This window comes from Haliotis asinina, chromosome 5, assembly GCF_037392515.1.
Source record: "Haliotis asinina isolate JCU_RB_2024 chromosome 5, JCU_Hal_asi_v2, whole genome shotgun sequence".
NCBI lineage: Eukaryota > Metazoa > Mollusca > Gastropoda > Lepetellida > Haliotidae > Haliotis > Haliotis asinina.
The window spans coordinates 17,765,298-17,820,822 of record NC_090284.1 but is presented as its reverse complement, the minus strand read 5'-3'; the positions used below and the strand labels follow the sequence as shown (position 1 = coordinate 17,820,822).

Below are 55,525 nucleotides of genomic sequence, written 5' to 3'. Positions count from 1 at the left end.
AAATTGAAAATAGATACAATGAAATAATTTGGTAATTCATAAGAAACTGTCAAACGTTTAGTGCAGCGTGACGCCATGGCTGACGCAAAATCACGCAGAACGACAACGGTACTTACCGGCATTTCTGGCTTCTGCCGTCATTTACAATGTAAACCATAAGAACATATAACAATACACAGATAGTCAGAATAATTCTGATTACTTACATCTCACATTTATGTACAAAAGATCCCTGAATCAAGCAAAAAGTCGTCGCAAAATCCTGTGTACCCTTCTCAGCGAAGCCGCCATTTTGAAAGAAATCGGTCATCGGTAGTGATGTCACACGTCAACATTGTTGCACACATTAGGCAATTTCTTTGAGGTGAAGGTCGGTTGAACAAGAGTAAACACAATGCCCATACCATTTCGATTGCTTTTTTAGTATTGTGATGTATATTTTGTGCATCGTTCAGATGTGATGTATATTTTGTGCATCGTTCATGAAATTGATTTCAGTATCTACATATATCCATGTTCAACACCATATCATGCGTGGATATAAGGTATCCGTTTTTATTCTTTGGAAGCTTTTGATTGTCTGAATAATATTTACATGGGAAATTGACTCAGTAAGTGTATTATACCACATTTTAAGTCTCTACACAAGCGTTGGAAGATCACACGTAGCCATTACTGCAACATGTGCTTTAGTTCCCGTAATGTGCAATATTCAATACGTTGGGACAAATATTGCAGTTTCATATGAACAGGTTAATAAACAGCGATTTAATTCCAACTCATAAGTAAAACGGATAATATTAATGAAAATGATTTGTACATTTTATCAAATGTAGGGGCACACATACTGCTATTTAAAGGAATTGTCTTGTTCATTGTATTGGTTTTTGTCGTTTTGATAGACAAAACTATTATGAATATTAATTGACCAGGTGCGAGTTTGTCAAAAAAATTCATGATTCATTATCATTGTTTTTCGATAATAAAGTCAATTCAAATGCGATTAAAATATATCTGATGGCAGACAATATTTATATGGAAATTGTTAAAAATATATAAATCAGGTCAAGTCTTAATTTGGATAAGCCTTACGTCCATTTTCTAATACTTCTTTACTGAAAAAGCGATCTCTTTGTACCTTTCATTGCATACTTATGAAGGGAATTGATTTCATAATCATGAGAAGAAAAGTCTTTTTCCTAAATGAATACTCAATGAATATTCAGGTGTTGTGAAATTTTCATTTACGCTAAATTGATGCTAGGCAGGTGCGCGTGTTGCTCACAATAAGATATGTAGTAAAACCGTGTAATTGTTGATATATTCAGGACACTTTTTCAGTGATGAAATCATTCATTTTATATTTTGGCTAAAAAGTGTTGAATTCTGACACAGAAGCCCAGATCTTTTACACATTGAGTGGAAATTAGGTTAGATATATACTAATCAGCAACCAGAGTAGTCTTTTTCCGACGTCACAAAATGCACCAAACATGCCGTGACGTCAACTAAAATGTCGCATTATTTTCAGTTATTTCATTACGTTTGAAAATGTGGCTGTTACTCCGTTAATAATGATGGAAAATTAATGAAAATATATATGCACAAACAGGTGAATATGGGAATCTAAGAACTAAAATATGTATCGGATAGGGACATCCAAATCGCTATTGCCTGCTTTTTGATGTAGTACACTTGCATCTTTTCTTACAAATTGTGAAACTACCGAAAGGTATCCTCTCACATTGGGGAAATTTGTATTGGAATAGTTTGGTTCACTGTGAACAAAACATCACGAAAATATACTGTCCATATCCACAGTAAATTCTCTCCATGTGATCGGAGTTACATTGACCTAATGTAAACCATAGCTGAGTTATGCCCCTTTATCTTTATACGTGCATGACCTCTCTGTCGACGTTTGACGTCATAGTAGAAAATCGATTTTTGACATTTATTGCGGGTCATTTTTGATTTTGATTTTTGATTTTTGATTTCATATACACTTATGTCGTTCAGATATCAAGCTGTATTTTCTTCGCTCACACTTTCCGTAAAGATGCCAAATTAAAAAAACCATAGCAGAGTGCTTTCATTGGTGCACGATAAAATACTGAGAAATTTACTGTTTTTGAACACACACAAAAGTTTTGGACAACATTTAGCAGTATCTATTTCTCAAACCCCAGAGGTAGCCGCAATTAAATTTATACCAACGGATAGGAAATTAAATATTCTACATTTGTGTGTAATTTTATAGCCGTACGCAGATCCAGGACCACGTGAGCGCAAATCTCGCACAACGTTCACTTTTCAAACCTTACGAAAATGTGCGCCTGAAAAAAAAACTCGGCATCCAGGGGGTTAAGGGGATGCACCTGGTTTTTTGGTCCTTAATCTGCTGTTTATGGACAAGCATTCTGTACCTCAAGCACTCCGTTTGTCCAATGTAGTCTTCATGACACCCTTGGCATATAATAACACAAATAATATGTTTTGCGGAGCAGTCCAAGTTAGAGCGTACATGAAACATCTGTTTCCTGTTTTTGAACTGAATACATCAGCTTTCAAGTATATACTCACAAGCTCCACAATTTCCCCGTTTACAGTTTGAGACAGTGAATTCTGTAGGTTTAATACATGAGTTGAATTTGGCACGTGTCAAAATGTGTTTTAAGTTACGGATTTGGCGTTTACTTTTTATCATAGTTACATTTGCCATAATTCGATTCATTTTAATATCAGCATTTAAGATTGGAACATTTTGTCTTATGATATCAAAAAGTTCCGGATTCCTGGGGTTGTGTGTTGACACATAGGCCAGACTGACAGCGTTATTTATTTGTTTATCACGAACTTTCAACAGTGTCTTTCTGTCTATGCTCATTGCTTTCTATATTCCATCTTCCACAAGTAACACTGGGTACCCACGGGACTGTAGATATGATTTTAATTCTTCAAGTCGTATATTCCTTGTCGATATTTGAGACACAATCATGAAGATACGTCTCGCTAAATTATATGGAATGCTTCTCTTTATATTACTCGGGTGGCAAAATAAAAAAATGTAGATATTGTTTAGTATCTGTAGGTTTATAATATATATCTGTTTCTAGGTCACGTCGACATAGTTTTACCATGGTGTCTAGAAACGGAATTTCAGTGTAATTTGTGTCCATGGTAAAATGTAAATGTTTGTTCAAGTTATTTAGGATGCTATGAAACAAAGTTAACTCTTCATCTCCAAAGGGCCATAACATGAAGCAATAGCCAAGGAAACGTCGCCAATTTGTTTTGAGGTATTCAGCGACTTAAGGTCCCAACTGTTCTTTCACTTTGTTTTCCAGAGTTCGTTCCAAATATCCTAAAACTAACGTAGCATACGTGGGTGCCGTTATAGTTCCCATTGCTGTACCTTTTATTTGTCTATACTGTATTCCATCAAAATTAGATGTATTATTATTATTCAATATGAATTCAACACTTTCTATGAAGAGTTCCTTCGAGAATCGTGTTGGGAGTAATGCTGGATATTCGTGTACCAGAATGATATAGCTTCAATTCGTAATTTTTGTGAGTTATTAGAATATAGATTTTTCACATCAAAGTAACGAATTTGTTTTTTCTTGCGTTTGTTGAGGTTTGTTGTAACTGTGAATTTTTGAAATAAAAGTTTTAAGCTGTATGTCAATTAAATTTCTCAACCGATGTGTAGCACAACTAGGTCCTGCAATTATAGGCCAAGTGTCAAATCATTAGGATGTTCTGTTTCAATGTAGTTATTAGTAGCATTCTCACATTTATCTTTAATATCCCGACATTTCTGTACTTTGGGTAATCCATAAAAGTTGCTTTCTTTGCAAATGAAATTTGTTAGGTAATCTAACACCTTTTCAGTTGTTTCATTTTAAAATGTAGGAAGAAAACCTTTAAGTTTTTATGAACATTGGAAGTGTTTATAACTTCATAGTTTTCCTGATCATTAATTATTTCCAAGGACATTTTCCTGTAATGTTTAACGTCCACAATGACAACAGCCCCCACCTGTCGGCCTCTTTGATAATGATGTTTTTATCATTAAGAATATCTTTAAGTGCAATCCGTTCTGAATTTGAATTGTAAGACTTTGGACATTTTTGTTGTAATAAAGGTACATTAGATATAGAGTCAATGATTTTATCTAGATGTGAATTCCTACCTTTCTTTGGAATCCAGTAACTTTTGTTCTGAACAAGTGATATATCCTCTTCTGTATTAGAATCATCAAAATACTCAATATTCCATCATTTCCGACAAAACTCATTGATATCACTTTGGAGTTCATTCACATTATTACTATTTGGAGTCGGTGTAAATTTAAGTCCTTTGTTCAAAATCCGGTTTTTTCAGTTTCGTTCAGTTTCCGTGATGACAAGCTGATTATTTTCACACCTACTTTCGGTTGGGTCGTGATGTTGCTATCCCTGTCTGTGTTGAGCTTTGGTCTGGTTCCAAAAAACGGTCGTTATAAGACTTCTGTCTTTTTCCAGAATTTAACATTTGAAACTATTGAAAACTCTGTCCACGATTACTAAAGGAAAAACTGAATCTGCTTTCATCTGTGAAGAGCACGCCAGACCACTGACATTGATTCCAGTGGTCGTGATATCTACGCCATCTCAAATGCACCTGGAGGAGGTATACGAACGTATACGTATAAATGGACCAGACAATCCAGTGAGCATCAGTCTATACAAACGGGGCACGATGATGTGAGTCAATTAAGTCAGCGAGTCTTACCACCCGCGGCCGATTCCGTTCGTCGACTCAACGACTGAGGTGATGAGGATCAGTTCAAAGCCAGATCTTCAAGGTGTGGAAGAATGAAGAACTGTAGATGACGTGACATCAGAATCGGGAATTTTATTGTTGTTTATCATCTAATTCATCAATACTCACGTTGTTACATGGTTTTTGTTTGTAATATATAATTTGATAAACAACTTTGATGGTAAAAAACACCCACTTCATAATGCACAACCGATGTTTCCTTTTCAGTTCCCATTTTCTAGATGTTTAGAGATTATATGGCTGTTAAGTCATCCCTCATCGGATTTTTAATAAAACTAGGGTTTTTAAAACTAGCCAACCACAGATTGCTATTTAAGAACTGTTAGTGGAATGAGTCATGTGAAATAGACATCGGGTTTAACAACTGTCCTTTTAAACTTTCAAATGCATAAAACCATTTTTAAACTTTCTTTTGTGGTTCAGTTTAGCCTGATTAGTTTCGGACAGCCGACACAGTGCGGCCGAATACTAGTATTGCTTTGTTAGACATAGAACAACAACAGGCATATCAGCCCACGTCTACATTTATTCTTCATGTTACCTAGTCGTATAGCAGCATAATGGTACGTGATCTTCATCGCTGTTTATAACTGTGCCATCTGTGGGTCAGTACGCTCACCCCTTCACAGCATCAAGTTCATTGACACATGCTAATGAGAAGATTTGTTGCTGTAGTCTTGTGTCGCTTTTAACAATAACGTTTTTGACAATAACTCTGTTTAACAACTTTTCAAATATTAAAGTAGAATATGCTTTTATAGCGAACATACTCACAAAGAAATGACGGATAAACCGAACATGTTTTTTTTTCCAGTCCTATTTTTTTGTCGAAATGTAGAACAATATAGGATTGTCACGAACTCAAATTAGTTGTCCCTTTGGTTTCGTTGTACTATACATAGAGACCCATATTAGCGTAGCCTTCTTTAAGTCGAAACGTGGGACTTACGAAACGAAACGAAACATATAACGGTCATAACGCTTAGTTATCCTTTCAGGAAGAAGAAGAACAAGAACATAAACAAGAACAAGAAGTTTATTCTCATAAATCATATGCTGTGACCTAAAAAATACAGTTAATTTGTATACAAAAAGCATCGGTTTATACAAGGCAACAAAAACAAGCTACAATTATGCACATGGTAGATATCATTTGTACAAACATATTCCTTCTTTGATGTTTTTGGCTTTTACAAAGTAAGTGATTTATGATTACACGATGCCATTTAGAAAGTGGTCAAATGCAACATATGTCATATACGCAGTCTAGACTACCAGTTGTCCGACTTTCATTTTGTGGAAGTCGCGGTGGCTGAGCGGGCTAGGCGGCTGACTTTGTGTGCTGGCGATTAGGTGCCTGACTCTGAGGGTGCGGGTTCGAATCCCGGATGGGACTCAACCGAAAAAAGTACTAGAATTTGTACTTTACTAAGAAAGTGAAATCCCAAATATGACATATGTTGTAAGTGATTTATAACTGGATTTCATAACTGAGGTGAAGTTATCTACTGAAGGATTATTAGAAAAATACTTAGGCAGAAATACTAATATGTAGGGTTACTAGACATGGGCATGTTAAAAGGAAATGGTATTTATCACCCTCTGCGTCATTACATAATGTACATTGTCTGCCAGATGTAACATCGCTAGTCCATCTTCCAGTTTCTATGTTTAATCTATGGTTAGTTGCTCTAAAGCGTGTGTACCATATTTTAAGATTCTAAGGTAGTTCTTGAAGATAAGAATCTACATGAGGTCCTTCTTTATTGTAATATTTACCTTTTGAAGAAGCATTTGATTCCATAAGCTAAAGTTATGACTGAGACAGGCTGACTTCAGGGTATACATATGAGAATATATTTGCATGACAGTGTTTCTGGGAGTAACAGCATTTTACTCCAGTTAGGAAGCATTCGAATATTTCTAGAAGTTTAGCTGATACGCCCCGCTCGGCGTATACCATGTAGTCAGGAGTTGTCATTTGAACCTTAAAATGTATTACAGAACTTTAGATGGAGATGTTTTATGATTTGTGTGTTTCCATATCCCTACTCCTCTGACACATGCAGTATTGTGGGTTGTACAAGGTGGTCAAACAGTTCTAGCTGGCAATCTATTGGCATCTCTAGTATTCGTATTTGTACTGTATATATCGCTCTGAAAGTTTGGGCGCGTAGTAGCTTGTTATCTATACAAAAAAGACCATTCTTATTAAACAAAATACTAAGACACATGTAATTCTTTACAACCTCAGTATTTTCATCATCAAATTTGAATTGGGGACTTGTTTTACAACGTCATCTAGAAAATATCACAACCTTAGTTTTTGATACATTAACTTTCAGTTTCCATGCTTTACAGCACTCTGGGAAAATATTTAATGCATGCTGAAAATCATCATTTGATTAGGCACTTATATCACCATATCAAAACAACTTAATGTAAAAATCTATATGATCCTCAAACATACCCTAAGTTAACTTCAATCCAGTGTAACAGATTCAACAAGGTTAGATTTGAAGTCATTCAAACACAGGGCAAACAGATTTGGCGACAAATTGGAATTTGAATTACAGGAACATGTTTGACACCCACAATCCCAAGATGTCGGGGAATGGTTGCACACAGCAAAACATCTAAAACAAGAAACCTTGAGCAAAATCTTAGCGTTACACTCACGTTTGTAGTGATTCGCTAAAACGCACCCTACATGAAATGCACGTGCATCATGAAATTGTGCATTACCCTGAGCTGAAGTCTGTGTTTGTGCGTTTTAAACAGTCACATCAATGGTACTCCACATTCATTACTTTAAGACGACAAGACATTGGGAAAAAATGACAGACGCTCAACAGCAATTGCCCATATTACGGAGTGGTTGAATGTATTGTATGTTAGGATGCTAACAAGAAAAGTGTCTGATGCCCGGGACTGGAATGTTGCACTTGATATCCTGAAGTCCTGCAAATGTAGAATACATCATTCAGTGAACATCAAAATTCTACTAACGAGGATAAGAATCACATCTGGTACCCTCTAACTGTCAGCACTGAATACAAAAGGCCTCAAGCATTAACAAAATCGTATCAATTTGTGTTTATAATCCAAAATGTGCAATGCAGTTGTTAAGACAGTCAGGAATGTTAAAAGTTGCTATGACAATGCTCACACTCGCCTCAAGCTTTCATTCTCCTATCAAAAGTCGAAGGTAAGATGATAAACTAACAAAACATCTCAAAACCTGTTTACTATGTGAATAGAATAGAAAATATCGATGCATTTCGAGACATGAAATCAGTGTTGTCACAGTTCAGTACTACTTCACATATTACTTCATTGGCATGTTAAACAACTGATGTGATAAACATTAAACACACGTGAAACTCAAATAAGTATTCTAAAGTGAACAGCTTAAAAAGAAAAGAATAGTCCAAATTGTCCAAACGTTTAAAGTTCACGTGACAGAAGTCACGTTCAACGAAAGTTCATGTGAAAAAGTATCAACTTAGTCAACTTAGACACGCGGAAACGCGAAGCGATCCATGGCTAGTAGTCATAATAAATCAGTCAGTCACAGAATAACACACATGAAAGTCATTCCAAAATGTCAAATAAATGTCTGTTCACCATATATTATGTACATCACGAACGTGAAACGCGAGTGTGCACACTAAGGGGTAGTACTGTTAAAGGTACTACTACTGCCAGCAACGCATCAGGATGTTATCGGGGCCTTAGACACTACCTGGTCGCCAGAACACCACAAGGATTACAATATCCAGTAGCTAAAGTTGTCTTCTTGTTCCGGCGGTCAGTTATTTTATGACGGTCATGTTATTATGGCGGTCATGATGTTATGACGGTCATGTTGTTACGGCGGTCATGTTGTTAGTGCAGTCATGTTATTATGGCGGTCACGTTCATATGACGTCATGTTGCTATGGTGGTCATGTTGTTATGACGTCATGCTATGGTGGTCATGTTCCTATGGCGGTCATGCTGTTTTGCCGGTCATGTTGTTATGGCAGTCATGTTGCTATGACGATCAGTTTGCCATAAACACCAGCCCCATATTACTCGCTAAAGTATCGCTGGTTTTATAACACGACCACTGAGCTGCTGTTTGCTAGAAAGACTTGGCGCCCCATAATAAACCTGTCATGTTGTTACTGCGGTCAGTTTGTTATGACGGTCACGTTGCTATGACGGTCATGTTGTTACAACGATCATGTTGTTATGACGGTCACGCTGTATGACGGTCATGTTGTTACAGCGATCATGTTGTTATGACGGTCACGTTGCTATGACGGTCATGTTGTTACAGCGATCATGTTGTTATGGCGGTCACGTTGCTATGACGGTCATGTTGTTACAGCGATTATGTTGTTATGACGGTCACGTTGCTATGACGGTCATGTTGTTACAGCGATCATGTTGTTATGGCGGTCACGTTGCTATGACGGTCATGTTGTTACAGCGATCATGTTGTTATGGCGGTCACGTTGCTATGACGGTCATGTTGTTACAGCGATCATGTTGTTATGGCGGTCACGTTGCTATGACGGTCATGTTGTTACAGCGATCATGTTGTGAAGACGTCAAAGCATCATATACAGGAGCAGCTCAAGTCTGGTGACGTATATTTAGTCTTTGACAGATATGAAGAATCAATACAAAGTCTTCAACCAGAACCTCCAGACTGGCAGAAGGGTGTAAAGTATTTCAGCTAAGTTTCACATCACCCTTACCCTCTCAAAAAGTGGCCCTAACTATCACACAAAACGAAAAGCAATTGATCGACATCATATGCACAGATCTTCAGAATGACACAGATTTTCACCAGGAGAATGCGGAAAAGCACAAGCTCTTGATCACTGGCCAAGAGAAGAGTCCCGTTAAAATCAGTTGTGGCGGTGTGGTCACACGAAGAGATGATATTGCAACGACTCATGAGGAAGCTGATAATATCATTGTGCAGCAAGCCATACAGGTCGCAGTCAATGAGCAGAAACATGTGACTATTCTTGCAGACCATACAGATGTTATGTCCTCTTACTTCATCATTACTTGCAACAAGGCTTACAATTACCAATGGTGATAGCATCACCTATCAGAGAGTGAGTGAGTTTAGTTTTACGCCGCACTCAGCAATATTCCAGCTTTATGGCGGCGGTCTGTAAATAATCGAGTCTGGACCAGACAATCCAATGATCAACAACATGAGCATCGATCTGCGCAAATGGAAACCGATGACATGTGTCAACATAGTTAGTCGCCTCTTACGACAAGCACAGTCGCTTTTTATGGCCTGTTCTGCCCCGGGATATTCACGGGTGGGTCCCTATCAGAGAGAGAAAGGTGACTGATATTCAAGCTACTGTGGGGAAGCATCGTGATATAATTCCATCATTATTGGCTGCCCATGCTCTATCTGGCTGCGACTCTGGCAGCATGCTATGGAGAAGGGTGAGGAAAAATGCTGAAAGTGCTGAGAAAGAATGCGTTTGTGGACAAGATCGGCAGATTGGTCTGATGTGATGATGCAAGCGACCAGATTCACAGCTGAATGTTATGGACAGAAAATGGCTACATCCATGTCAGAAGCAAGATTTCGAGTATGGACTGCTCAAATTGGGAAGTCTGGACGTATACGAGTTCCCAATCTTGTCTCACTGCCACCAACTACCGAAGCAGTTACCGAGAATGTCAAAAGAACTCATTTGCAAACCTTTCATTGGAAGAATGGACTGCAACTTGATCCTCAGAAGTTGGAAGCAACAGACTATGGATGGAGGAAGGAACAGCGTATGAGGTCATTGCGGCCAACAACAGTGCTTGCAGACACTTCCCTGGCTCTCAGTCCGATCCTACAGATGATCAGGTGTTCCTGCTCAAGTGGAACCCCATGCAAGCTTTTCACCATGCATAGAAAAACACAAAATACTGGTATGAACCACATTTATTTTTCAACATAGTCCCTTTGTGAGTCAAGACACTTGTTCCATCTTTTCTGCCAGTTGCTGATGCCATCTCTGTAGAAGGCGCCATTTTAGTCCTCAAACCAAGCCTCAAAAGCAGCAATAAGCTCATTATTATCCTGAAATCTACGACCACGCAAGTGTTTCTCGAGATTTGGGAACAGATGGTAATCACTTGGTGCCAGGTCTGGAGAGTAGGGGGGATGCGACAAGATTTCGTACCCGCATTCCTGGACAGCAGCGGCTGCAACGCGAGAGGTGTGTACTGGAGCATTGTCTTGATGTAGATGAATACCACGTCTGATCTGGCCCGGCGCTTCTCCTTGATTGACTGTCGCATTTGACTCAACAAGTTAGCGTAATATTCCCCATTCATTGTTCTTCCTTTTGGTAAGTAATCTGTGTGGATGACGCCCTTGCTATCCCAGAAGACTGTCGCCATTACCTTCTGCACTGATTTGGAGGCTTTGAACTTTTAGGTCCTGGGAGAAGTGACATGTTTCCATTCCATGGATTCTTGTTTGCTCTCAGGATCATAGTGGTCGATCCAGGTTTCATCACAGGTTACTAGCCTAAAGTGAAAATCTTCTGCATTCTTGTTGTATCTGGTGAGCATGGAGTTGCTTATGGTGACCCTTGGTTGCTTCATTTCATCTGTAAGCATTCTTGGCACCCATCTTGCGCACACCTTAGACATGACGAGATGTTCATGAAGAATTGTCTCGATGGATCCGTGTGAAATGCCTGTGGTCTCCTCTAACTCGTGGAGTGTGTGATTCGACGATTTTCCAGCACAAGTCTATGCACTCTGTCAATGTTTTCCTGACTAGTGCTTGTTGTTGGGCGACCTGGACGGGGTCATCTTCAAGACTCTCTCTACCATGCTTAAATTCATTGACCCATCGTTTGATGGTAGCAGATGAAGGGGAAGACTTCCCATAAACTGCTGAAAGCCTTTTTCAGTGTTCTTCGCCGAGTTTCCTTCAAGAACTAAAAACTTGATTACTGCTGTATACTCAATTTTATTCATTTTCACTGCCGTGAGGGGGTCTCTTTCTGTCAATGTGAGCTGTTCAATAACTTCTGAGAGTAGGATGCCAGAACTTATATATCACATCAGCTACCCCAAGGTTCAGTGTCGTAGCATAGGCTGTGACACATGGGTATGAAAAATGCTCAAGGCTCAAAACTTATTGACATCCCCTCGTAACCTTGCACTAGCATGGACAATGTTCTGTGCCAGACTTCAACCGCATGTTACATTGAACAAACAGTGACATCACAATAACACAATTGCCATTTTGTGCGAATCGGTTCTCCTACTTCACTTATTAAACAATATTCTATTGTAATTGCTTTAACTAATGACGGCCTTTTTGTTGTTTATTGCTTATACTGACAGATGTCCAGTAAATGTATTCTTGATACTGCACTGGTTGTCTTTACAAACATAATCCACAAAAAATAACTAGCATAGACATGAAAACAGGGTTATGTCTACTGGCCGCCGGACTAGACCTCATCATCCGTGATATTCCAAGACTGCGCAGAATCTCCGACCAGACAATGTGCAATTGGCTATGGGAAGTCAGACTTTAGCCAGGAATCCAGCTCAGCGTCATGTCGTTGCCGTTATCAACATAGGTGGTTGCTCTTTGGAGCATGACAATCCTCGACCTCACGATGCACGTGTTTGACAGGACTTCCACCAACAAAACAATGTTCAGATGTCACCTTCGCCTTCTCGATCGCACGTTATGTCCCCCATTGAACATCTGTGGGATACACTTGATCGAGGCTTGTGCCAGTGACATTGCAAGAACTGGGCACAACTATTCAGCAAAAGTATCAAACCAAAAGACAACTTCTCAAATTCTTCTGTGGGTCACAATTGCCAAGCTGCTATCGATGATGATGGTGGTCACAACAGAAAGTGACATTTCACTCTGACCAAGTGTTTGTCATAGCCCTCTGTGATTGTACCAAACACTTTCTATATAATCATGCATATTTTTTTAAAGCGATACTTTTACTGTAATTAAGCAATGATGTCATGTTTGAATCAGCTATATGTACTCAGTAAGTAAACTCCAAAACAACGAGTCAAGTTTCATGTTTTGAAGAGTATATATTAAAGGCGAAAGTATTGTCGAAAAAGCCTGGCATTGTGCCTTTAACTCGGAACATATTGCTTATGTGTTTGTAGTATAACGCCGGACTTCGTATTCCGAACATGCGGAACCTCCTGAAAGTAACAGAGTTTTCAACTACGTACATCTGGGCACAGTGACATGCAAAATCACGACTGACCCATGTGCCAGCATAACGATGTCACGTCATTGTAGGTCGATCAGTAAAGACTGAGCATTATGTCGGCAAAGAGTTTGCTGTCATCACAGGACAGCAGGATGCATGAACATGAAATTGTTTATATTAAGTAACTTTTTCACCAACAACAAACATGTTATTCTTTTATATTTTGTATTTGTATTGCAGTGTGAAAATATGAGTCCTCTCTTAATGAGTGAAAAACGTCAGTAGCGATTCTGGATGTGAAATGTTTCAGTGTGATCATTGGTTTTTAGTTTCATACAACTAAATATACGGTCAATCCTTATAATTAAATTCAAAAACAAATACTATAGGCTTTCAACAATTTTTTCTTTAAACACAATCAAATTCATCGAAACAGATATCTTTGTTACCACCGATTAACATTTTCAGTGTAAGAATTCGGTAATGGCGTGCCATGACTCAGGTGACTCATTTACATAAAATGACACGCCTACCAAACCATTAGCCAATCAGCGCAGAGTGGAACTGAGATTGTTCATGGCAGCAGTATTTCCGCAAGTGGAAAGGGGCTACGATGTGACTGCGATTGCGACTGATGTTCCGACGTGCGCTTCCTATTGTCGAGGCGTTACAATATTATTCACGAATAATTTTGAGTTGTTTGTTTATGTTAACCACAATGTATCACTTCAATGTTTATCCAAAGTTCATTATGGTACCCGAGTGCAAGGGAATTCCCTCGCTGTGTAAAGGTATTCCCCGACATTCCTCAGGTCCGAAAGTAGTCCGGTTCGGTGGGCGTGGTTTATGTTTTTAGATTTATTGGGAAATGAAATCAACAGAAATGTTCCCAGTTAACCAATCAAATTGCCAGAATTTTAATGACCACAATAAAAATTTAATTATGTAATATTTTATACGTGGGTGCTTATTATGAATCTAAACACACAGGGCACATACACTCTTACACACATACATACACGAAGGCACGTTATGTTTCTGTCTTTCCTTCTCTCTCTCTCTCTCTCTCTCTCTCTCTCTCTCTCATACACACACGAAAGTTTACTTTTCGTAACAAACTGCTGAAAGATTTGAATCTATACTACCCTTGCAACTGATCGTGTATGTTTGTAGTTCAGATTTTAATATTGATGTAATGTTGTTGGTTTTTTTTCACAAAACTACAACACCAGTTCCGAAACATTTCTCTTGAAGGATTTTCACCACTTCGAGTTGCAATATTCGACCAATGAGTTTCCTTTCGAAACATATTCCATTTATGAGTTGGATCATATCTGTTTTTAGAGTCACGTATTCAAAACCGTTCAATCAGTTGTAGTTAAATAATATTTATTATTTATCGTGTAGCAAATTATATATATATATATATATATATATATATATATATATATATATATATATGTGTGTGTGTGTGTGTGTGTGTGTGTGTGTGTGTGTGTATATATATATATATATGTGTGTGTGTGTGTGTGTGTATCTCATTATATATTTAGAAGTAAATAATGTTGAGGCATCTATTTAAGACGTATTTATATATGTGTGTGCACGCGTGTGAGTTTTTGCGTGCGTGCGCACGGGTGTGTGCGTGCGTGTTATTTAACAGTTTGGTCTTCTTGACCAAAGGTAAAATATGCAGACAGTTAAAGGTTCGCGACTTACATGTATGAGACAATTATACCGAAGGACATCACAAAATATCTTGTACAAATATTCGTCAGTTAAGACGGCACATTAATCGACAAAATATAGTATTTATGAGTATTCACGAAACTGTGCACTTATGGTACTCAGGCACTACAGGACTTTGCCCCCGTGTCCATAAACGACTGCTGCTTCGATTGGTCAGACTGGCGATTTGGTTTATATGTTTGTTGGGACGGCGTTAAACTAAAAACAACAACAACATTACATCGAATCAATGATTGCATAAATATATTTGAAGCAAAAACAATTTATAACACGTCACAATTTAATTCTGGACTCACAATAGTCCAGAAACTCTCAGCACTGTGGCCACTCTCGCACAAGGGATTTCGCAAAATTAAACAGGCAGCTGTTATGTATGTGTGCTAAGGATGAAAAAATGAAAAAAATTTTTTTCGAAAACTCAAAATTTAAACTCGCTCGCCCATGGGCACGCCCATGGGCGAACAGTGGCCAATGGGTAGGCCCATGGGCAGGCCCATGGGCGAAAGTGTTTCATTTCATCTAGAATGAATGTTTTGGAGGTTGTAAATGAATGAAAAAATGTTAATAAGTATCATGACACAAATTTCAGCTTGTTGTGACTTGACTCTGCTAACTGACAGCGATTTTGAAAAATCTCGCCCATGGGTGAAAAACATATTAGCCCATGGACGAGAATAATTAATTTCATTGAAACTACATGTTTTTTTTCCAGGCTGTGCAGTCTTTCAATACATGAACGTGTATTTATTATTGTCTTGACACGAAATTAAGCTTATTTTGACTTAATTCGGCTAATTAAGAGTGATTTTTCAAAAAGACTCGCCCATGGGCGAAAACCATTTGGCCCATGGGTGAGAATATTTACTTTTACTCAAAATACACATTTTCCCATGTTTTGGAGGTTGTGAATGGATGAAAGTATGTTCATAAGTATCATGTCACAAAATTCAACTAATTTTGAATTAATTCCGTTAATTTAGAGCTATTTAAGAAAATCTCAACCATGGGCGAAAAACATTTTAGCCCATGGGCGAGAATATTTCCTTTTACCCCAAACACATCTTTTCCAGTATTTGGAGGATGTAAATGAATGAAAGTACATTTATGAGCATCATGACAGAAATTTCAACTCATTTTGACTTAATTCCTCTAAATGAAAGCAATTTTGAAAACTCTCGCCCATGGGAGAAAGACATTTTGGCCCATGAGCGAGAATATTTGCCTTCACTCAAAATACATCTTTTCCTGTGGTTTGGAGGTGTAAATGAATGATGATATATATATGAGTATCATGGCACAAAATCCAACTCATTATGACTTAATTCTGCTAATTGAGACCGATTTTCAAAAAACATCTCGCCCATGGGCGAAAAACATTGGGCCCATGAGCGAGAATATCTTTTCCTGTGTTTTGGATTTTGTAAATGAATGAGGATATATTTGTAAGTATCATGACACAAAATTCAACTCATTTTGACTTAATTCTGCTAATTTGTAACAAGTATGGGATCTGGATTTCCACTTAAATCTGTTTATAAGTATCACGACCAAAAAAAATGAAATCATTCCGGTCTTAATTCGACTAATCTCTCTCGTGGACGAAAATATTTTCGTTTGCTCGTTTTCTTTATTTTGCAAACATATGGTTTAAAAATAGATGAAATTCTAATGAAAATTCAGTTTAATTTCGTGAGTGTAGTTTTATGTCGCACTCAGCAATATCCGAGAAATATGGCGACGGCAATCCAGTGATCAACAGTATGAGCATCTACCTGCACAACTGGGAACTGATGACATGTGCCAGCAAAAGTCAGCGAGCCTGACCACCCGATCCCGTTAGTCACCTCTTACGACAAGCATAGTCGCCTTTTATGGCAAGCATGGGTTGTTGAGGCCCTCTTCTACTCCAGATCTTCACGGGTCCCGAACACAGAGCTTTACTTCCAGCAACATATACAATGCACTTAGAATACTAAGCCTTGAGATTCTTTTGAATTTAGGTATTCTATAAATATACCAAAATTCAACCTATATCCATGAAGTTGAAGTTGTTTGTGAAAGCCCTAATCAAGAGTGACCAAACTCCAGTGACTATACTGGGACACATTAATAAACGGTGTTGTGAGATCTTTAAAGTGTATTGAAATATGTCTTGTCAATTCCACTGACATTCGCCAAATGTATCTACCTAGTAGTTTTAAGTGTACCTACCCAGTTTAGCATGTTTCGTTTGAATAGTGTGGTCTCCATTTTTAGTAATTCCCGTTTGCCCGTCCCGGCTTTTCCTCGTCCGAGGTTTTATGGGGTATTCTCCTATTTGTCAGACCAGAAATTATCTACAACAGGGGTAGGTCACTCGCTTGTTTTCTTTACCATTTGTACTAATTAGTATGCGCCTCCTCCTGCTCCAATGCACACAGTGACCTGATTCGTCTCCATCGCAACTTAGGCTGCGTTTAACAGTACTTCAGCCAGTTTACTGTATCAGTCGAAATCTTACAATGAATGAATGAATGAATGAATGAATGAAGAGCAAGAAGTATATGTGAATGAATGAAAGAAATAATCAAAGAAAGAAGTACATATGTGAATGAATGAAAGAATAAATGATACATCACGGCCATCCCTTCCAAAACATGCTAAAGGACGCAAAACTATCGTTAGATCACATGTGTTAACATCAGCTTGTTATTGTCTCCCTGGTCAGGCGTAACAATTGTCAGACAGGTTAAAACAACAAACTATCTGGTTGACTGCACAGCTACCTGTTGACGTAGTATACCCACATCACCTACTTTTCCTGCGTAACCTTAATCACCACCCTTAATATATTGAGCAGAGAGCACAGAAGGCCCTATAGCTGTAACCACTGAACCGTGGCGTCTCTCTGCTCCCAAGTTCCCAAGTGGGGGTGTCCTTCTCTACCTATTCCATTGATCTTCAAAACATCTAACAAGCTCAACGCATGCATTTCTTTACTCAAATGTGATGTTATACATATCATAAGAGTATTTTTATGTGTTATTCAGTTGATAAATTATTATTTCATGATACATATATGTACAATATTTTGCTTCGATTCTATAACTACCCACATTATGACATTGAGACCATTCTGATTTATCGAGTAAAATACGATTGTATAGTTTTGAGTTTGAATCTTGGCATATTTTACTGGTTTGCCACTTTTGCACTCTACCTTTTTAAAGGGGGTGTGCATATTTTGGTGGTGTTTAGTATTCCATCTATTCATTTGGATATATTAATTTATTTGTTTTTGTTTTGTTTTTTACTGCTAGTGGGCCTGTTAGTCTGCTTTGATAACTGTAAATTTATTCTGACGTTTGACGAGCGGAACATGAAGTGGTGTTATCATGTATGTTATGTAATTATATTATTGGTATGGAGCGGCATTGATATGTATGTTTATGCTTGACAATCCAGTCCCGATTACTTGAGGAGATTAGTTTAAACTATACATTAACGTATCCATACTATTAATGTATAATCATTATATCGGGCTATGAGGAATACGTAATGTAATCAAGATTGACTTTGCGTTTACTTTTCTATTTTTGAAATAAATTTTCCCTATTTTTGCTACACTCGAACAGATTTACTTTGGCTTCCGTGATTGTGGTCTCTAAGTATTTTAGAAATTATGTTGTTGAGACATCTGGAACTGTTGATCTGCATTCTTCCAAAATTCATTTTCACGAGATATATTCTCCCTTTTTACCAGAATGAACATATAGCTGTTTACACAAAGGTATCTTCCCGTAAAATAAGTAGGACGAAACGTGAAGCATAGCAGCTTTACTGAAGCCATAACTGAAGTTGTTAAAATGATCCTGAAAACTGTCATTTTCAACATTCACCTTGCAAGCAATTCTACCAAGAAACTAAATAACTCATTACTACTGGAAGGAGTGAACTGAAAGCCCATTTTATTAACTGAAATCACTGATTGAACTCGCTAACATCGATTCACTTACATTCTGGTACACGTGTCTTATTTCGTTTCCTGAGGACACACATTTTACTTTTTTTATAGAAAAGCCGTGTCTAATCCCATAAAACAACACCGTTGTCACTACATCAAACGATTTTGACCTCGACCCAAAACAAAGGTTTAACTTACAGGACTACCTGTAAGATATTCCTTTCTTGAACGAGTTTAACAGCTACGCCGAAATGCTGCTTACCTTATAAGAAGTTGTATATCCATAGAACTTTCGTATTTTTTTCCAAATGATCATGACCTGAACAGATATTACTTTGTCAGAGACTTCATGAGTGATTTTCAAGTTCTAATCCACACACTGATTTCCACTTTTTCATCATTTTGACTTTTATCTCAGTTTGTTGAGTATCTCAGCATAACTCGCAAAGACAATGGAAACTGAGCGGAACGATGACGCTTTCTGTTTCTTCCGCGTTCACTTACGTAATTTCCGCAAAGCGCCTACGACAATTTGCACAGAAAAAGTCATGTCTCGTCCGCTGGTCTTGTTTATTGGAGTATAACAGCTGCCGCTTTCATGTGTATTTTACTTGTCATATACAAAATTCATCCATGGATCACATTAGGTCATTAGGAGACACCAACTTTGAAATGAACAGGTGTTCGTAAGTGTATATGGATGAAAAAGACTGATTGCGCAAGACGCGCAGCCAAATATCTCACATTCAAAGGACATCTCGAATTGATTATTCTATAAGGCGTCGAGCTGACCGGTTGGTTTTGGTGTTGTGTATAAACCTCCTTTGCAAGAACTTTGTCAAGCATACCTGCTTTGTCCTTTTGCAAGACCTGCACATATTAGTCTTTGAAAGACATTGACATTTATGTTCAGGTGCTCTGGAAAACCTTGTCCGGCACGATATTCCTTCCAATTTAGTTATTGTGTGCATGCTGCATTTCAATTTTGGAAATGTGCTTAAAACATATTTTGATTCTCAAAAAAATGTGGTTCGTTTAGCAAACAAAATATTGCTTTGATTAACGCTTCACCAGTACTATACAATATTACAGAATACACAAAACCGGATACACAAAAACGACAAATTATAGCATTGTGATTAGGGGTATATGGGGTTTTAGGAGTCCCTTTTCATTCACCGAAACAAGTCCTACACGCCCTGGTGGGGTGTGGATTCGGGGAGGGGATAACGGAGGAGATGACCAAGACACACGTACTCCATACGCTATCATGGTCTTCCTTACTGCTTGAAGATCGACCTTTTCTCACTGTGGTCTATGATGACTTCGGTGAACGGAAAAGAACTTATTCACTGTGAAAACCAGTTGATCCGTCCACGATTTTATCATAAAACACAAAGCTTGATTTTTTAATTTTTAAGAGGAAACTAATTAACTTGTCAAAAACCTTCTCACAAATGTTCAGTGTTTCTACAAAGAGCTAGTCAGACACAACAAACCATAATTCTATTTTTCATGTTTACTTATATGATAGATGTATTTGATGTAATGATATGTATGCATATGTTATTATATGATAGTTCATATGGATGACGACACATGCTTCATTTATATTTTGTATTATATGCTGTATGGGTGAGGTACTGTAAAGCTTGTTCACCAGTCCCTATCAGAGTTACAAAACACACAAAAATACAACAACATGGAGATGTGTGGAGAAAATAGAGACCTATGGAGAACAGCAATGTCATAACTGAACAGAAATCATTCCCTCTATTGGTGAAGGCCGTGTGGGATTAGTTAAACAAAGAAATCTAGTCGACCATGCCTCCTAATCCTCTTACTCCTTAAACAAACGACTTGCCTGGGCTGTCTAAAATTGAATTGAAATGTTTGTAAATTCGATGTTTCGGGTATTACGTAAGGAGGTAATCAGGTGTCAACACTATGGCGTTCGACGCTCCGGACATGAAGGAAAACCAAATACGTTATAAAGTACAGTAATGTGGTCACTATGAGCGAGGCAGACAGTCTGATGAGCACAGCTCATTACGGAAATCTCTTGTCTTTGGAGCTGCTCGTTGAGACGCTGAAGCCTTCTGTCAAGTTCTTCTATATTCTTTATTGTGGCCACTGTCTCACAATATGCAGTTTACATTGCTCACAGACCCTCGATTCCCGATGACGCCAACTTTCTCGACTACTGTTCGTGCGACGACTATCATTCAGGAATTGGTTCCGCAGCTCATTCTTTCACCGAAGTCTTTGTGTATGTGTTTTAGCTCGTTAATTAGCGTAGAGACGAGTCTTCTGCTATTCTCGGGCACAAGTTCTCCAAGGTAGTCGACGCTCCGGGTGTCATTAGAACAGTGTTGACCACTGTCACACTCCACTGCTTTTCGACAGTCCTGTTGTGTATTTGATAAAACAATCGACAATCCGGGTGTGAACCAAAAGAGGATACCACCATTCTCATCGGTGGATGAAGAAAACCCGCATACTCTTCATCACATTGCTACACCGTATTTACCATAACGAATGTTTAAATATCACTTTATGTAAAAAGAGCATCAAAACAAGCTGAAACCATGTATTATATTAACATGGTACTAACTATAGTCAATTCGAACCACTGCTTTACAGTTCACTGACTGGATGCAGGCTTTTCCCACGTGGCGGGGTAAAACTTAATGATCTATTCTCCCTCGCATGGCCACGTGAACCAATCAGAAATGAACATTCTTAAATGGGGTAGGAGAAATGTGCCCTGTACGTTCTTATGAATCTTGATCTTTCAGGTACATTTCATCAGTTGTGTACAAATAATGGTCTCGAATAATGTTTCAAACACTTTAATACGTATTGATGCAGGGGCTCCATATATGTTCTTGTTTACGTCCCGCTCGTCAAACGTCAGAATAAATTTACAGGTATCAAAGCAGACTCACTCGCTGGGCCACTTGCAATAAAAAACCCAAACAAAGCAAAAACAGGTAAATCAGTTAATTTAAACAAATAGACGGAATACTAAAAAACACCTAAATATTAGTATGCACGCCCCATTTAAAAAGATAGAGCGCTAAAGTGGCAAGATTCAAACTCAAAACTATTCAATCGTATTTTACTCGATAAACCAAAATGGTCTCAATGTCATAATGTGGGTAGTTACAGAATCAAAGCAAAATATTTTACATGTTTATGTACGATTTATTTAGCAAAGCCAGAAAAATCCCCGACAAACACGGCCGCGTCTCCTCAATACGTGGGTTTGTGAGAGTGAGGGTACTCCCTGCAAGGCTCACTCCCATTAGTTAACAAGGCGTCCTCCCATTTTATGTATTTTTTACTCGATAGGTACGGAAAATTAATTAGGCGGTGTGGGTATGTCATGACTGGTTGATATCTCAGGATTAGGTGAATTGGGTATGGCAGAGTCGATATACTATGATCATAGGGGATTTAGCAACCATGTTGGAGTGAAGGAATGACAAAACTCTGCGATAGATTAATGAGTGTCTTTTTCAAGCATTATGAAAATGGGAATGGTAAATTAACACAAAATGCCCTAGACCTGTCCAGCGTGTCATACATTCTAGAATAATAATCAACTGAATAATACATAAAAATACTTTTATGATTATGTATAACATCACATTTTAATAAAAAGATGCATGCGTTGAGCTTGTTAGATGTTTTAAGATTAATGGAAGAGGTAGAGAAGGACACCCCCACTTGGGAACTTGGGAGCAGAGAGACGCCACGGTTCAGTGGTTACAGCTATAGGGCCTTCCTTGCTCTCTGCTCAATATATTAAGGATGGTGATGTAGATGAAGGTTACGCAGGAAAAGTAGGTGATGTGGGTATACTACGTCAACAGGCAGCTGTGCAGTCAATCAGATAGTTTGTTGTTTTAACCTGTCTGACAATTGTTACGCCTGACCAGGGAGACAATAACAAGCTGACGTTAACACATGTGATCTAACGATAGTTTTGCGTTCTTTAGCATGTTTTGGAAGGGATGGCCGTGATGTATCATTTATTCTTTCATTCATTCACACATGTACTTCTTTCTTTGATTATATCTTTCTCATTCATTCACATATGCACTTCTTTCTTTTATCATTTCTTTCATTCATTCACATATACTTCTTGCTCTTCATTCATTCATTGTAAGATTTCGACTGACACAGTAAACTGGCTAAAGTACTGTTAAACGCAGCCTAAGTTGCGATGGAGACGAATCAGGTCACTGTGTGCATTGGAGCAGGAGGAGGCGCATACTAATTAGTACAAATGGTAAAGAAAACAAGCGAGTGACCTACCCCTGTTGTAGATAATTTCTGGTCTGACAAATAGGAGAATACCCCATAAAACCTCGGACGAGGAAAAGCCGGGACGGGCAAACGGGAATTACTAAAAATGGAGACCACACTATTCAAACGAAACATGCTAAACTGGGTAGGTACACTTAAAACTACTAGGTAGGTACATTTGGTGAATGTCAGCGGAATTGGCAAGACGTATTTCAATACAGTTTAAAGATCTCACAACACCGTTTACTATTGTGTCCCAATATAGTCACTGGAGTTTGGTCACTCTTGATTAGGGCTTTCACAAATAACTTCAACTTCATAGATATAGGTTGAATTTTGGTATATTTATAGAATACCTAAATTCAAAAGAATCTCAAGGCTTAGTATTCTAAGTGTATTGTATATGTTGCTGGAAGTAAAGGGCTTAAACAACCCATGCTTGCCATAAAAGGCGACTATGCTTGTCGTAAGAGGCGACTAACGGGATCGGGTGGTCAGGCTCGCTGACTTGGTTGACACATGTCATCAGTTCCCAATTGTGCAGGTCGATGCTCATACTGTTAATCACTGGATTGTCTGATCCAAACTCGATTATCTACAAACCGCCGCCATATTGCTGGGATATTACTGAGTGCAACATAAAACTAAACTCACGAAATTAAACTGAATTGTCATTAGAATTTCAGCTATTTTTAATCTATATGTTTGCAAAATAAAGAAAACGAGCAAACGAATATATTTTCGTCCACGAGAGAGATTAGTCGAATTAAGACCGGAATGATTTCATTTTTTTTGGTCGTGATAATTATAAACACACTTTCATTCATATATTTACAACCTCCAAGACAATAAGAAAAGCTATGAAAATTTAAGTGGAAGTCCAGATTCTTGTACTTGTTACAAATTAGCAGAATTAAGTTAAAATGAGTTGGATTTTGTGCCATGATACATATAAATATATCCTCATTCATTTACAAAATCCAAAACACAGGAAAAGATGTATTTTGAGTAAAAGTGATTATTCTGGCATATTTTAAAAAATCTTCCTGAATTCGCAAAATTAAGTCAAAATCAGTTGAAGTTTGTGTCGTGATACTCATAATGGCACTTTCATTCATTTACATCCTCCAAAACATTAGAAAAGATGTATTTGGAGTGAAAAGGAAATATTCTCGCTCATGGGCCCAGTGTTTTTCGCCCATGGGCGAGATGTTTTTGAAAATCGGTCTCAATTAGCAGAATTAAGTCATAATGAGTTGGATTTTGTGCCATGATACTCATATATATATCCTCATTCATTTACAACCTCCAAACCACAGGAAAAGATGTATTTTGAGTGAAGGCAAATATTCTCGCCCATAGGCTAAAATGTCTTTCTCCCATGGGCGAGAGTTTTCAAAATTGCTCTCATTTAGAGGAATTAAGTCAAAATGAGTTGAAATTTCTGTCATGATACTCATAAATGTACTTTTATTCATTTACAACCTCCAAATACTGGAAAAGATGTGTTTGGGGTAAAAGGAAATATTCTCGCCCATGGGCTAAAATGTTTTTCGCCCATGGTTGAGATTTTCTTAAATAGCTCTAAATTAACGGAATTAATTCAAAATTAGTTGAATTTTGTGACATGATACTTATGAACATACTTTCATCCATTCACAACCTCCAAAACATGGGAAAATGTGTATTTTGAGTAAAAGTAAATATTCTCACCCATGGGCCAAATGGTTTTCGCCCATGGGCGAGTCTTTTTGAAAAATCACTCTTAATTAGCCGAATTAAGTCAAAATAAGCTTAATTTCGTGTCAAGACAATAATAAATACACGTTCATGTATTGAAAGACTGCACAGCCTGGAAAAAAAACATGTAGTTTCAATGAAATTAATTATTCTCGTCCATGGGCTAATATGTTTTTCACCCATGGGCGAGATTTTTCAAAATCGCTGTCAGTTAGCAGAGTCAAGTCACAACAAGCTGAAATTTGTGTCATGATACTTATTAACATTTTTTCATTCATTTACAACCTCCAAAACATTCATTCTAGATGAAATGAAACACTTTCGCCCATGGGCCTGCCCATGGGCCTACCCATTGGCCACTGTTCGCCCATGGGCGTGCCCATGGGCGAGCGAGTTTAAATTTTGAGTTTTCGAAAAAAATTTTTTTCATTTTTTCATCCTTAGCACACATACATAACAGCTGCCTGTTTAATTTTGCGAAATCCCTTGTGCGAGAGTGGCCACAGTGCTGAGAGTTTCTGGACTATTGTGAGTCCAGAATTAAATTGTGACGTGTTTTATGTATTATTGGATTTGGATTTATACAATATACATCTAATTATCAGAACAATGACAGCACCTTTGTCGCAAAACATTACGAAATATTTTTATGCTTCAAAGCTCCGTTGCATAATATAGAGCTGTTCCAGTTAGTCCTGCAAGAAATATATAACAATGATTTCAAATCTCGAGATCACAGTGATTACATTTTTCAATTTGATAAACATTTGCACATGTATCTTTTCAGGGTTTCCGCCAATGGCAGGTGACTCGCCCGATGTTACTGAAATACAGTGCAAAGCAGTCTGAAACAGATCTCTTTCACTCTCTGTTTCATCAGCCAATGATAGGCATGCCTTGGGTGCACGTGTCACACATGTTACAGTATCGAGGACAGTAGTCACAGGCCGTAGTCGGTTCTGAGCAGACGTGGAGAGATGAATGCAGAGAAGCACAATCGACGTGTGGGTTGTCCACGCATTGGGTTGAGATAGTGGCTGATTCGTTGCCATGGGAATGTGCTGAAAAGGAAACCGGTGGGTTTGTATTGTTAACATGTACGCAAAATAGTTGAAACTGACGATTTGACCAGTTTGATGAACTGTTTTACACTGAAATTTCTTTGTTTGCTTTGTTTAACAAAGCTGCTCTCAGCAATATTCCAGTTATATTACGGCGGTCTGTAAATAATCGAGTCTGGAGCAAATCATTCTGTGATCATCAGTACGAGCATCGGTTTACGGAATTAGGATACAACATGTGTCAACCATGTCAGCGAGTCTGACCACCCGATCCCGTTAGTCCAACAATGAAATAACAGTTACTACTTACTGCAGATTCCACCTCTTAAGTCGTAGCCATGGAAACATCTCACACAGCGTGAGTCTTTGGTAGAATTACATTCAGCAAGTTGACAACCTACACCAGGTGGGGGACAGACTAAAAGAATGGACAAATAGTAATACAGAAAAGTTTGACATTTATATTTATATATATTTATAGTTAGGATGTGATGTATTTCTGAAACGTCAATACCAAAGAAAACCTAGCCTCGACTTTCTTTAGAACGAATCGATTTCTGTTTCGTGTGAGGAGTGTTATAAAAATGAAAAGTATATTACGAATCACCAAAAATCATGACACTCGGTGTGCACGAATATATAGTGGCAAGTGATACATCTGAAGAGATAATATACATTTTGACATCATAATATAAAGAACAGTAGTTGGCATATTTATAAATTATCTACAGAGAGTTTGAATAAGCAGAGTGGGGTAGATTGGGCAATCCACCTGGAGCTTCGTGATTGCTCATTATTGGAATACAGTTGTTAGTTGTTCCAAAGATAATACTGTGCGTTTAGTTTCCAGATGGTCTTTTGATCTTTACTTTAGGTTTTTACCCAGGTGCTTCTGTTTCGGACATTTCTTGTTTTCTGGCATTTTACACTTTAAAATGCTGAGCAAAAGTGAAAAAAAAACGATCGTAAGAACCATTAACATTAGCTTTAAACATAGTTTTCTTTACCATCACAAGCTGTTCCGCTGATGAAGAAGCCAGGAGCACACTTCCGGCACCAATGTTTGAAGCAGCCGTCTCTGGCAACGTCTACACAGTCCGGAATCAGACTCGAGGACGGACATACTGCAACAGTACAAATCAGGAAATATCAGATCTTGTGGTCGTGTCACGATTGCGCTAAAGAGATTGTACAGATTGCCTTTCTGATATTCAGTTCCAACAGAAAATAAACTGTTTCAACCAACGACAAGTGTTTGCTGAACAGACCAAACTTGCAATGGTTACACAGTGGAATGTATGCTCGTGTAGGCGGGTCATTATTGCCCTGTTGGACAAAGAGTTGTAATTCTCCTTACAGAGTTATGCCCCTTTATTGGCACTGGTTTCAGCACCAAACCCATGCCATTCAGCAGTGATAAATGATGTTTTTTTTTCCCCACGGTATACCGAAACACCATGACACTACTGTTTAAAACCAGCCCCTTTCGCATATTTGTATGTAGAACGCTCTTACCATTATGTATTGCCAGAACAATCTTTAAATTTAAGTATAACGTTTCGTTGCAACTGAAATGCCTTACCTAGACACTGGCCGTCAACTTCCAGGAATCCATATTTACACTTGGTGCATGTGACGTCATTAAGGTCTATACAGGTGAATTCGTCGCACATTGGGTTTGGGGACGGACATTCTGGAAGAACACATATGGAATTGGTATATTAAGATATTTGGCCTCACTGGTACTTTCATTCCACAAGGTTAAACATAAGCACAAGATAATAGCTGAATGTATTCTTTACCTTTGCAGGTGTTCTCAGTCAAGAAGAAACCCGGATGGCATCTAACACATCTGACGTCATCAGCAGAGGAACAGACGTGATCACGACATCCGGCGTGAAGACGGGGGCACACTGTGTTGGATTTCAAGAAACATTGTCAAACATATCATCAAATCCGTTGACATGTTTTTCCTGATACTTCTGTATACATTGCTGAAAGTTAGATAGTGTATTTGGAATGGAAGTCTTACCCTCACAAGCAGAGGCCTCCCGGTAGAATCCCTGCTCACACCTGCTGCACCACCTGAAGAGACAGCCGACTGATTGTTCTTCCTCACAGTGCAGGATAGGGGTGCGGGGTGGACATGCTGAAACATAATTCGTCAGTACTCATAGTCACTCCGGGTGAGAATGATCAAGGCCCATAAATGTATAGCACCACAGCATACTAACCATGTGCAGCCTGTGCAAGCACGAGAACCCGCCCACCCAGCAATGGACTACCAGATAGGGGAGTTGTGAATGCTTAAACACGAAACAGGGATGTCAGTAATGAGGACGTTTATTTAATGTCTAACACCACACTCAGCTACACGGAGGCGGTTTGTATATAGTCGCGTCTTGACCAGATAATCGGATGATCAAAAACATGACGAGCGATCTGCACAACTAGAATACAATGACACGTGTCAATCAACCCAGAGAGCCTGATCACACATTGCCCTTAACGACACGAATGGACTAACGAAGATCTTCACAGGTTTCGACAGCTATTGAATTCCCGGAAAATGACGGGGGTACCCCATTCGTATACGATGACATATGACAACCAGGTCAGCGAGTCTGACAATCGCGGTTACTGAAGACCAATTCTAACCCGAACCATCACAAGGTTTGTCAGTTATTGAATGCACGAAAAGTGACCGTTGTAAATCATGACAACACAGGGGTATGAGTGTGTTCATGATGACGATCGTAAGCGCTGACTAGGCTGACACATGTCAACGGTTCCCAGTTGTGCAGATCGATGCTCATGCTGTTAGTCACTGTAATATCTGGTCCAGACTCTATTATTTGCAGACCACTGCCATATAGCTGGAATATTACTGAGCGCGGCGTAAAACTAAACTCATTCACTCATGCTGACGACATTATCTTAGTTACATCGTTATTTGGGGGAAGCCATCACCATGATCGCTATTGAGAGGGATCTAGGTTTCGAACCAGTGGTTAGCTGATTCTAATACGTATGGAGCACAACTATTCACCCAACATGGAGACATTAGCATTGAAAACTGTACTTTTAATTATCCCTACATTGCATTGTTTTATATCTTGAACTTACTCATGCATCGTCCGTCAACCTCTGTGTAACCTGCCCGACACCGGACACATCGGACAGTGGTCAAATCCGGACACTCCGCAAACTCGCAGTTGCTGATGTTGTGGGGGCAACCTGCTAAAACACAAGCAAAACACAAAATGGGACGTCTCCGGTCACTTACCAGCTCATAATGGGATTCAAGGTCTGCCCCTTTCCCGTATTCATTAAAGGGACATTGTTAGACATTTACACAACTTTTCCATATATGGCAATAATGTTTACAAGCGCAAAACGTTATTTCACGAGTGACAGTACTCATGACAAACACAAAAGTAAGACATTTGTCTACTGTTACGAGTGTGTATTTCCTGTATATTTTGTTATTAATTCAGTAGTAATTGTTATTGGGTCACAATGTTTGGTGTTTTGGATAGTAAATATTATGGGTCACATTTCGTTTTAATATCTGGTCAACACTTTTAGCATTCTGGCATTCCGGAATTTACCTGCTCCTAGTTTTCAATGTTTCACTTCCGGAATACTGCTTCGAGACCATTCTACAGTGTTGACGATGTTAGTTTGTGCCCGAACTTTCGGGAAGTGACTTAGTTTATATAAAAAGGTTGGTTGCCGTGTGGAGGGGGACACTCTCACTGATATTCATACCTATCTGCTGGATTTACTACTCTGCCACGCTTGGATGTACTACCAGCACACTTGAGATCCTGTCTACATTATCTACTGTCGCACCGATCGCTTTGTTTACATTTTGCCATAGCTGTTCCCTCTCACATCAAGACTTTGGTGAGTTTGATATATTGTATTTTTTGTGACCCACTGACTTAGATTTTGTCTCTCTTGAAATGTAACATATGTCATATTTGGGATTTCACTTTCTTAGTAAAGTACAAATGCTAGTACTTTTTTCGGTTGAGTCCCATCCGGGATTCGAACCCGCACCCGCAGAGTCAGGCACCTAATCCCGGATGGGACTCAACCGAAAAAAGTACTAGCATTTGTACTTTACTAAGAAAGTGAAATCCCAAATATGACATGTTGCATTTGACCACTTTCTAAATGGCATCGTGTAATCATCTCTTGAAATGAATTTGTAATCAGCATTGATATATTGACTTGTGACTTTGTATATGTCGCTCTCGTGGTTTAACAATATATTATTTGAACGTAAACAACTTGTCTTTGTTCTGTTTTGCTGGTTTACAAGGGGAATTTCGTAAATAGTTTGTCACGGCAAATTATTAACCGTAACACTACGTTGTATGGCAGTATTAAGATGAGTTGTATGATATACACACATTACAGTATATGAAATATAGATAGATTTTATTTCGGTATAAAGGCCATTGGCCCATGTACAGCAAATGCAATGTGGTATATGATGTATTGACAATATGGTTTAAAGATCCAGAGATAAACGAGAAGATGTGGAAGAGTCCGGTCTGTTGATGATGCTGCCATTGATGGAGTGACTTCTGTTATGGTTGACAGATCATCACAGTACATTCCTGAATAACAGAATAATTAAGCTAGCCAAACACTAAGAGCATTTAATACATGCCATGACTGTCGAATGTTGATGTTATTTGTTGATATAGGTATTTACTTGTAACCATCTGGGCTTATTATCAAAAGTATATTGTAGTCAAATGCCTATTACGTACCGTTGTATCCATGACTACAAGAACAGGTGACCGTTGATCCAGTGAAACGACATGTTCCTTGATTCTGACATGGATTCTTAGTGCACGGGGTGGTTTCACAATGTGTACCGTTAAATCCAGGTTTACAGGAACAGGAGACTTTTGGTCCACTAAAATGACACGTTCCTTGATTCTGACAAGGGTTCTTGGTACATGGGGTCATCTCACATTTTGTACCATTAAATCCAGATTTACAGGAACATGTAGCAGTCGACCCAACAACACGACAGGTTCCTTGATTCTGACATGGACTCTTTGTACACGGGGTGGTCTCACAATGTGTACCATTAAATCCAGATTTACAGGAACAGGTGACCTTTGATCCGGTAAAATTACATGTTCCTTGATTCTGACATGGACTCCTTGTACATGGTGTCATCTCACAATGTGAACCATTAAATCCAGATTTACAGGAACAGGAGGCTTTTGGACTAGTAAAATGACACGTTCCTTGATTCTGACAAGGGTTCTTGGTACACGGGGTGGCTTCACAATGTGTACCGCTAAATCCTGACGGACAGGAACAGTTGAATGTTGACCCAACTACAACACATTTTCCTCCGTTGAGGCAGGCAACGTTGTGGCATGGTGTTTGTTGGCAGGAACTTCCGGCATATCCTGAAAAGCATGTTGGTGCAAGCACACTTCTTGACAACTTAAATAGTGAACAAATAATGATTTTAACGTTTAAGTAGATTTTACAGGATTGAACAAAATATGTTCTTACATAGTATATTAGTTCTAAGGTGGTGGTTCGGAATAAATATGTCTAGCTTTTCCAGTATGCTTTTAAAGGTAAAGTGAGCATTAACAACACTGTACTGGTTTAAAATCTGGCTTAAGGACGACAAATAGTAAATTTTCTAATCTCTAGAAGATTAATTGTGAAGCCCCTTCAAGTCCTGACTAATCTGTCAATAATAATCATCACTAACATTAACAATATCTGAGTGGTATTCAACATTTTGGTCCGGAAGCTTTGTTTCTCTAATTGATGATACCATCACTTTCAGATTTGAATTAAGTTTGCTGAGCGCTGAATGACTGGCAACGAAGTACTTTATTACAAACAGATATTATGTCAAGATGCTCAATACATCCGTATTTGTACAAAATAAAGCAATGATGTCCGGCTGCATAACTATCCTTGCATTGTCTGATATTTGTTCGGGTTAGAAGTGATCGTCAGTAAACCATGCACTTCGTCAGAGGCGACCAGCGGGATGGGATGGTTAGGCTTGCTTACTTGGTTGACACATGTCATCGATCTATTTTGCGTGGATCGATGTTCATGCTGTTGATCACTGGGTTGTCCTGTCTAGACTCAATTATTTGTAGACTACAACACTATAGCTGAAATACTGCGGAGTGCGGCGTAAACCTAAACTCATTCATTCGTAATTGTATTAAAAAATATATCGGACATATATCGTACAATCTCTAAGATTACATTTCTTACGTTCATATTGACTAAATATTGGCTTTTGGTTCGGTTTGTAGTACAATGTCTTGTCCAAGAAGAAGCTACGTAATACCATACGAGACAGGAATGATTGACACGTTTGTGAATAAGATAATATGTGAATAAGATAAGGACGCTGAAGTAATCAATTTGAGAATCACACAATAAAATAAACATTTAACATAAAAAGAGGGAGACAGGATTATAAAGTACAGTTAGTTGTAGGCTAGAGACCACAACCAAAAAATCATTTATCCGCTTTGCTTGGAACTAGACAAGGAGGAGGTTGGAAAACCTCAAAGGAGGTTTGACTTTAAAGATTAATGCACTTACGCGTGGATATGTTTCATTTTCCAGATTTACACCTGTGTAACAGTGCTCTCTCAAGTCAAACTCTTTCATCTGTACCCACATGCACAACATTGTGTTGACTCTGGAACAACCAATACTTGCTCCAGCTCCAGTTTTGCCGTATTTTATTGTGACGCGGTGGGGAATCAAACCATTAACCTTCCACTCTCTTGGCAGACACCCTGCCAGACCATGGATGTAGTGGGTCTACGACTCTAGATAAATACCTGTAGGGTTAAGCTTAAGGTTGACAGCAAAATGCTTAGTGCTAAGTATCCTGACAGTATATGCTTATTGTACCAAACAATATCACATTTTCACAATACACAGGCTCAAACTACGTGAAAGAGATTCCTGTGCGCGTTCCTGAATAACCTTAATATCGATGTCACATTCAGGACATTAAGAAAGTCTTCAGTTGTCGGCATGCATGTCTTTAGTTCAGGTGTGACACAAGCTTGAGTACTATACCTTTAATGCAGTGTTTTGTCCCGTCTGGGCCACACGTGTAGTGATCGGCTGACCCTGGGTTACATAGGACAGAACAGTTCGTTCCATAATAATGGGGGTCACAGGTCACAGTGATTGTCAGTGTTAATCTGCAATGGGGAGTCATGACGTGTTGACACTGACAATAGTGGCAGATATTCCAGCATGTGCTGGTATAGGGCATAAGTTGTTCCTGATCATGTTTATACATGATAACTGAATGATAAAATCAAGAGAATATATAGTTCCGATTACTAGTATCTGCCAAAAGAGATTCCATCGAGTGTAAAAGGCAACTTGACGAAAACAGTGTTTTCAATGGATAAACATAATATTAAAATCCATTAGGATAGGACCTCTTTAATTGGTATAGTATTACATTCAGAGCAGACGAGAACCAATATCGCTGTACTGGCAAACCTTGAATTGCTGTTCGTAAGCGTGATGGTGGCACCATTGTGAGACGGTGGTAGAGGAGTCGTCCAGTCATCCAGAGGAACAGGACCCGATGACAACCAGTAATCATCACCCACTCTGACCTCAACCTCCGCGCCTGTCTGAACAAATAAGTCCCTGTTTGATTACGATGCAGTTTCAACTCGATCACCATACATTCACGCTTTGCATGTCTTAGTGTAAGTGAGTAGTAGTTTATGCCGTTTATATACCCGTGATATCACAGCGGGTTTTTTTTTATTGCGGGGGAGTTTTTATTTCTATCAGAAAAACATTTTTATTGGACCACCTTGTTTGTACACTTTTTATTTTTACGGATAAAGAATGCATAGAATGTAACATGCATGGCAGGTTAATATTTCAGCTATAGATGTAAACGTCATGAGTCAAATAGCACTGACTTTCCGACGACACGACTAAGTCTAGATTGCTAAATTTACCTGTAACGCTATAAACGACTTGACAGTAGGATTGGCAATGCCGCCATTGATGGTGGTCCCAAAGTGGACGTCCCTTGTGTCCTTGTACATGTCACTCGTCTTTGTGCAGTATCTGTGACAAAATCATAAGAAACCTTCACACTGTCAAAGTACGGTCAGAGCTGATTCCATGATTATGCCGTAATGGTAATGTATCTGAGGCCTGTGTATAGAACATTTACATTTGTCTTTAACTCCTCTCTTCACAATCCTGTACATCTTCTGTCAGTTGATACAGTAAAGCATGCGTTAACCACATGACATTTAATTCTTTTGATTGTAGACAATGGCTTAATTGAACTTCACAGATGAATACCTTGAGATCAGTCTTTGGTGTGAGGTAAAACGCCTTACCTTTTGCTGGACAGCCCCTTGACACAGACGGTGAACTGTAGGTCACATGGAGGGGAAGAGCCTTTGCATCCTGCATCTGATGACCTGTGATATTCCAGCAGCTGTACAGACACACGCCCGCTGCCGGTACTGGGCTGTCGGGTTGACAGATTTGCACATGGTTAGAGGCGGAATTAGATGCACACAGTTACAAAAAATAAAACGAAATTCTACATTTATATCAAATAACACAATGGTACCTAATTACTTACCTTAAACAAATATACAAATATGAAAACAACAAACATGCTACTCCGGCTCCACATGATGATTTGGGGATGTAGATAGGTGTATCCCCTCTCTATTTGCTGATGTCCAGAAAAGTAATACTGGTTTGCCCATCTAAATGGATAACTTGTATCACCTCGCACTAAATTAACACCAAAGGTACACCACAATACGTTTGTCTTGGCCTTCTTCAGCTATCAATACCTGATGTTATCATTATCGCTGAGTTCGTTACAGTGTGTGATAACCGCCAGATATCAGTGCGTACGTCGCAACAGCTGCAGATTACCGTATTTAGCAAATTCTAACAATCTAACGATAGGATCCAGGCTCGTACCTGCACCGTCAAACGAAGAGATGCTTCCACTTAAACGTGGATTCATTGGTGGACAAACTGACTTACCGTTACTTATCAAAATTCCTCCAACTAACTTCTGCTTCACAGTCGTTCAATGACAGCTATTGATGTTCCTGTGGAGGGAGCAAGCAACATGAGCATGTAAACACTTAAGACAATGTAATCATTCATAATTAAAGGGGTGAATGTATTAAGTAGCCTTCACAAAACGATTTGATCATCAAGCAATATCAGTGACGCATGCGATTATCTAGCGCTACAAAACCGATTAGTACTGTATAAACAGAGGCTGCTCACTCCAGGGAGAAGCCCCACCATTCGGGAAGTTGCCCTCAATGTTAATTAGGTTCCTCCCTCCCCAAACACTTACCTGTTTCATTATGAAGTGTCCTATGTATCCCTTCACACCGTCCAACTTTCGGTTTATACATGAGTAAGTTTAGGGCTCTCCGATGCATCGATCTATCGATGGATTGCAATTGTTGCGTCTATGACGGCAATTAGTCGATGGTAGAAACAAAACACTATCGATTCATCGATAGTATGTGTGACTATCGATAGTTTAGTAATCGTCTTTGGTTGACAAATGCGCAGCAGCAAATACTGGATGTTTGGGTGCAGACCTGCAGTTTCAATAACTTGATATTTTAAATGTTACTTGATCTGGGTTTTAAGTTCCTTGTCAATATTTAAAAGTGACTGAAATGACTGAAACTAAATCAGCTTGTTTTTATTTCACATAAACTATACAGTACTATACATTTGGGAAATGACTTCAAATGAGCCAAATCCAGGAGAGAAAACATAATGCAATAGGCACATCAGACTTTCGTTATCGCAACAGTATGGTGCAATAGACTATCGCTTTCGTATTCGTTTTTTCCCCTGTCAGCAATTCTGCAGCTACGACTCAAGTTTTAAAAAAAACAGTACATATGTTCATTTGAAATAAATGAAGAAAGGGGCTTCTTGTAAATTGTCCATTAAATACATTAATTGTGTATCATTGCTTGTTGAAAGTGCAAATAACAAATATATGCGTTGTCAAAAATGAGGAAACCCAGTTATTACTTTACCTATCTCTCCTTTTCGGGGACGCTGCGCAAAGGGTGAGTCATCACAGTGTGGCTAAACTACTACATTTTAGATTTAGCACTTGTCAGAACACAAAATGGATTTTTGAAAGTCTTAGGGAAATAGGAAAATGAAATATACATTACCCAAACTCGCACCTGTAAAATTATCTTTCCTATTTCTGTTTGCAAATTTAGTATTTTATTTTCAATTATATTTTCACTTTCAGAAACATGGACTCAAACTTATTTCTGCCCAGACTGGGTTGTCACTGGTGTTTGTGATTATCACCTAACAACTAGATGACACAACAGCGTCTAGTACTGATTATCAGCCATTGACAACCTTCAGTAAATGACTACCAGTGTTAGCGATCAGCTCGATGTTTTTGGGTTCGTATGTATCACATATGCGACTTTGTACCATGTACAGTGTACTCTATCTGTTATAACGATACTGATATACTTGATAGTTAAGATAATCTTTTATAACGATGTAAAGACTAGAGGCTTTATGTACAGTATTAATGCATGCATTCATGTACATACATTTTATACAGAGTGTTGTTACATGAACCAGAGTTTGAATGTTTCAAGAACACAAAAACATGTTTGTGCTAAAGTTATGAGAGAATATTCAGCAGTCATTTTAGTCTTAGAAAAATACAGCTGGCTTATAGGATTAGTATTTTACACGCTGACATGTAAAGTAAGTTATCCTCTACCAACACATAGATACGAGAAGTGAGTGAGTTAAAATTTGAATAGCAATTGAAAGTAAAGTTTAAAGACGTCTCAACGAAGGACAGCAAAACATGTAGACTATCACAGCTATAAATGTAAAACTAGTAATCCAATCTAACATATTTTAACTATAAATAACAGTACAATATAAAAACGTGCTACAGATAACCAACAACCCAGGCAGATCACCAAACTTGAGACCACGGGGAAGATACGAAAGGAACAAAATCATATGGCGAGCAACATCCTACTGGCCTCATCTATTCTTTATATTTTGTCATTTCTAATTCTTAGAAATATTACACATAAACAATATGGTATCGCAATATCCACAATTCATAACACGGGTCCCTTTGTATTCCATTTGGTTAAGAACATAGAAGTAGTTATGTTACCATTTTGACGATTCTTCTAAGTCTGCTGAATTATCACAGTTCATGTAACGCGCACTGTATTTTTATAGATGTAACTGGTCAGTGTATCCTGTTCTATCAGTGGAACACGTCACAGACACAAAATCACACAAAGCCATGTCAATAATTTACCTGACAACACTGAGACATGTAATATAAGTCTTTATTATATACCCCTGTAAACTTGAGATATTTATACACGGGTCCAATACGGATTCCCTGAACCTGTCGGTACATGTATCGCTACGCTATGATTTGGTTTATGAAAAACAGATTAATGCAAGATAAGATGGTATATAGTAAATATAGAAAGTCATACTAGTGCATTGGGATGTTTTGTATTGAACTCGGAGATGTTATGAGGAGCAGAGAAACAACTCGTTCTTCGACATCTCGTTCATTACAAAACATCCAAATGCACTGGTGTGGCGTACTATATTACATACAGTATGCATCGTATCGTATTGGTCGTTTCATTTGTCTGTGTTGCGCTGATGTCAGAAGCTCAGTCACTTTTTCCAGTCTACTGCTGATAATACTTTAAACTGCACAGGTCCATAGGTTTCTGACTACCATAGAGGCGGTGGGCTAACCTTGTGTTTAATGCATTTGGTCACCACATTGAAATCCAGTGTTCGAAACCCATTTCCTGTGTTCCCCTCCGTGAGGTTGCTGGAATATTAACAAAAGTGGCGTAAAACAAAACTCACGCTCTTTACCCTATTTGAGCGTATAGGTTTGCCCAAAGCCTGGTATTAGTAATATTTTATGGACGCTTTTGTCACTATTAGCACGTCGGCAGAAACTGAATAGCCCAGTATGCTACAAGTACCTGTTGCTTTCAAAACTAGTTGATGTATTTGAATAAAATAACTGGAAGTGCTGATGAAGAGCACTGTCCAATAACACTCTTAAGATTAGTTGGTGTCACCAGTCTAGAAGTTATGTGGGTGAGTGTAGCTTTACGCCACACTCAACAATATTTCTGCTATATGGTGGCGGTCTGTAAATAATCGAATCTGGACCAGCAAATCCAGTGATCAACAGCATGAGCATCGATTTGCGCAATTAGGAACCGATGACGTGTCAAGCAAGTCATCGAGCCTGACCACTTGATCCCGTTAGTCGCCAGTTATTACAAGCATAGTCGCCTTTCATGACAAGCATAGGTTTCTGAAGGCCTATTCTACCCCGGAACCTTCACGGGTCCTACAAGTTATGTAGACCTAGAACTTTTTGACCAGCCCTCGTAACTAAAATAAGTAAATGTCAATGAACTGAAAATATGTAAATATTGCTTAAAATGTTAAGTAAAACATTGTATGTAAGCTGTTTTCTTTGAAGAAGACATGTCATTCAAAACTCTTTGGACACTCGAGACAACTAACTACAGTGCACCCGGTAGCATACACAGTAATATAATACAGTATAATTACACTGTATGAAGATAACGACAAGTGTGACACTGATAGTGAACAGTACAATCAGGGCATCTAATACTGATAGCACCACCACACATTCCTGCTGTATCAGAGGATTCATAACCCGCGTGTACATGTACGACGAAGGTGTGGTGAAACTGTAATAAGGAGGCGTGTTCCAAACATCCCTTTAACAGAACAGGTGGAGAGACGCACACACACACCTTCTGAACCACGACCAGGAACGGGACTCTGTGTCGGTGCATAAACACACCATGTGGAAGTGGAACTATATTTGTGTCGTTTTCATGTTTGCTAACTGCATTGAGGTAAGTGACATGATTCCATTTAGCAGTTAAGGTTTATTTCAGAACATATATTTGTAAGCATGTAATAAGTGTAAGTATGTAATACTGACTGTTGCTGTCTCATGTGTCTACATCTCTCCCTGGCAGCCCAGTACCGGCAGCGGGCGTGTGTCTGTACAGCTGCTGGAATATCACAGGTCATCAGATGCAGGATGCAAAGGCTCTTCCCCTCCATGTGACCTACAGTTCACCGTCTGTGTCAAGGGGCTGTCCAGCAAAAGGTAAGGCGTTTTACCTCACACCAAAGACTGATCTCAAGGTATTCATCTGTGAAGTTCAATTAAACCATTGTCTACAATCAAAAGAATTAAATGTCATGTGGTTAACGCATGCTTTACTGTATCAACTGACAGAAGATGTACAGGATTGTGAAGAGAGGAGTTACTCGTGAGGTAAAGACAAATGTAAATGTTCTATACACAGGCCTCAGATACATTACCGATCGTACTTTGACAGTGTGAAGGTTTCTTATGATTTTGTCACAGATACTGCACAAAGACGAGTGACCAGTACAAGGACACAAGGGACGTCCACTTTGGGACCACCATCAATGGCGGCATTGCCAATCCTACCGTGAAGTCATTTACTGCGTTACAGGTAAATTTAGCGTTCTAGTCGTGTCGTCTGGAAGTCAGTGCTGAAGCTATTTAACCCATGACGCTTACATCTATAGCTGAAATATTACCATGTTACGCATATTGTTACATTCTATGTATTTTATCAGTAACAGTAAAAAGTGTACAAACAAGGTGGTCCTCAAAAGCTTTTTACATTTTTCTGATAGAAACAAGGTAACACTAATATTGACAAGAGTGAATTTATTCAGTTATGTATACAATAAACTCCCCCGCTGTGATATCACTGGTATATAAACGGCATAAACTACTACTCACTTACACTAAGACATGCAAAGCGTGAATGTATGGTGATCGAGTTGAAACTGCATCGTAATCAAACAGGGACTTATTTGTTCAGACAGGCGCGGAGGTTGAGGTCAGAGTGGGTGATGATTACTGGATGTCATCGGGTCCTGTTCCTCTGGATGACTGGACGACTCCTCTACCACCGTCTCACAATGGTGCCACCATCACGCTTACGAACAGCAATGCAAGGTTTGCCAGTACAACGATATTGGTTGGAAGAGTATTCTCGTGTGCTCTGTACCTTATACCATATCAATTTAAGAACACGGAGTTCATATGTTCTATCCATGCAAAACATTGTCTTCATCAAGTTGCCTTTGTCCTCCCGATGGAATCTCTTCAGGCAAATATTAGTAATCGGAACGATATATGCTCTTGACGTAATCATTTCAGTTATCATTTCAGTATATGCATGCTCAGGAACAACTTATACCCTGTACAAGCACATGCTGGAATATCTGCCACTATTGTCAATGTCAACACGTCATGACTCCCCATTGCAGATTAACACTGACAATCACTGTGACCTGTGACCCCCATTATTATGGAACGAACTGTTCTGTCCTATGTAACCCAGGGTCAGCCGATCACTACACGTGTGGCCCAGACGGGACAAAACACTGCATTAAAGGTATAGTACTCAAGCTTGTGTCACACCTGAACTAAAGACATGCATGCCGACAACTGAAGACTTTCTTAATGTCCTGAATGTGACATCGATATTAAGGTTATTCAGGAACGCGCACAGGAATCTCTTTCCCGTAGTTTGAATGGCGCGTTTAGCCTGTGTATTGTGAAAATGTGATATTGTTTGGTACAATAAGCATATGCTGTCAGGATACTTAGCACTAAGCATTTTGCTGTCAACCTTAACCCTACAGTTATTTATCTAGAGTCGTAGACCCACTACATCCATGGTCTGGCAGGGTGTCTGCCAAGAGAGTGGAAGGTTAATGGTTTGATTCCCCACCGCGTCACAATAAAATACGGCAAAACTGGAGCTGGAGCAAGTATTGGTTGTTCCAGAGTCAACACAATGTTGTGCATGTGGGTACAGATGAAAGAGTTTGACTTGAGAGAGCACTGTTACACAGGTGTAAATCTGGAAACTGAAACATGTCCATGTGAAAGTGCATTAATCTTGAAAGCGAAGTCAAACCCCATTTTTCCAACCTCCGTATTGTCTAGTTCTAAGCAAAGTTTCCTTTGGTTGCGATCTATAGCCTACAACTAACCGTACTTTAAAAACCTGTCTTCCTCTGTCTAGGTTACATGTTTAATTTGTTGCATGATTATCAAATTGATTAATACTTTAGCGTCCTTGTCTTATTCACATATTATCTTATTCACAAACGTGTCCCTCATTCCTGGCCCCTATGATCTTACGTAGCTTCTTCTACCACAAATCGATCCAAGAGCTCCACATGTAAATCAAAATAAATATAATTAATGTAATCTTAGAGATCGTACGATATATGTCCGATATATTCTTCAATACAGTAATGAATGAATGAGTTTAGTTTTACGCCGCACTCCCCAATAATTCAGCAATATTGTTGTGGTCTGTAAATAATCGAGTCTAGACAGGACAATCCAGTGATCAACAGCATGAACATGGATCTGCGATAACATGTGTCAACCAAGTCAGCGAGCCTAACCATCCGATCCCGCTGATCGCCTCTTACGACGGGCAAAGTTTACTGACGATCACTTCTAACCCGATAGAATAAGAACAAATATCACACAATGCAAGGATAGTTATGCATCATTGCTTTATTTTGTACAAATATAGATGTATTGAGCATATTGACATAATACGTTTGCAATGTTTGGTTGCCAGTCATCTAGCGTTCAGCAAACTTAATTCAAATCTTAATTTGATGGCATCATTTAGGAATTAAAGAGAAACAAGGCTTCTGAACCAAAACGCTGAATACCACTCAGATATTGTAAAAGTAAGTGATGATGATCATTGACAGATTAGTCAGGACCTGAAAGAGCTTCACAATTAATCTTGTAGAGATTACCCAATACAGTTTTGTTAGTGTTCACATTAACTTTAAAAGCATACTGAAAAAGCTAGATATTTGTAGTCCAAACCACCACCTTTAAAATATATTTACTATGTAAAAACATATTTTGTTCAATTCTATAAAACCTTCCCAAACGTTAAAATCATTATTTTTCACTAGTTAAGAAATATGCTTGCACCAACATGCTTTTCGTATATTTTTCAGGTTATGCCGGAAGTTCCTGCCAACAAACACCATGCTACAACGTTACTTGCCACAACGGAGGAAAGTGTGTTGTAGTTGGGTCAACATTCAACTGTTCCTGTCCGTCAGTATTTAGCGGTACACATTGTGAAGACACCCCATGTACCAAGAACCCTTGTAAGAATCAAGGAACATGTCGTGTTGTTGGGTCGACTGCAACATGTTCCTGTAAATCTGGATTTAATGGTACAAATTGTGAGCTGACCCCATGTACCAAGAACCCTTGTCAGAATCAAGGAACGTGCCATTTTACTGGATCAAAGGTCACCTGTTCCTGTAAATCTGGATTTAATGGTACAAATTGTGAGATGACCCCATGTACCAAGAACCCTTGTCAGAATCAAGGAACGTGCCATTTTACTGGATCAGAGGTCACCTGTTCCTGTAAATCAGGATTTAACGGCACACGTTGTGAGACCACCCCATGTACCAAGAACCCTTGTCAGAATCAAGGAACGTGTCGCGTTGTTGGGTCGACTGCCACCTGTTCCTGTAAATCTGGATATAATGGTACAAATTGTGAGATGACCCCATGTACCAAGAACCCTTGTAAGAATCAAGGAACGTGCCATTTTACTGGATCAGAGGTCACCTGTTCCTGTAAATCAGGATTTAACGGCACACGTTGTGAGACCACCCCATGTACCAAGAACCCTTGTCAGAATCAAGGAACGTGCCATTTTACTGGATCAAAGGTCACCTGTTCCTGTAAATCAGGATTTAACGGCACACGTTGTGAGACCACCCCATGTACCAAGAACCCTTGTAAGAATCAAGGAACGTGTCGTGTTGTTGGGTCGACGGCCACATGTTCCTGTAAATCTGGATATAATGGTACAAATTGTGAGCTGACCCCATGTACCAAGAACCCTTGTCAGAATCAAGGAACGTGCCATTTTAATGGATCAGAGGTCACCTGTTCCTGTAAATCAGGATTTAACGGCACACGTTGTGAGACCACCCTATGTACCAAGAACCCTTGTAAGAATCAAGGAACGTGTCGTGTTGTTGGGTCGACTGCCATATGTTCCTGTAAATCTGGATTTAATGGTACAAATTGTGAGCTGACCCCATGTACCAAGAACCCTTGTCAGAATCAAGGAACGTGCCATTTTACTGGATCAGAGGTCACCTGTTCCTGTAAATCAGGATTTAACGGCACACGTTGTGAGACCACCCCATGTACCAAGAACCCTTGTAAGAATCAAGGAACGTGTCGTGTTGTTGGGTCGACTGCCATCTGTTCCTGTAAATCTGGATTTAATGGTACAAATTGTGAGCTGACCCCATGTACCAAGAACCCTTGTCAGAATCAAGGAACGTGCCATTTTACTGGATCAAAGGTCACCTGTTCCTGTAAATCAGGATTTAAGGGCACACGTTGTGAACTGACCCCATGTACCAAGAACCCTTGTAAGAATCAAGGAACGTGTCGTGTTGTTGAGTCGACGGCCACATGTTCCTGTAAATCTGGATATAATGGTACAAATTGTGAGCTGACCCCATGTACCAAGAACCCTTGTCAGAATCAAGGAACGTGCCATTTTAATGGATCAGAGGTCACCTGTTCCTGTAAATCAGGATTTAACGGCACACGTTGTGAGACCACCCTATGTACCAAGAACCCTTGTAAGAATCAAGGAACGTGTCGTGTTGTTGGGTCGACTGCCATATGTTCCTGTAAATCTGGATTTAATGGTACAAATTGTGAGCTGACCCCATGTACCAAGAACCCTTGTCAGAATCAAGGAACGTGCCATTTTACTGGATCAGAGGTCACCTGTTCCTGTAAATCAGGATTTAACGGCACACGTTGTGAGACCACCCCATGTACCAAGAACCCTTGTAAGAATCAAGGAACGTGTCGTGTTGTTGGGTCGACTGCCATCTGTTCCTGTAAATCTGGATTTAATGGTACAAATTGTGAGCTGACCCCATGTACCAAGAACCCTTGTCAGAATCAAGGAACGTGCCATTTTACTGGATCAAAGGTCACCTGTTCCTGTAAATCAGGATTTAAGGGCACACGTTGTGAACTGACCCCATGTACCAAGAACCCTTGTAAGAATCAAGGAACGTGTCGTGTTGTTGAGTCGACGGCCACATGTTCCTGTAAATCTGGATATAATGGTACAAATTGTGAGATGACCCCATGTACCAAGAACCCTTGTCAGAATCAAGGAACGTGCCATTTTACTGGATCAAAGGTCACCTGTTCCTGTAAATCAGGATTTAACGGCACACGTTGTGAGACCACCCCATGTACCAAGAACCCTTGTCAGAATCAAGGAACGTGTCGCGTTGTTGGGTCGACGGCCACCTGTTCCTGTAAATCTGGATATAATGGTACAAATTGTGAGATGACCCCATGTACCAAGAACCCTTGTAAGAATCAAGGAACGTGCCATTTTACTGGATCAGAGGTCACCTGTTCCTGTAAATCAGGATTTAACGGCACACGTTGTGAAGACACCCCATGTACCAAGAACCCTTGTAAGAATCAAGGAACGTGTCGTGTTGTTGGGTCGACTGCCACATGTTCCTGTAAATCTGGATTTAATGGTACAAATTGTGAGATGACCCCATGTACCAAGAACCCTTGTCAGAATCAAGGAACGTGCCATTTTACTGGATCAAAGGTCACCTGTTCCTGTAAATCAGGATTTAACGGCACACGTTGTGAGACCACCCCATGTACCAAGACCCCTTGTCAGAATCAAGGAACGTGCCATTTTACTGGATCAAAGGTCACCTGTTCCTGTAAATCAGGATTTAACGGCACACGTTGTGAGACCACCCCATGTACCAAGAACCCTTGTAAGAATCAAGGAACGTGTCGTGTTGTTGGGTCGACGGCCACATGTTCTTGTAAATCTGGATTTAATGGTACAAATTGTGAGCTGACCCCATGTACCAAGAACCCTTGTCAGAATCAAGGAACGTGCCATTTTACTGGATCAAAGGTCACCTGTTCCTGTAAATCAGGATTTAACGGCACACGTTGTGAGACCACCCCATGTACCAAGAACCCTTGTAAGAATCAAAGAACGTGTCGTGTTGTTGGGTCGACTGCCACATGTTCCTGTAAATCTGGATATAATGGTACAAATTGTGAGCTGACCCCATGTACCAAGAACCCTTGTCAGAATCAAGGAACGTGCCATTTTACTGGATCAGAGGTCACCTGTTCCTGTAAATCAGGATTTAACGGCACACGTTGTGAGACCACCCCATGTACCAAGAACCCTTGTAAGAATCAAGGAACGTGTCGTGTTGTTGGGTCGACTGCCATCTGTTCCTGTAAATCTGGATTTAATGGTACAAATTGTGAGATGACCCCATGTACCAAGAACCCTTGTCAGAATCAAGGAACGTGCCATTTTAATGGATCAGAGGTCACCTGTTCCTGTAAATCAGGATTTAACGGCACACGTTGTGAGACCACCCTATGTACCAAGAACCCTTGTCAGAATCAAGGAACGTGTCGTGTTGTTGGGTCGACGGCCACATGTTCCTGTAAATCTGGATATAATGGTACAAATTGTGAGCTGACCCCATGTACCAAGAACCCTTGTCAGAATCAAGGAACGTGCCATTTTACTGGATCAGAGGTCACCTGTTCCTGTAAATCAGGATTTAACGGCACACGTTGTGAGACCACCCCATGTACCAAGAACCCTTGTAAGAATCAAGGAACGTGTCGTGTTGTTGGGTCGACTGCCACATGTTCCTGTAAATCTGGATTTAATGGTACAAATTGTGAGATGACCCCATGTACCAAGAACCCTTGTCAGAATCAAGGAACTTGCCATTTTACTGGATCAGAGGTCACCTGTTCCTGTAAATCAGGATTTAATGGTGCAAATTGTGAACTGACCCCATGTACCAAGAACCCTTGTAAGAATCAAGGAACGTGTCGTGTTGTTGGGTCGACGGCCACCTGTTCCTGTAAATCAGGATTTAATGGTACAAATTGTGAGCTGACCCCATGTACCAAGACCCTTTGTCGGAATCAAGGAGCGTGCCATTTTACTGGATCAAAGGTCACCTGTTCCTGTAAATCAGGATTTAACGGCACACGTTGTGAGACCACCCCATGTACCAGGAACCCTTGTAAGAATCAAGGAACGTGTCGTGTTGTTGGGTCGACGGCCACATGTTCCTGTAAATCTGGATTTAATGGTACAAATTGTGAGAACACCCCATGTACAATGAATCCATGTCAGAATCATGGAACGTGCCATTTTACCGGTTCAAAGGTTTCCTGTTCTTGTAGGCCTGGATTTAAAGGTAGGCACTATAAGTTCTTCAATGGTCACGAGGGGACCATGGTTTGAGGTACCCTCGATGTTTGTTTATGTTCCCTGAGCCCGAAGGCCATGGCCTGAGGTGCACTTTGATAATTACGTTGTTCACACAGACAGCGACATTTATGCGTGAGAAAAGATAAATATTAGGGTATTCATGTCTATTCTGAATTCAATATGTCTGTTACCATTATAATGCTTTCTATACATTTGTATGATATTCCTGTTTAACTATTGCAGGTTCTCGCTGTGAGATATTAACTCCATCAACGTCGAAAACGAAGCTAACTACCACAACAACAGTCAGTAAGACCCAGACAGCTACAACGTCCACTACTTCCGAAACCTCAGCAAAGACAACACCAAAATCGATTCTATCGACAAAGAGAACCACATCTCAAAGGTCGAAAAGCACCGAAATCTCAGCAAAGACAACATCAAAATCGATTCCAGCAACCAAAAATACTACATCACAAAGATCAAAAAGCACCGAAACCTCAACAAAGCCAACAGCAAAATCGATTCCATCAACAAAGAGAACTCAAAGACCAAGATTCACTGAAACCTCAACAAAGACAACTTCAAAATCGAAGAAGGTATACGCAACCACATTGTCACCAACATTCAGATTAAACGTTAGGATTAGGGCTTGAATCCACTCTTGTCGTCAGAGGCGACTAATGGGATAATGTTATGGTGCAAATTTTGAAGATACTATGATGTCTATTATGTCTGGTCCACATTCGCCTACTTACAAGGCGCTGTCATTGAGCTTGAAACGTGCTGAATGAAAAAATCCCTAAACAACAAACAACATCGAAGCTTTAACAGTAATTTGTCTTTCATTTCAGACCCCAACGTCAACGTTATCAACATTTGTCTCCATGACCTCGCACACACCAACATCCTTCAAGCCTTCCACTTCTAAGCAATCTTCAGGAACACCCATGAGCCCCCAAACAAGCAGACTCACAGCAACAAGACCCATGCATAGTAGTGCAACATCAGGAGGGCTTTATCCTTCAAAGCAATCTTCAGGAACACCCACGAGTCCCCAAACAAGCAGATCCACAGCAACAAGACCCATGCATAGTAGTGCAACATCAGGAGGGCTTTATACTTCAAAGCAATCTTCAGGAACACCCACGAGTCCCCAAACAAGCAGACCCACAGCAACAAGACCCATGCATAGTAGTGCAACACCAGGAGGGTCTTATCCTTCAAAGCAATCTTCAGGAACACCAACGAGCCCCCAAACAAGCAAACTTACAGCAACAAGCCCCCAGCATAGTAGCGCGACATCAGGAGGGCCATCCCCTTCAGTTGTGGCCACAAGTCCAGGTGCTGGTAGGCCTTCACCTCCTGCATCTAGGTCTGGTACTGCAGAAGCATCTACTCACTCCGTCCATCATACGCACCCTACATCTGGACATTCCACGTCAACAAAGACTCCAACTAGGAACACAACACCCACAACAGGTACAACAGTGATAAGTATACTCAATGAAGAATAACTGACATCATATTGTAGCCAGCCTTATTAAGCCACAGGTCCTATGATCGTACCTATATCCATGAAAGCTGGAAATCAATCCACAGAGCATAATTCATTCATTCATTCATCTCACGTATTTCTTGGGGCAGAATACGTTTACAATACAGATTATTACACATAATTATCTAAACCAAAACGGAATCGTTTGTAGTGACTATTGTTGTGATCACATTTGTGAAAATGAACCAGGATCGTTTATGCATGTTCATCTTGGAGCCAGTATGTCAAATCTGTTTGAAATAAGGTTTGATGATCACCAGGTACTTTGGGACATCAGCGACAAGAACTTAGTCATACTATTAATTCAAATGAAATTTATTCTACATTTCTGTTTTTTTTATAAAGAATCAACACTATCTCTAAAGAACATTCTTCTTGTTGAAATCTTGTTGAAAACAAAAGAACACTAAGTCTGCGCAAATGGTCTGATATATGTAACCTATTTCTCTGAAGATTAATTGGGTTTTTTTTCAGAACGTATTTTAAACACTTTATTATCTAGACACGTAAGCACTGCCTTTATCCACATCGTGTATTCCATGTTTTCTTGAAATGGTGTATAATTGTATTCGATCCAATGTGCAGGTATCCACTGATATGAATAAATAAATCAGATGTGTAATTAAAGTATATCCGATGGTTTTAACATGTAAACACTCCAAATAGTTTCAATAAATTAATTAGATATCAATAATAACCTGTCAGTGAAGTCAATGCTGACAAGAAATTATTAATCTTCATAGGGGAAACCCTGACAGTGTACCTGAAGGCATCCTACAAGAATATCATCATTTCTGATCTCAAAACAACTCTCCAGGCAGATATTGCTGCACGGCTACAGAACGTAAATCCTTCAACAATACAGATTACCATCAGTCTAAAGCAACTGTACGACAGTGCAGGGTAGGTAAAACATTCTTCTTTTGAGAAACATATGATTGTTTTCCTGAAATCTCGTTCTTCTAAAAGGTTGATTTGTTATGAAAAAATAATATCATACGTTTGCAGAATAGTGTGAGTGGCAATATTATTGCACGTTGCTTTAAGCAATACACTTATGAGTGAGTGAGTTTGGTTTTACACCGCACTCAGCAATATTCCAGTTATATGGAGGCGGTCTGTAAATAATCGGGTTTGAAACAGACAACTCTGTGATCAACAGTATGAGTATCGATCTCCGCAATTGGGACCCGATGACATGTCAACCAAGTCAGCGAGCATGACTACCAGATCCCGTTAGTCGCCTCGTACGACAAGCATGGGTTATTGAAGAACAATCTAACCCGGATCTTCACGTGTTATTCCAGCACTAGACTGATTTCAGAAGTTGTTCCCATTTTGGGGAATCGAACAGGACTTTGGCGTGACGATCAGTGACTTCAGCCACAAGGCTAATCCACCGCCTCTATAAGTCTAGTAACGTTATAATATCGGCTGGGTTTTTTTGCTTTTTGTTGTTGTTTTTTGTTTGTTTTGTGTGTGTGTGTGTGTGTGTGTGTGTGTGTGTGTGTGTGTGTGTGTGTGTGTGTGTGTGTGTGTGTGTGTGTGTGTGTGTGTGTGTGTGTGTGGAAGATTTATCTGGTTCTCTTTTACAGAGAGGAGATCACCCAGGTGACAATGCGATTGGCATCACCAACAGCTTCAACCTTCTCCGTGTCCAAAGGCTACCTGGAACATTCAATGCCATACAGTGTATACAAAGGATCGGTAGAGGAACTGAGGGAGTCAAAACCTGAGGTATATGCCCGATGTTGTCTTCTATTGTGAGTGAATTTAGTTTCACGCCGCACTCAACAATATTCCAGCTATATGGTGGCGGTCTGTAAATAATCGAGTCTGGACCAGACTATCCTGTGATCAACGTCATGAGCATCGATCTACGCAATTGTGACATACGTCAACCAAGCCTGACCATCCGATCCCTTTAGTCGCCTCTTACAACCAGGATAGGTTACTGAAGATCAGTTCTAACTCGTGTCTTCAAGGGTTCTTCTATTGTGATTTTCAGGAATGTATGTAACCTCGAAAACATGGTTCAGGTGTTGTTAGAGTTGTCCACTTTTGGCGGGCCCATGATCCTGTAATAGTGGGTTCCAATCCTAGATATGCCTACTTATTAGTTATGGGTTTGTCAACCAGACACTTAAAGTGAAAGTGATAGATCACAAATCACTCTTACTGCCGTACAGTACGTGTACAAGATGTGTACTGCGTACTATAAAACACAAACTGTCCACCAGTTGTAACGGAACGATGAAAACATGTTTGAGTCTCTCCCCACTTCTGATGTAATCATATGATCTTCATTTCTGATGTGATTCTCTCCACATTGGAGGATAATAAAAGAATGAATATATATATATATATATACACACACACACACACACACACACACACACACACATACATACATATATATATGTGTGTGTGTGTATATGTGTGTGTGTGTGTGTGTGTGTGTGTGTGTGTGTGTGTGTGGTCTTCACTGTGCACCTTTTCTTGCACACATAATTCAAACGGTGTGGTACACACTATGCTGAAGTTGTCAATCGCTAAACATGTTCCCGTCATGTAGGAGGTGTTTTTATGCTATGCTAATTTTGCGTGCATGTCTGTCTTCCAGTCCAAGTCGGCGACTCCAGTTGGCCTAATAGTGGGCATTGTAGTTGGAGTTCTTGTTGTCATGGTAGTCGTCGCTGCATTCATATGGTACAGAAGGTAGGTGGAATGTGTTGATGATATATTTGGGTACATGTCAACGTTTTGTACTTTGCATGTCGAAGAGAATATACAAACACATGGCTGGTACAACCGCCATGTTGGGTGCAATGTCGACGTGGCGTGTACAATGACCTCAGGTCGGATACAACACCTGCATATGTACAATATCCACATGCTGCCTACCTGCCCACAGTGCTCATATCGGGGCATGCTGATTACAGTGCCCAAATGGTCACCATTCGACAACTGTGATATCTTTTTCTGGGTTATTGAATGCGAATAAATGAAATCGCCCTTAAATAGAAGAACACTGAAGACGTGTAAGTCCCAAAACATTCCATGTAAAATTTCATCTTCCATATACTCGTAGTTTTATTGTCTTTAAATTTCTGGCTAAATTTGCCTACTATTGGCAGTAGCTGAAGGGATGGTGTAAATACAGCTAGGGTCCATGCAGGTAGCAAAGGCACTGTAAGTCCCCATGGTGTCTGGTTTAGTGATCTGTCTTCAGTTATTGGCAATCTATAGCCTGCTTTTATAATTGTGTTGTCCTCTGTAGTTAAACTGTTTCAGCTTTAACGACTGGTTTACGTTGCTATCTGTGATGATCTAGTTATTTTACTGTTCTTCGTCGACAGGTTGTGGTAATTTACTTCCATTTATCACCAGTTTATAACTTTTTAAGCCACTATGTGACTATAAATCTTAATGCACTCACTCACATTGAAGATGAGAGAGGTTTACGTTGCGTCACAATGGTTGTTTTCCAGGCGGACCTCCTTCAGAAGCTCCCGTGAGCCAGTAATGGAGACGTATAAGCAACGCCACAGCGCCCGCTTTGTTGATCTGGATTTGGAACAGGATGCCACGTTTCAGAATCCAACATACGGGGAACATGATGTGACTATTCATAAGGACATTCACGAGGATGAAACCTACCGTCCAACCTTATATCCATCTATCAGCGCCGGTAGCGGTCTTCCAGACGCAAACTGACAACGTGGAACCGTACTCCAATATGTGGCCAAATACCTGCTGACATTTTAGCATTGCTGATCAATGCACGTGTTGTTCAAGGCCGGATACTATTGAGAATGGGGGCGCACACATCATTTCACGAGAGTTCCAATTCCGCCCATGTTGTGTGATGTTTTTGTTTGTTGTTTAATGCCGCACTCAGCAATATCCCAGCTATATATGGCGGCGGTCTGTAGATAATCGGGTCCGGAACAGACAATCCAATGATCAAGCATCATTTTACGCAATTGGGATATGGGGCAACCGAGTCAGCGAACCTGACCACCCGATTCCGTTAGTTGCCTGTTACCATTTATGGGTACTGATGACCAATTCTAACCAGGATCTTTACGGGTATGCATGTTTTGACTGGTAAAACTGCATGTGGAGACCATTATCTAACACATGTGTTGGCGATTATTAATTCATGCATTGACTTAGTCAATACGTGTGTTGAGTGACGTAGATGCATAAAGTGGCTTTAGTCAACGTACGTGTGGACAGTTATTAATGTGTGAGGGGACTTTAATCAATGCGTGTGTTGACGGTTACCAAGACGTGTTACAAGTGAGCTCGTGTTGACAGTTTTGATGCATGTGAGACCGTTTTAATGCATGGTGTGACTCTTAAACAATGCAGATGTTAACTGTTACTGTAGCATGTTGTGCCTTTACTGAACTTTCGTCTTTATAGAGTGAATGCATGTGTTTACTGTTATTAATCTATGTGGTAAATATATATATACGGACAGTTTTAGTGTATTTGTTGATTCTTTATCAAAACACGTGCTAACAGTTATAAATGCAGTGGGTGAGTGTTTGAATATAGCTTTACTCCGATCCAGCAATAGTGCAGTTATTGGAGGACTACAGTTTGAATTACAATATATATATAGCATCATGATAGTGGTTAAAGCACTCGCTCGACACGCTGAAGACCTGGGTTCCATTGCCCATATGAGTTCAATGTTGTACAACCGTTGAATTCATGTCTGATATGAATCTAATATCAGATTTGCAGATTCGGCGCCCATATTTTCTTTAACTCTCTTGGAATGTTTGAGCACGCGTTTATATCATTTATACCGCTCACTGTTTATATCATACCTTGTCATTAAAATTGTTTTAACAATGAATATTGCTTTGTTCTCTGTAATTACACTGTACTCAAGTTATTACCTGTGTCTTTATACTAGTTTTGTTGTGAACCGATGTATTGACTAAATCCATAAAACATGCCGGTATAACGAAAGCAAAAGACTTAATACACGAAGTAGAACAACACAGATAATAAAGATACATATTTAGATAAACAAAAATGGAAACATTTGAGATGATTTTACCCTGGTCTTACGTGTTTCTCGGTAACTTGAAGTTTTGTTCATAGTATGAGTCACTTGAATTCCAACGTACTTGAATAAATCAAATATTGCAGAATGCTATAAACAAGAAACGGATTCGGGTTGTATTCTCGAAATATTGTTGTCAACGACGGTAACTTTGAAAAGTTTATTCGTTTTCAGACACTGGCCTACATTAATCTCAGCAAATCGACTTAGTCTCATATACACCAGGAGAGAGATAACCTTCTGATTACAAGATGTAAACGATATCTGCGATAGCACCGTTTACAGTTATAGTTATATAGACATCAGTGGAACAGTCGGCTATTGTCGTGGTATTCAGGTTGTTGATCACCCCACTCGCCTGGGGTGACACAGTGATATCTGTGATACTGTCAGGTCTCAAAGGCTAGGTCACGACGTTATCTCTGTTAACGTATCAATGAAGTGGGTGTATGAGGTGATGTGAAGATTGCAACATCATCAGGACTGTTAGTTTCATATCTCAGTTCCACTACACTGGCCCACCTTCCATGTTGTACTGGCAGCTGATTGTTGAAATGATCAAAACTTAACGAGGATATGTTTAATAATTGTTATTGGTAGTGGTATTGCTTGTAGTATGGTAGTGGTAATCGTAGTGATGATGGTAGTAGTAGTAGTAGTAGTAGTAGTAGTAGTAGTAGTAGTAGTTGTTGTTGTTGTTGATGTTGCTGTAGTTGTTGTGGTGGGTTAGAGATAACAATGACAGCAGCAGCATTAGTAGTAGCAGTAGTACCAGCAGTAATAGAAGTGAATAAATCATAACAAAAGCAGTAGTAGTGGTAGTACCGAAGTAATTACTTATTCATAAATCAAAATAGCTGTAGCAGTGGTAGTAGTAGTAGCAGTAGCAGTAGTAGCCAAGTAGCTACTTATGAATCACAATAGCAGTAGTAGTGGTGGTAATACTGGAAGTAATAGCAGCAGCAGCAGTAGTAGTAGTAGTAGTAGCGAAGTAGTTACTTATGAATAAATCACAATAGCAGTAGCAATGGTAGCAGTAGCAGTAGTAGTAGCAGTAGCAGTAATAATAGTAGTAGCTGCTGCAGTAGTAGAAGTAGTAGTAGTAGTAGTAGCAGTAGAAGTAGCAGCAGCAGTAGTAGTAGTAGTAAACAAATGATAACAATAGTAGTAGTGGCAATAGTGGTAGTAGCAGCAGCAGCAGAAGTAGTAGTTGTAGTAGCAGTTGTAGTTGTAGTAGTAAACGAGTGATAACAATAGCACTAGTAGTAGTAGTAGTAGTAGTCGCCGTCGTCGTCGTGGTAGAAGTGAACAAATCATGGTGGTAGTAGTAGTAGTAGTAGCAGCAGCAGCAGCAGCAGCAGCAGCAGTAGTAGTAGTAGTAGTAGTAGTAGTAGTAGTAGTGAACTCATAACATAGTAGTAGTAGCAGCAGCAGCAGCAGCAGCAGCAGCAGCAGTAGTAGTAGTAGTAGTAGTAGTAGTAGTAGTAGTAGTAGTAGTAGTAGTAGTAGTAGTAGTATTGAACTCATAACATAGTAGTAGTAGCACCAGCAGCAGCACCAGTAGTAGTAGTAGTAGTAGTGGACAAAAAATAATGGCAGTAGTAATGGTAGTAGCAGCAATAAATAACAAAATTATAATAACAACGGTGATGTACAACAGTACAGTGATGGGAGTAAACCAGGAGATGTCCTTCACCAAGTCTGCCCAGAGTCGGTCCTTTGTGGAGAAGCCATTGCATCGAGTGTACATGCAGTGTGTGGGACAGAACAGCAATCCAACCGACTCCTTCGCCTGGATGAAGTCGGCTGGTCCCAAATGTGAAACTGAGGGCTTTCTTTTTGCTGCTCAGGACCAGTCACTTCCCACTCGCAATCGCCAGAATGTTATTCTTAAAGAAAATATCAATATGAAATCTCGTCTTTGCAATGAATTTACAGAGACCGTCCAACACCTTGTCAGTGGATGCCCTTCCTTGTTACAAACAGCATATCTTAAAAGACATGATGGCATGGTTCGCTGCTTTTACTATCGTCTCCGCCATGCCTGTGGCTTTGACCCCGAGGTCCATCCACGGTACGACCCTGAACGTGTACAGGGCGTCCTGGACAATTATGCTTTTAAGCTTCTCTGGAATAGGCCAACATACAGCTTGAGACGAATTCCAACCAACAAACATGATCTTGTCATTTTTGATAAAGCCAATGATATTATTTATATCATTGAATTTTCTGTCCCTTTTGACAGCAATGTGATTGGCAAGATGACAAATATGCGGACCTCGCCTTTGAAATGTCTCGTTTGCATCCCAAGTACACTGTCGTCAAACTCCCCATTGTTCTCGGTGCCCTTGGTTTGGTACCTCCTGATCTCTTGGCGCAGATCACGAGAGTGCCCGGGTTCTCCACCGGGAGCACAGCCCTTCTGACAATCTGGGTAATGCAGAAG

General features: G+C 39.6%; 2 protein-coding genes across 2 annotated transcripts; one reads left to right on the top strand and one right to left on the bottom strand.

The window, feature by feature from the left end:
• Positions 1 to 25,686: 25,686 nt before the first annotated feature.
• LOC137283417 (delta-like protein C) lies at positions 25,687 to 35,292 on the bottom strand. Its single transcript, XM_067814892.1, has 13 exons — positions 35,284 to 35,292; positions 34,289 to 34,422; positions 33,896 to 34,007; positions 33,420 to 33,556; positions 32,982 to 33,109; positions 30,659 to 31,315; positions 28,998 to 29,111; positions 27,904 to 28,020; positions 27,674 to 27,784; positions 27,454 to 27,564; positions 26,879 to 26,995; positions 26,182 to 26,289; positions 25,687 to 25,871 (listed from the first exon to the last, which is right to left on the bottom strand). Exons 1-13 carry the CDS (start codon positions 35,290 to 35,292, stop codon positions 25,687 to 25,689), a joined length of 2,040 nt encoding a protein of 679 aa, XP_067670993.1.
• Positions 35,293 to 38,839: 3,547 nt separating this feature from the next.
• On the top strand, positions 38,840 to 52,866 carry LOC137284258 (neurogenic locus notch homolog protein 1-like). Its single transcript, XM_067816002.1, has 12 exons — positions 38,840 to 38,893; positions 39,020 to 39,153; positions 39,418 to 39,529; positions 39,908 to 40,044; positions 40,359 to 40,486; positions 42,093 to 46,421; positions 46,679 to 47,034; positions 47,290 to 47,917; positions 48,737 to 48,896; positions 49,589 to 49,730; positions 50,617 to 50,711; positions 51,485 to 52,866. The coding sequence occupies exons 1-12, from the start codon at positions 38,840 to 38,842 to the stop codon at positions 51,708 to 51,710; spliced, it is 6,501 nt and encodes a 2,166-aa protein (XP_067672103.1). The 3' UTR covers positions 51,711 to 52,866.
• The last annotated feature ends 2,659 nt before the right edge of the window (positions 52,867 to 55,525 follow it).

What these genes read in the sequence shown, in the direction of transcription:
- LOC137284258 (XM_067816002.1), top strand. Translation starts at nt 38,840, where the DNA reads ATGTGGAAGTGGAACTATATTTGTGTCGTTTTCATGTTTGCTAACTGC. An exon ending in TGTTTGCTAACTGCATTGAG is followed by an intron (nt 38,894 to 39,019) that starts GTAAGTGACATG and finishes TCTCCCTGGCAG; the next exon opens with CCCAGTACCGGCAGCGGGCG. An exon ending in TGAGGGAGTCAAAACCTGAG is followed by an intron (nt 49,731 to 50,616) that starts GTATATGCCCGA and finishes TCTGTCTTCCAG; the next exon opens with TCCAAGTCGGCGACTCCAGT.
- LOC137283417 (XM_067814892.1), bottom strand. An exon ending in CTTACGAACAGCAATTCAAG is followed by an intron (nt 33,110 to 33,419) that starts GTTTGCCAGTAC and finishes TCCCCATTGCAG; the next exon opens with ATTAACACTGACAATCACTG. An exon ending in GACAAAACACTGCATTAAAG is followed by an intron (nt 31,316 to 32,981) that starts GTATAGTACTCA and finishes CATGCTTTTCAG; the next exon opens with GATATGCCGGAAGTTCCTGC.